Source organism: Leptodactylus fuscus, chromosome 5 (genome assembly GCF_031893055.1).
Source record: "Leptodactylus fuscus isolate aLepFus1 chromosome 5, aLepFus1.hap2, whole genome shotgun sequence".
NCBI classification, from domain to species: Eukaryota; Metazoa; Chordata; class Amphibia; order Anura; family Leptodactylidae; genus Leptodactylus; species Leptodactylus fuscus.
This window is the reverse complement of record NC_134269.1, coordinates 205,185,806-205,257,894: the sequence shown is the minus strand read 5'-3', so window position 1 is coordinate 205,257,894 and position 72,089 is coordinate 205,185,806. Positions and strand designations below refer to the sequence as shown.

General features: G+C 45.2%; 2 protein-coding genes across 2 annotated transcripts; both read right to left on the bottom strand.

Annotated features, from left to right (window-relative positions):
• Window positions 1–17,135: 17,135 nt before the first annotated feature.
• Window positions 17,136–34,522, bottom strand: PWP1 (PWP1 homolog, endonuclein). The gene is made up of 15 exons (XM_075275085.1): window positions 34,401–34,522; window positions 32,805–32,863; window positions 31,682–31,857; window positions 29,463–29,548; window positions 28,878–28,974; window positions 28,420–28,530; window positions 26,431–26,561; window positions 25,158–25,231; window positions 24,898–24,994; window positions 23,341–23,402; window positions 20,250–20,361; window positions 20,029–20,119; window positions 18,750–18,871; window positions 18,158–18,263; window positions 17,136–17,495 (listed from the first exon to the last, which is right to left on the bottom strand). Exons 1-15 carry the CDS (start codon window positions 34,464–34,466, stop codon window positions 17,380–17,382), a joined length of 1,506 nt encoding a protein of 501 aa, XP_075131186.1. The 5' UTR covers window positions 34,467–34,522; the 3' UTR covers window positions 17,136–17,379.
• Window positions 34,523–38,970: 4,448 nt separating this feature from the next.
• Window positions 38,971–44,269, bottom strand: LOC142203944 (L-lactate dehydrogenase A chain-like). The gene is made up of 8 exons (XM_075275060.1): window positions 44,158–44,269; window positions 41,722–41,855; window positions 41,056–41,173; window positions 40,314–40,487; window positions 40,033–40,206; window positions 39,835–39,952; window positions 39,408–39,531; window positions 38,971–39,251 (listed from the first exon to the last, which is right to left on the bottom strand). The coding sequence occupies exons 2-8, from the start codon at window positions 41,848–41,850 to the stop codon at window positions 39,084–39,086; spliced, it is 1,005 nt and encodes a 334-aa protein (XP_075131161.1). The 5' UTR covers window positions 41,851–41,855; window positions 44,158–44,269; the 3' UTR covers window positions 38,971–39,083.
• Window positions 44,270–72,089: the final 27,820 nt, after the last annotated feature.

Sequence of the window (72,089 nt, the reverse complement as noted above, 5' to 3'; positions counted from 1 at the left end):
GATGGTGGACCAAGACAGGTTTAACGATTTCCCTCGGGTGGTGCAAAAATTATGTGGGAAAACTGATGATCTAGGGTAGAAAGGGCTACTATTTCATTCCATGGTGGTCTACTCTAGAGTAATGCCTCTTTCTTTGACAGCTTAGAATAGAAGGGTTTCATATTTGACTCCCTGATGGTCTAGCGGTAATACCAACTCCCTTGGTGGTCTAGGGAAACGAAGAGCTTAAAAAATGATTCCTTGGTGACCAAGAGTAATATTTTATACCCTTGTAGATGAATAACCTTACCTGGTGGTCCATCGTAGAAGCAGGATTTTCATCCCTCTGGTGGTCTAGAATGCTCTTTCTTTGGTTTGCTTTGGAATATTTGACTCCTTGGTGGTCTAGGGAAGTGTAGAGATTAAACATTGAATCATTGATGGCCTAGGGTAGTGTAAAGATGAATATTTTATTCATTTGTAGTGTAAATCAGTACCCCCCTACCTCTCGGGAAAGGTAAGCGAAGTGGTAAAAATGTGATACCCTGGTGTTCTAGGTTAGTACCTCCTTTCTTACTTAGGGAGAAGGGGTTACTACTTGATTCCCCGGTGGTCTAGGGGAATTGATGGTTTAGGGTCAAAGCACTTGATATTTGTTTCCCTGGTGGTCTAGGGTAGAGAAGGAGATTAATAACTGGTTACCCTTTATTAATTCTTAAGAATCTGTCCCAAAAATCGTTATTCCAATATAGTGGCCCATTCTAGGCTACCTATTCTAGGTTAGTATCTCTTTTCTCGGCGATCTAACGTAGACATGGTGATTATTTGGTTCCCTGGTGGCCTAGGGTAGGTAATGTGGTTGATAAACGGTTGCCTGGAATTAACCCGTATCTCAGTATAGTGGCCCATTTGGACATAAGTCAGACCCATAGGACCGACATGTGCCCCCTTACAGGGTGTTTGCCTATATTCTATGTATGTGTCCCAAGTCTAACTTGTAACCTCATATCAATCCATCGTCTACATTCACATGCATGAACTTTCCACCGTCTGGATTTTTCTGTGTTTTGTTCCTTTTTAAATCCACAAATTCCCATCATTTAGTTATGATTTCCCTCAATCCCCGGTGAATAGGAAAGGTTGGAGGAAAGAACAATGGTCAAATAACACTACATGTTCAATTTACTGCCAGATAGTAAGAGACGCTCAACCAAGGGCCGGTATAGATCCGATCTCCAATGGGAGGCTTGGACAGGAGGGGGGGTATTACATTACATGGGGTCAGAGTAGATACGGGAATGGGCCGCTGTTACCTGACATGCAGCCGGGCAGGCGGAGGTTAGACGCCTTCATAGGAATAAATGGAATTAGGATGTGTCAGCTTGTAGTAAGACAGGCCGATAAAGCAGGCGCAAGGTCGTCCTCTCGCCGCGGCTTGTGAAGAAGCGACGACTTGGTGTTAATTTGACATTAATTTGGCAGAACCCTGAAGCGAAATGTGGAAGAAACTCTGGAGAATTTTTTCTGGATGAGCTTTAGTTTCTGCTGAGGCATCGCATGTAAACCTTTATTGGAGGCGAACGGCAATCAGAGACAATTACTATGAAGGACTACATGGCGGTGGAAAAGTATTTGCCCCCCTTGTGCATTTCTTCTCGAATTGTATTCATTAATATAGAAAAAAAATTCAAAAAATTGAATTGAATAAAACAAAAATGAACACAAAATAATGAATTTAATAGAATTAGATGAAATTTCAACTGGCCCCATGTGAAAAACTAACGACACGTTCGGATGTATTCACACAGCGCCCTGGGATTCAGCCGCAACGTGGGAATACACTCTTATTGGGTCAACCAATTAACCAAAATTAATTGATATTTTTAATTGACACTATATAAAAGATTTATTATCTTCAGTTTTCTGGTGCATAAAAAAGTTGCACTTTTGTTTTTGCACAAATTGGGGTTTTTTGCAAAAATTTGTCTTATTCCAATTTTGCACCAGTTTATTGGAGTAAATGATCCCTGAATTCTGTCATTGTAGTGGAGGAGGCAAACCCGACCGCCATTGAGTATACCAGTCCTCATATATCTCCCCGTGGGGCAATTTTTTTTTATGCCTCATACGCCAGTTTTCTGGTCCTGGGCTCCATTACGTTAGCATTAGCATTTATGGCAGAAAACTGTCCGAAATTATGCCCAAAATCTACACCGTGATTTGACATAAATTTGCCAAAAGTTTCAGGTTTTTCCAAATTTTCCAATAGTTTCAGGGTCAACCAGAACAAAGCTTCACCCAGAAAACAATTATATTCTGGGGTCTGAAAAGAGTTTCGTACTGGGCAGAAGGTTGGATTGATCCACCAGAGTACCGGTGTCTCCTCTGGAGGGCCCAGTACCTTTAGGAGGCCTCCATTACTTTTTTAATAGGCAGTGGGGGTCTAGTAACTTACCAACCCCTCTTCTGCTCAGTCTTCCATTTCCTCTTCAGCCTCCAGGGGGCCACTGTGTGCCACACAATACATCATAGCAACATGATGTGCGGTGCACAGGGCCCATCGAGGGCTGAAAAGGAAAGTGGAGGAGGCCATGGGCAGGAGTGGGGATCTGTATGTGAACGCAGCCGATCGGGTTGAAAATATTTCTGCATGTGTATGTGCTCAGTCAGCATACATGTGTGATGTGCATGTATGTAGTGAGAATACATAACAGAGCAGTTCTTTGGCGGTTATATTTGTCCATTGTTTTCCGGTGCTATTTGGGCTGTGTACGGTAGTAATATCATAATCCTGCGGGAGTATTTCAGCACCGATTACAGCACTATGTAATGCACTTTTAGAATCTTAACTCCGCTTTCCTATGCTATGGCGGTATTTTTTGAGCGCCATATTGACATTACTGCTGCCATTACATTACGTTATGTTAACGTTATATGGCACTAAGTGTCTATGGATGGGTATTTGAGCTACGGCATTATAAGGAAGAGGGGAAAGGAATTCTATCCAGCAGGCTTTACATTGATCTGATCCTGGGAAAGTTGGGTGATGCTGATATGAACGCTCTGACTCTAGGCATGTCATGTAATGATAGATCACCCGTTCAGCATTGCATTATGGGGATTGGGTGATATCGCACAAGGGACCTAGAATTGCCAGTCCTCTGGTTATCACACAGCTTTCCCAAATCCAGATCGAAATAGAAGAAATCATTAAATGATGAGGCTTATGTTTCAGGGTCCTAATGCCAAACCTTTACCAGGACCCCCACCGACCAATGCTGGTGTCTTCTGTGACTGAGGGGCCCTTTAAGCAGCGGGGCCCGGGTGTGACTTTGCAGCCTGTACTGTCTATAGCTTGGAATTGCTGATAATAGCAGATCCTAATGTCATATCTCAGGTTCTGACAAGGTAGAAGATCCTCTGCAGATAATGTACCTGTGAAGGTTATTTTTAGACTCTTTTCCATAAGATCTGTCTTGTAATCTGGTTTTCGTTGCCAAGCTGTTTTTTCTCTCTTCCCCTACAAGGTCTATGTCTCTATACATCTATAGTTTCATCTTTGTCGCTTATTTTACAGTTTATTCCGAGAATTTCCTTTGTACTGTATTGTATTGCATTACTTATCCTTAGTTACTGATGTTATTGCACTCCAGAGCTGCATTCACAATTCTGCTGGATACCCCGGGGTATTCCTAGCTAAAAAGATCAGGGGTATGATATGCCCCATATCTATTGTCTGGTGCCTCAAATGTCCTACAAGCTAACAGGCAATATGGATATATTTTAAGAGCACTATAGGGGGGGCACGACAGGAGGACATTATTGGGGGCCCTAATGCTAATGGAGCATTATTACTATGAGGGTCCTATTACTCATTATTACTATTGGGGAGCATTATTACTATTGGAGGCATTATCAAGGTACTATGCTGCTGAAGATTTTTGCTATTAGGGGGGCATTGTTACTAACAGACCACAATAGGGGCATTATTATTATTGGGGGTACTATTGTTAACAGGGAACTCTGGGGGAGTGTTATCACTATTGGAGGCACTATGGCGGCACTATTACTCATGGTGCACACTTGGGGAAGTAGTATTACTATAAGGGGCATTATTACCAATGGGGCACCGTATGGGGACATTATTACTATTGGGGGCACTATTATTAATAGGGCACTCTGGGGGAGCATCATTACTATTGGAACATTATTATTTATGGTGCACACTGGGGAACAGGGGTGAACCAAGCTGTTTTGCCGCCTGAGGCGGATGACAGAAAGCAGCCCACCCCCCTCCCGGGAGGAGGGGGCGGAGCGGAGGGGGCGGCGTTAGCAGGCAGAGAGCAGGTAGGGAGAGGACCTGCTCTCTGCTAAGCGTGAGGGGCGGCCGCTGGAGCTGCATCCACAGGGCCTCCCCAATCCACCACTCGCTTCCCGTGCCGGGCTGCCAAGACGGTGATGCTAAGCCAGTCCAGGACAGCTTGTCCTGGACTGGCTTAGGTCAGCAAAAATGCCGCTTTCCCCCCGGGACCCTGGCATAGCGCCGCCTGAAGTGGTCGTTTCAGGTTGCCTCATGAGAGGTGCGGCGCTGCTGGGGAAGTATTATTACTATAAGGGGCACTATTACTAATGGGCCACACTGAGGAGCATCATTACTATGAGGGCACTATGTACTGTAGGTAGACCTATTTGTCAGATGCCAGTGCCTGTGTGGGGGCACTGGGCAGCACTGTAGGCACAATATTAGGGGTAGCAGCGGGACAACACTGTTATGGCACTAGGAAAGAGATTTCAAGAAAAAATCCAAAAGTAATCCAGCAACCAGTTTTGCATTAGATTAAAACATTATGTTTTATTAGTCCATTTAAAAAAAGGGAGTAATTCCTTTGCTTTGACAGAAAACCAGTGACAATAATTATGAAAAATGACACAGCACTTACATGAAAAAACGTGTTCGGATTACATAGGACAATAGACACACGATGCTTAACCGCCTACGCGTTTCAGGGTCCAAGCCCCTTCCTCATGGCGAAGTCTTCGCCATGAGGAAGGGGCTTGGACCCTGAAACGCGTAGGCGGTTAAGCATCGTGTGTCTATTGTCCTATGTAATCCGAACACGTTTTTTCATGTAAGTGCTGTGTCATTTTTCATAATTATTGTCACTGGTTTTCTGTCAAAGCAAAGGAATTACTCCCTTTTTTTAAATGGACTAATAAAACATAATGTTTTAATCTAATGCAAAACTGGTTGCTGGATTACTTTTGGATTTTTTCTTGAAATTTGTATTGGTACCTGCACCGGCAGGATTCCATGGTTATCCGTGCACTGGTAGTAGCACAGAAAAGAATATTTTGTCGCACCAAGACCACGAGAAAAACCACAGGGCTGTGAACGTTCTTTTTTACACACTAGGAAAGAGAACCTACGATGTCTGTGAGGCAGAATCTACAGGAATGAGTCCTGGCTGGAAGAAGCATTCATGGCGGCCTGGGCTGAACGGAGAAGACGAGGGAAAGTGAAGGAATATAATCAGATTTTTTCTGTTGTCTTTGGCACTGGTGGGGAAGAATTCAGTGCATATTCACTGGGGTTTGCACCCTGAATTTAGCAACCCTAGAAAGTCCCCTGAAGTTGTCATGGGAGGCCGACAAACCCCTAACGGATCATCTGAGACCCCTTCTTGCAACGCTCAGTGATGCACTTAGCACTTCTGATGTCCTTACTTCCAAGAATACAAATCTGTGAACAAGAATGCTGGAAGATTTCAGCTCTATAGACTGCAGAATTGTGAATGCAGCTCTGAATACACATACAAGAAATTGCTCAGTAAGCAAAGACGTTTCTCGTGATTATATCTTAATGGAAATGTTTAAAAAAAATGATGTTCCGCTCCTTCTGTAAGTGAGGACCCGCTGGCAGCTGTTGTCTTGGCAAGAAATAGCAAGGCTGAATGTGATCTTACATGATGTGCATTGGAATGAATGGGATGCTATGTAATGCTGGGTATTGCTCTGGGTAAAAGTGGGAGTCCAAAGAGAACGCATGGGCAGTGGGACAAGCCATTTAAAATGGTCTCGCAGAAGCTCAGTAGGGCAGCACAGGTTTGTAGGTCAGAAACCATCCAGGGTCAGCCACAGCAAATCAACAGAGCAAGGGTAGGAGTCAGGAACAAGCCAAGGTCAATACGCAGAGCATCAAACAGAAAGCAGTGGCAGAGCTAGCTAGGAACCTATATTGCTCAGGTGGCCAGGGAATCTGCATTACATAAATTCTGAGAGCTGGGAAGTGGTTGGAGAATGGTTTGGGTGAACACGCTGTTTTTTTGGAAATCGGCAAGGGGACACTTGTATGCCCTATGGGACACAGAGGCAACCCTAGTGGGGAGAGGAGGAGGAGAATAACAGCAGGGAAGAGGCCCTGCATGCCGGTGGGAGAGCCGGTACATTACCAGATGGCTCTTGACTTGTTTTATCTGTAAAGCCAAAATGGATTTACAAATAAAACAGGACACTGGTGGATGCAGAGAATAATCCAGCGGCAGGGACCAATAGAAGGATCAGCACCCGCTGCCAGTGTTACACCCAAGACTAGACCCCAGACCAGACCTCTAAACTAATACAGACCCCAGACCAGACCTCCTAAAGTAATACAGGCCCCAGACCAGAGCCCTATGCTAATACAGACCCCTAAACTAATAGAGACCCCAGACCAAAGCTCTAAATTAATACAGAGCCCAGATCAGAGCCCTGGACTAATACAGACCCCAGACCAGGCCCCAGACCAGACCCCCTAAACTAATACAGACCCCAGACCAAAGCTCTGAACTAATACAGACCCCCTAAACTAATAGAGATCCCAGACCAGCCCCCCTAAATTAATACAGAGCCCAGATCAGAGCCCTGGACTAATACAGACCACAGACCAGACCCCCTAAACTAATACAGACCCCAGACCAAAGCTCTGATCTAATACAGACTCCAGACCAGACCCCTAAACTAATACAGACCCCAGACCAGACCCCCTAAACTAATACAGACCCCAGACCAAAGCTCTGAACTAATACAGACCCCCTAAACTAATAGAGATCCCAGACCAGCCCCCCTAAATTAATACAGAGCCCAGATCAGAGCCCTGGACTAATACAGACCCCAGACCAGGCCCCAGACCAGACCCCCTAAACTAATACAGACCCCAGACCAAAGCTCTGAACTAATACAGACCCCCTAAACTAATAGAGATCCCAGACCAGCCCCCCTAAATTAATACAGAGCCCAGATCAGAGCCCTGGACTAATACAGACCACAGACCAGACCCCCTAAACTAATACAGACCCCAGACCAAAGCTCTGATCTAATACAGACTCCAGACCAGACCCCTAAACTAATACAGACCCCAGACCAGACCCCCTAAACTAATAAAGATCCCAGACCAGACCCCCTAAATTAATACGGACCCCAGACCAGAGCCCTAAGCTAATACAGACCCCAGACCAGACCCCTGAACTAATACAGGTCTAGATCAAAACCCTTGATGCCAGACCAGACATTGTCAGCTGTGGCCGCCAGAAGTGAAGAAGACTTCTGTAATAAGGACAGATGACTAGTTAGTGGCAACTTTGCAGCTTCTTCAGGAGTCCATGGGGGTCTCCTCTTTTTATGTAGACAAGTATGATATAAATCTGAATTGTAACCTAGATTAATAGGGTTTTCTGGGCTAAAAATATCCAAGACCTATCCTACAAGTGGGTCTCCATATTAGATTGTTGAGGGTCTGTCACCGGGGATGCCCATTGAGTATTTGCATTCAGCAACTACAGACAATGGGGCAGGAAGCAGACAGCGTGGCAGAACTCATGTGCAGTACTTGATCTGACCACTACACAGAGAACAGCGCTGTCTGCTTTCTGCTCTGTTCTCTATGTACACCTGATCCATGGTGACCTCCCACCTAGCTGACATTTTAGGCACAGAAAACCCCTTTAATTCAGTTTTCTATGCTTGGTGACAACCCTGGTATATACCATTGGCGGTTGTCAGTCCACATAGCCTATCAGAATTGATGAAATGGAACGTTAAACGCTTCGTACTAGAAGGCCGCGCTGGGAATTTTACATTTGCATGATTTTTTATTTTATTTTGAGGGTAAATAACCTGTAAATGACGGCGCTAACCGTATTAAATAAAATGTCTTGTCTTCACATCACAATCATTAATCTGGTGTCAGGCTGGATGTAACGTCAGCGGAAACATTTCGGATAGCGGTTTGTTTGCGTCCATCGAGGGATGTAATTACAGATTCTTTGGAAATGAAACCCCCAACGGTCGGATTTGTTAAAGCGATCCCGTCAGATTGTGTGCTTGATAAATACTGTATTTAAATGCAAATCGGTAATGCGGCGCTCAGGTAATGTCCCACATGAGCACCTTTCACAAATAAAAATAATACTTCAGCCAGGATAGTCGCAGCACATAAACACATAATTAATCAGAATATTGCTGAAAAATAAAGCAAAAAACCGTCTTACTGCGCCCATCACGAAAAAAAATTAGGTGAACTACAAGAGCCCCATCTAGTGGTCACAGTAGGCATTGCAGAAAAGGCGCAGTCTCTGCAGTGACTTCTGATAAGGCACTGTTCACATCACACAAGATACATTGGCTTCCAGAATATTTGAGAGTAATACTATCACCATAGAGTGTCTCCATACTGTTATCATCACCCCTCCTTGTTGACCTGTGGTCTTTGGTAGAAATCGGATTGAGGAGTGTGTAAAGACCGGCATATCGTAACACCAGTCTCTATGTCCCATGTGCCAATTCCTAAAAGGTTTTTTACTAAGGTTGAGCGATCGGGATCGGGAAAGATCGGATCCCGATCGGCGATTGAGCAAATTTCAGGATCACGACATGAACGATGAATGTGGTGCAGGTAATGGCCTTGTTCATTTTTTGGACCTGTGCAAAAATCGCAGTCGGATCAGCTGGTCTGTGTGGGGTCTTGCTGTCGAGCCCCCACAGATCAGATACTGTTGACTAGAAGTGACTTGAAGCTCCTGGGCCTCAATTCAAAATCTGTAACGGACCCTTGTGTCATTTAGAATTGGGGTATATTTTATGGGGCAGAAGAATCTTTGGGGCCACCTAGGGACCATGGCCTGCGAGCAACTGCTACCTCTGCACCCCCTATAACCGTGACGGTGAACCTATGGCACAGGTGCCAGAGGTGGCACTAAGAGCCCTCTCTTTGGGCACCCAGTGGAACAGATTATACTGTGTGGGGGCCACAATGGAGCAGATTATACTGTGTGGAGGCCACTGTGGAGCATATTGTACTGTGTAGAGGTCATTGTGAAGCATATTGTACTGTGTGGGGGCCATTGTGGAGCATATTGTACTGTGTAGGGGTCACTGTGAAGCAGATTGTACTGTGTGGGGGCCACTGTGGAGCAGAAAGCTCTATAAAGCCCCATTCGTATGACCATATTTTGCAGGTCTAATTGTGGATCCGCACATTATTAAGGTTAAATTTTCATGTTGGCACTTTGTGATAAATTAGTGGGCTTTGGGGTGCAGTGTGGGCACTCGGTCTCTAAAAGGTTCACCATCACTGCACTATATCTATCCTATGGATAGCTCATCAGTAGAAATGACCAAACTGATTTGGATCAAAACAGATTCGACCCACATTTTCCAAAAAGTTTGACCTAAACACAAAACTTTGGGGGTTCATCACCCGATAAACAGAAGTGAAGCTATGGGGGTCATAACACTTGGCTTGCCTCATATAACCACTGACCGAGGGATTCTTGACATCACCCAAGAGGCCGTAAGAAGACCCAAAGAGATGGCAGATGCTGCGAGGAGGCCCAAAAGAAGTGCGGCAAGGTGAGTAAGAATGTCACCTCAGTTAGCAGACAACTATGGCTACCCTATCCTCGGAGTGATAGACGCCATTTATACCTCTTTTGCCATAGTGCTTTTGTGGCCCCATCCAGTCACAATTTTTGGAAGGCTTTTATTCAAAGTGGCTCAGCTGGTTGTCTGCTAGCCAAGGGGCCACACAGAAGGTCACGGGGCAAACCTAGTGGAAAAACTTTAAGAAGATGAGGGACCCCCTGTTCCTCTTTCAGTCCTTTGAAAGTTGGGAGGTATAAGCATGTGTGGTCAAATCCGGGCCCGGGAGCCTCAGGGATGTCTTTCTCCCAACCGGTACTCTAAACAATACATTATAGTCGGGGCCCTGGTACAGATGTTTCATTGGGGCCCGGGAGCTTCATGTTACGCCTCTGGTCTAGACCAATTGTCCCGAATTGGCAGAAACGATTCCGATAAATTGGACCTGGAAAGGGGTGTGGCTTACAAAAACCTTCCCACCCTTATTTTGGGATGGGCCTAGGGTAGGACTTATAGCGACACCAGATAGGTCCCGCCATGTTGTTCCCCACCCGTCTCCTCCTGACTGGTTGAGGAAGCCAGAAGTGTAGTATAGAAGCGTAGGCCGCACTTTATACCGTATAGTATATACAGGAGCAGACATCGCGCTGTGCTGGTATATGAAGACAAAGATGGCCGTGTAAAGCTTCATGGGGGGAATTAGTCGTATCTGTGCAGGCAGAAAATGACATACTTAGGAGATCAGAGGCGCCATGACAGAGCATGACCGCGGAGCGTGGCAGCCGGCACTTAGAGATAACAGCCTGTAAAGGCCCACCGTGACACCGCTATGGGAAATGTCAGGCTGGATAAGGCGAGCTGCCATTTCCTTAATTTAAGTCAGCAAGTGTTTTGTTAAAAAAAAATTAGCGAGAACAAAGTGGAGGCGACGATCCTTCTATCTTGTTTATCGCTGTAAATGGCTTATTGGAGCCCTAGAGATGAAATATATCAAATGTAATGGAGTTCTCGCTAAATTAAAGGGATTGTCTGAAAAAAAAGGGAATGTTGGTTTTTCCAGAAACGGCGCCACACTTCTGTATAGGCCGTGTCTGGTATTGCGGCTCAGCCCCATTGCCACAAAAGAGGCTGAGTTGTAATACCTGACACAGCCTATGGACAAAAGGGGAGCTGTTCTGGAAAAAAAAAAATCAACATTCCCTTTAATTTGGCGAGAAATCAGCCATGTTCTTTCTAATCTTAGAAAATTTCTAACCTCCATTGGCATAATAATAACAAAGTATTATCAAGTTTTTACTATTCCTAAGGACAGGCCATCCATATTAGATCTGCGGGGTCTGACACCTGGGTCCCCTGCAGATCAGCCGTACCGATACAGCGCGGCGCTGCTCACTCACTGTACAGACGCTTCATAGACTTCAATAAGACAGTGCTGCAGTACTTACACTCACTGCTCGTGGTATGTATACGTTGCCGATGTTCTCTGTACAGCTGATCTGCAGGGGTCCCAGGTGTCAGACCTGGCCTAAAGATAGGATAGTGCTTTAAGTCTGGTCTCTGACAGCTCACGGCGCATGCGCCATATGCGAATGGAGTCGGAGAGCGCACACCTCACTTCACTATGTCAGTGGCAGGTTTGGGACCCTGAACCCCAACGTGTTGCTAGTTTAGGGGCCCCAAACCTAGTGGTAGGTAGAGCTCGTCAGTTCGTATATGATTATACTCAAGATGTTGACGTATCCCAAGTAATCTCTAAGGCCCAACCATAGGCAGAGGCGTAGCCAGAAGCCCCTGGGCCCCGATACGAAATCTGTAACAGCGCCCCCATTTACTGTGTGTTGCATATAATACTAATGTCTTATTAGGCCTTTGGGGGCCCCTCAGCTTTCAGGGGCTGGTGGCGAACACTACCCTCCGTACCCCCTATTGCTACACCCCTTGATCACAGGCCTCGACAGTCCCCTGGGGCCACCAGTATTAACCAGGAGGCCAATGCGTCAGGGCGCCCGGGATAGGCGAGAGAAGGTAAGCAGGGACATAGCTGTAGGGGGCCCTTAGGGTCACATAAAATATACCAAAATTGTAAATGGCACACTATCGCTAGGGACCCAATTTCACATTTTGCTGGCGAGTTCATTATTTTTCCGCACCTCGCCTCGGCCCCTGCTTATTATACTCCAGGGCAGTGGCATAACTAGAAATGGTGGGGCCCCGTGGCAAACTTTTGACATGACCCCCCCCCCTCCCCAACCGACGCCGAAGACCTTGACCGACCCCCTCCTCCGCACTCTATTATGTCCCTTAGTAAGCCCTGCACACAGTATTATGTCCATTAGTGGCCCCTGCACACAGTATTATGTCCCCATAGTGACCCCTGCACACAGTATTATACCCAATAGTGGCCCCTGCACACAGTATTATGTCCCCATAGTGGCCCCTGCACACAGTATTATAGCCCATAGTGGCCCCTGCACACAGTATTATAGCCCATAGTGGCCCCTGCACACAGTATTATGTCCCATAGTGGCCCCTGCACACAGTATTATGTCCCCATAGTGGCCCCTGCCCACAGTATTATGTCCCCATAGTGGCCCCTGCACACAGTATTATACCCAATAGTGGCCCCTGCACACAGTATTATAGCCCATAGTGGCCCCTGCACACAGTATTATGTCCCCATAGTGGCCCCTGCACACAGTATTATGTCCCATAGTGGCCCCTGCACACAGTATTATGTCCCCATAGTGGCCCCTGCACACAGTATTATGTCCCATAGTGGCCCCTGTACACAGTATTATGTCCCATAGTGGCCCCTGCACACAGTATTATGTCCAGTATAGGCAAGTAAATAGGGCCTGTAACGGCCAATTTAAAAATAAAAAAAAACGCAGCGGTAACGGCTGTCACCGGGCCCCCTAATGGCCTGGGCCCTGTGGCAGCTGCCTCCGCTGCCTCTATGGTAGTTACGCCCCCTGCTCCAGGGTCTGGATGGCGAACCCCCCAAAATTTCAGTTTGTCGAAAATTTGTAAACAAACCCAGCTTGTTATGAGCCATTAGCTCATTGTCTAGCAAGGTCAACTCTCCTATCAGTATCCATAAATTTCCAGGAGGAATAACAGAGGAACGGTACAATGCCAAGTCCTAAGAAGAAGCAGCAGGCTGGACAAGTAAGCCGGTCAGGATAGCTGACACAGCAGGAGAAGCCATTACACATGTACTGAGGATTTTATGAAGGTTCTTAACGTGGAAAGTTGTAAATTTTTGCTCAAAAGCGGCAATTTCCTCTTTAGCTTAATCTATCGTCAGGCGTCCATTGTGGGGAAGTAACAGGTCGGTGTCTCACAAGGGGAACGAATTGTAGATTCCAATTAGGGAGATTTTCCGCCGCGGCGTTCCTCTGATTGCAGTTTTGTGTATAGTCGCCGTTTCCAAATGTTACGGCGCCATCTGCGGCTTCATTTACAACTTTGCAGTTTTCATTTAATTCATTAGATCTGAGGCTGAAATGAACGGATGTTGTCAAATCTGCGGGAAAAAAAAACTCCAATTATCGAGTTTTCTGGCGTATCGTAAATCACTACTGCGGATACTGTACAGCGCATACGGATTGGGCGAAGGATACCAGACATCTAGATTTACATAAACAATGGGGCGTAGTTATCAGTAGATGTCCGATACTTTGTTGTCTTCTTGTGCGCTACATTTCATGGTGCATGGCACCATCATTGTGTTCACTGCCATGGTCAATATTCGCAGATTTTAGGTCCCACCACAATGAAGCAACACACAAGTTTTCATTTCTCTGCATAACATTCATGATAGAGGTGGCCCAAAGGGTCAGCAAAGACGAATGTGTTGTCTCTGTGAGGTTTTTGTATTGTGGCTCTGCATTCTGGCCTGCCCATGGGTCTACTAACAAATCCATGGCGCCATTGTGTGTCTACAAACCAGGTGATGGCTTAATCGTAGGTCTGGTAAACAGGCCGTGACCCGATTGTGGGTCTACTAACTAGGCTGTGGCCCGATTTTGTGTCTACTAACCAAGCCATGGCCTGATTGCGAGTCTACTAACCAGGCCGTGGCAACCAGTCTGTGGCACAATCTTGTGTCTTCTAACCAGGTTGTGGCCCGATCATAGGTCTACTTACTAGGCCGACACCCAATCGTGAGTCTATTAACCAGGCCGTAGCCCAATCATGGATCTACTAACCAAGCCATGGCCCCCATCGTGGGTGTACTAACCAGGCCGTGGCCCGATTGTGGGTCTACTAGCCAGGCCGTGGCATGATCTTGTGTCTACTAACCAAGCCGTGGCCCGGTTGTGGGTCTACTAACCATGCAGTGGCAACCAGGCTGTGGCACAATCTTGTGTCTAGTAACCAGGCCGTGGCCCGATCGTGGGTCTACTAACTAGGTTGAGACCCGATCCTGAGTCTATTAACCAGGCCGTGGCCCAATCCTGGGTCTACTAACCATGCAGTGGCAACCAGTCTGTGGCACAATCTTGTGTCTACTAACCCGACCGTGGCCCAATCGTGGGTCTAATAACCAGGCCGTGGCCCGACCATAGGTCTACTAACCTGAACTTTAGAGGGTTTTCCTGATTTATGATGCTCGAAGTTTGGATTAGCAGATGCAGAGCTGAATATACAGAATCAGAGGTACGCCCAATTAGTGTCCCAGGGGCCATTACACCAGGCCACGTGTTGATCCTTCTGTTGACCAACCTGTATGGCCTAAACCTGCTACCTTGTCTCCAGACTTATCTCCCATTGGACACATCAGGGATGTCATTGGTAGTCAATGGCAAAAAGAGCCACAAGTGGCCAATCTTGATGATTTACGTACTCGAGTGCACTCGGCGTGGTACAACGTTCTCCAGTAACGGCGTCACAGATGGCTTTCCACGTTGTGTAGGTGCTGAGATTTCTATACGTGATATATAATCGAGATATTTAGAATATTTTGTTTAAATTTTTGCCTCATTTGCATCTCATTACCATATCAATACATCCTGGAAGGTCCAGAACTCCAAGACTTTTTCCTTCTTGGTGTCGCACAAAGTTTCCAGACAACTTCCCATTAGCATTTCCACTCAAACTCTAAAAACTTCAAGCCATATATAAAATCTTCCCAATAAACCCCCCGGGCCCCATAAAAGAGTCTGCTTGTGTGTCAGCGAAACGTCTTCTAAATGCATCCCGACCCTTGGACCTCATTAGCATGATCACCATCAGCCACTTTTAATAAATAATTCCCCCTCTCCGAATCGCAGGGTTAACAGCGCAACAAAGACTCCGGCACACAAAAGCTGAAAAAGCATAAAACACTCCGCGCATTAGGAGGCCGATGTAATATTTATGCGCAAAATTTCCCTGCAGAATTAATAGGACTTCCATTAATTATTATAATTACGGAGTGCGGAAGAGCCCAGACTAAATTAGTATTTAGCCAAAGTTATAGTTCTATTAATAATTCAGTCGCCGTTCAGTTGGATTGTGTTCCATGGCGGTGGTGTATTGTTTGTTACAGCGTATATGGTGAAATATATACTGCTTCTCAATGGCAGGAAGTCTATGGAGTAGTGCCCTCCTGTGGACAGTGCTGATAGGAAGTCTATGGAGTAGCACCCTCCTGTGGACAGTGGTGACAGGAAGTCTATGGAGTAGCGCCCACCTGTGGACAGCGGTGGCAGGAAGTCTATGGAGTAGCGCCCTCCTGTGGACAGTGCTGATAGGAAGTCTATGGAGTAGCGCCCTCCTGTGGACAGTGGTGACAGGAAGTCTATGGAGTAGCGCCCACCTGTGGACAGTGGTGGCAGGAAGTCTATGGAGTAGCACCCTCCTGTGGACAGCGGTGGCAGGAAGTCTATGGAGTAGCGCCCTCCTGTGGACAGCGGTGGCAGGAAGTCTATGGAGTAGCACCCTCCTGTGGACAGCGGTAGCAGGAAATGTCATACAGCACCAAAATCTGTATGTTTAGTGTTACTAGACAGCCTTTTTGCTTCACATCACATCCATACACCGAAATCTATTCAGCTTTAAAAAGCAGGAAATAGAAGTCTATGGAGTGGGAAAGGAGGAAGAGGAGGAGGATGGTTCCTGGTGGCAGAGACATCAATCAGGGGTGTTAACTAGCAAAGACCAGGCCCCATAGCAAACTTTAGACTGCAGTTTCCAATCCTCCCCCCCCCCCCCCAACCACACTGTGTAGTGCACTCCTTTATTGGCCCTCCACACACTTTACTGACACTCATACAGTATAATGCCCCATTTACTGGCCACTACATGGTAAAACCTGTTCCTTACTGGCCCTCCTCCCCTGGAATTTTATAACGCACATTAATTTTGTTCTGTAGAGAGATAAGCCATTGTGTTATTGAAAGGACAAGCATGCTCAGCCGAAACAAGTGTACATGTGTATAGAGGCGGGGGGGGGGGGGGGGGGGGGGAGTTAGAAGGCCGTGTGTAAGATGTATGGCCACCTTAAAGGGGTTGTCCCATCTGAAGGATCCTATCTATACTGGTAGATTATGTAAATTGAAACTTTTTTCTAAATATATTGCTTTAGAAATTCTGCTTTGTTTGCCTGCTATGTGACCTTATTCCCTCATTGTTTACACTGTGTTGCTATAACCATGGAACTGGGAGATAGGACAAGTGACACACTTACTCCGTGCTGGCAGGACAATCCGTTCAGATAATTGAAGTTTGCTGATAAAGCCAGTCTGTTATCTCTCTATGTAAAAACACAGATAACATGGAGTCCGTTCTGTACCAGATTATCTGACCTGCAGAAGTGTTGTTTGTCCCGTTAAGGGGGAGGGAGAGAAATACAGGAAGTGAGAAGCAGACATTACATACAGATGGGACAACCCCTTTAAGTGCTCATTTACACCAGAAATTCGTGTATCAAGTCGTGTGGCCGATTCTTTCTAAGGCGGATAAACCGAGTGTCCATGCCAAGGATGGGGGGCGGATTTCACTTGGATGAGGTAGAATGGCTGATTGGTTGTTACAGGCCTATTAGGCTAGATTAACGAGGCCTAATTTATCAAAACAGACCCTGTCGCCCATAGCAGCCAATCATAATGAAAGCTGTGCAGTGATTGGTTGCAGTCAGTAACAGAGGACCACAAAACACCCAGCACCATGTCCACGTGTTAAGGACACGCCCGACCATATACAACAGCTAGGTCACGCTATAAACAGTGAAAAATGGCGCAAAAAAATAGATTTAAAAAATTTTTTTTTTTTCTATAAACATTTTGGCCAATCTGACAGCTCCGCATGGCTCCTTTAAGTACGATCCGCGCACACGCGAGTTCTTATTGCACAGGTCATGGTCCAAAATGGAGATCTCAGGCCTGCGCCGTGACTCACAAAGCCGTATTAAGCCGTCCATAGAAGATTAAAAGTCACCGGGCGGCCATGTTCAGCTAATCCCATTTTGGAACGTTGATGTTGACAGGTCAGGGACCCCGATCTTTAAAAACTGGGAGGATCCTACGATTCCATGGACTCCGAAGAAGGCGCTTCGCTGCTCCCGGCTGCGCTGGTGGAGGCAGAGCTGGATATATTGGTCACCATTAGCCGCTCTCTATTGCCAAAAGTTTCTTTAACTGGAGGGGTTAAAAGAATACGTCAGTGAGGAGTTATGTCCCCTACGTACCTATCATATCAAGACCACCTTGGCAGAGAACATGACGCAAGCTCGTTTAGTGATTGTACTCCAGAGCTGCACTCACAATTCTGCTAGTGGTAGTTCTAAATATTCAGTATGATTGTCTCCAGAAGGATTCCTAGAGGACTGTATAGTGTCGAGTGGATTTCACCAGAGCAGAACTCTCCAAGGAATGCTGGGAGAGTTCTGCTCTGAAGCCAGAAGAATGGTATATACAGCTCTGAACTCTAATACAGATGGTAACATTTATGGTAGCCCCTGGACCCAGACACCCCCTTTAAGCGCACGTTCATGTTTATTCATGGGATAGGGGATAAGTTGCAGATTGGTGGTGTCCCCCGCTGAGCAGGAGAACAGGGGAGTATAGTCTGCACTGGGTGGGCTTGCACCATTCATTTCAATGGGAGCGCCAGAGATGGGCAAAGACTATATTTTGGCTATTTCCATGGACCGACCCGACCACTGCTCTACTCAGAAGGGACTGAACTCTTTTTTTGCTCTGATAAGTGAAGGTCTGAGCACTCGGACCTCCACAATCTGCAAGTTCACCCCCTTGTTAAAGGGATTCTGCAAGACTCTCAAACATGGCTGCTTACTCACCCGCCGCGATCGTGCTGAAGTCCCAAACTCTCAGTCCTTCCTTCTGTCCCCCGAATGCGTACACAAATGGCAGGTCAGGGCAGCAGGCGGTGCAGAACATTATGCCCTGAGCAAGGGGGAAAAGTGAAAGTGATGAATGCAAAAAAACACTAAGTAACGTATACAAATACTATATCACCACATGTTACCCTCTACACACAAAATAAGAGGTGCAACCGTAGGGACCCCAACCAATTACGAGAAGGGGCCTGTAAATCAAGTACTGGTGGACATTATAGTGCCACCTTGTGGAGGTCGGTAGCCTGTGCACCAGCTGTGTGTGCCCCTCCATTTATTGGGCTGCCCCCCTTTCTATTGGTGCTGGGATCCATCACGGAGGCTGTGGGGCTATCCTTGCACAGGGCTCATTTCGGTTAATGGTACGTAGTGGACTGCAAGTGACCTTGTAAAATTTCCAATTTTTGCAGTGGCTTTCGAAAGGGTCCAATTAAAGGGGCAGTACACTTAAAAGGGGGAATTCATGGCCTAGCCTTATGGGGATCCCAGACACAGGAAGGAAGGGGGTCACGGCTCAGTAATAAGGGGGCCTCACCATTTTCATATCCCGGGAATGGACGAGACTTGGTTTGTCCAATAAGACGTCCCAGATCTTGACGTGTTTGTCAGCGGAGGAGGTTACGAGGCAGCCCTTCACCTGACTGCTCAGCTCCAGACCTGAAGGACACAAAATCACAAGGAAACTTGTCAATAAGTAACAGATCACTGGAGGGCCAAACCGTGGGCTCCCCAGAAGAAAAGGGCCCTAAAGCCTCCCTGCACTAGCAGCACATTCACTTCCAGGGGCTTCCACGACAGCAAACAATGGCAGTCCTGTTGACGTGAAGTTTCCCATTATCAACACTTATCCCCTATCCAGATCATAGGTGTGATCATGAAATTTGGGGTCCCCCAAGTCCACTTTGTGAATACAGAGGTGGTGGCCACTAGGGTTGAGCGATCGGGATAGAACGGATCCCGATTGGTGAGCGAGCAAATTTCACGATCGCAATTGGCTGGAAAATGATCGGAAATCGATCCTGAAATCTCAAGATCGGCTCAACCCCAGTGGCCACGTGTGACCAACCTTCCGTCTTCTACTATGGGATTGTCATGTGGTCTGTTTGCGGGTCAGGGAAGAAGCTGAGCTGCAATACCAAACACAGCCACTATACAGTGTACGGCGCTGTTAGTGAAGAGGCCGCAGTGCTCAGCCAAATCCTGCGGTCTCTTCAAATTATCAGAGGGGGTCAGAGGTAACAATCGGCTCCCTGGGTCTCTACACCCCCCTCTGCCCTGGCCAGGGGAGCTAAATTATTGTTTCCAATCACATGACACTGTCAGAACCCCCTTCCCATCCAAGACATTCCACCAGAACAGATAATAAGTGAATAAATACTCCTCGGACAATCCCTTTAAGTAATACATTACTTAAATTATTTTTTCCAGTTCTCAACAGTGCCACCCTTGACCAGAGACCATGTCTGGTATTGCAATCTAATTGCTTTCACTTGAATTGGGGCTTCCTGACCACTTCCTAGAATTCTTAGATCTGTGTTGTTCCTCTGTTACTCCTCCGGGAACAGTATAAATAATTTGACAACTGTGTGCTACGAGTTGGGACGGGAGGTAGGTGTCCGGACATAGTTGACAATACTACTATTTAGGGACACACCCCTTTGGCAAAAGAAATGGTAACGCCCAGTTGTTAATTCAGTCATATATATTTAGGAGGAATAACAGAGGAACGACGCAATGTCGCATTATCATTATCTACTAGAACAGTGGGGCGAGAGATGGCAGATCGTGACCGCTCCTCTATGGGAGCGACTTACCAGACACTTCACCATTGTGAGCCTTCAGTGTGAACAGCGGCTTGTCCGAGCGGGCGTCTAAGCAGTATACGAAGCCGTCCTCTGTGCTGGCCTGGAGCAGATACGGGGGAAGCGATATATTAGCAAACTGATAATTGATCGTTACATTAGAGCACCATCTACAGAGGAAACAAACATGTCCCCAGTTTTAAAGTCCCGCATCACCCCCTCCAAATACTCACTAAAAAGTTCCTGGGTGAAAAATGATTCCATGTGACTCTCTCGACCTGTCCGCTAAATCTCCACGTTCTGTGGTTTTCCTGGGGACTCCTGCAGTCGTATAATATTACAGACCTACAAAGAACACAACAAAGTAGAGTTAAGGGGATATTGTCACTCCGTAGGGAGAGACCACCATATACGTGTGTGGAGATTTATTAAGCCTTTAGCACTCCACTTCGCAAAGGACCATGGGAAGAATATGCAAATCTGTCTTCCATGATGTAATTAGGAAGTCAGCTGCTGCCTCATTGTTGCAAACCAATAGAGGGCGCTCACTGGAATGTGCAAGTCTGTCTTCCCTGATGTAGTTAGGAAGACAGAACTCCAGTGAAATAACCCAATAAAGGCTGCTCCCTTTCGCGTCATGCCCGACCTTCCAAGAGGCCTTTGTTTTGCAATGACACTGGGATTATTACCAGGTATAGTCTTTATTGGGTTATTTCACTGGAGTTATGTATTCCTAACTACATCAGGGAAGACAGGCTTGCACATTCCAGTGAGCGCCCTCTATTGGTTTGCAGCACTGAGGCACCTGACTTCCTAATTACATCATGGAAGACAGATTTGCATATTCTTCCCACAACAAAGTAGTAAGACATTCTGACAGCCTAAATCCACAGTGAGCAAGTTATCTGCAGCACCTCCGCAGGAGGCAAGTGGTATTACATGATTCCCTGATTGTGTTATAAACGGAGGTGCTGCATCTTAGGGTTAGAAGGGTAGTCCGGGACTGTGAGATTGAGCTCCACTTCCTCTTCTCAGGCCATGTTGCACCTCAGTCCCATTAAAATGAATGGGGCTGAGCTGCAACACCAAGCACAGCCACTATATGTTTTTAATCCCTTATGTTATGGAGCCATCTTATGGTCATATATGGGAAACGATCGCATGTCTATGTCCTGCTTCCTCTGTACTGCTGTTTCCATGTTACTTTTTGGGTATATTCTCATTCTACAGAATAGATATGATGCAGAAATTCCTAATTTTTTAGTTTTACCTTGAAGCTTCTGCATAGATTTCTGCAGATCTCACCGAGATAGCTGTAGAAATATCTGCAACGATTCTGCCGAATGAGAACAAACAGCAGTGCAGAGGAATCAGGACCGCAGTCACTATCCTTACGCAACCATACGATGGCTTTGTAACATCAGGGGATAAAAACCAAAGTACTCTGACGGCAAAGCAAACTCATCCCAGAGCTGCAAATCCTCCAAGACTTGGGCTTCAGCTACAAGTGTGTCTGAGCACCAGGCATCAAAAGATAATTGACTAGAAGTGCGTACGCGCAACGCATCCCAGATACGCCGCCTCCGAAAACCCCGCGCCGGGGGACCGCACACAACGTGATTTATTACAGCGCTCATCAAAAAATAAAATTCTCATCCCGCCAAGGGCTCAGCCACATTAGATAAATGTTCTAAAAGCACCGCCGCATGCCCATCTGCTGCCGAGCTCAACGGCGTCCCCGACGGACCGCCGCTCACATTATCGATGCACTCTGTGACAAAAAGTCAGATGATGAAACCGCATTTAAGGTTCGCGCAGCACGACAGATGGCCGGCACTATATCCGCAACGTTTTGCTAGACTGATGGCCGTTTTGCCTTTGGTGATTATTGACAAGGTTGTCGTTGCGATGCCAAAAGATGGAAACTTGGACGACTTGTCAGAATAGATTGTACTCATCGTCCTCTTCTCAGAACCTGTCAGCAGAATTTACCCCAACGAATGCAACCTAAACAAGGATCTTAGTACAAACTACAATTCCCAGCATGCATACCTGCTCTTCTGTTGTATGAATTCCTATAGAAGGGAGTAGAGCATGCTGGGAGATGTAGTTTCTGAAGGCTGCTGATCCCTGTATTAAAATCAATGGGAGAGCCACATAACTCGTGCAAATGAAGCATTAAAGGGGTTGACTTCCCTAATGGTTGATGATTAGTGAGCGGGGGGCCGGCCAACCCCTGAGTCACTCCGCCCCCCCTGGAAGGAGGGGCCAGGGTAATCTCAGGTGAAGTGGAGTGCTGCTACGGATCAAGTGATGAGGCACGTTAATATAATCTCCAAGGACAACCCCTTTAAAGAGGACCTTCCATGTGGGCGGTATATACCGCTAGAAAGCAAGTACGCGCCCGGGTGCCAGAGATTAGTTTCGGCACTGAAATCCCTCTATTGTTAGAGGAGCGGAACCTTACAGCCTTCTGTCATCGCCCCACCCTGAAATACAAGGCTATGGAAGAATACCGTCATGGGAGCGTTCTTCACAGTCCAGCAATTTTATATACTGCATAATACATAGGTATACAACACTACCACTGACTAATGGACATAGATTTCAGGTTGCAAATGGTGTTCAGCTGAGGCCTCTTCAGTGAACACCAAGCACAGCGCCATATGTTGTAAGTGGTTGTACTTGGTATCGCAACTCTGTCCATTAACTTGAGTGGGACTGAGCTATAATCAGGCCATGTCATCAATGAATGTGACATTGCATGCGGAGCTCAGGGAACTTGCTGCTGTTTTACTTTTGGTCCTCCTGATCTCCTGGATGACCCATCTGTCGGGCCCCCACGGACAGATGATAAATGTCTGTAATGGGACACACCCCGTAAAGGAGATGTCCATGCTCCACAATCCCTTTCTATAAGAAGGTTACAGTGTCACCCCACTTGGACCTCTCCTCACCCGCTATAATCCAAGGTGTTCATTTTCCTTGCAGCACCACCACAGGAGAAACTAAGTATTACACATTCTCCATCTATTGCATGAGGCTGCTGGGTCCTCCAGTGCAAGAGACTCTCTTTGCAGCCCTAAACTGATCCTCAAGACCAACCCTTTAAAAAACACTCTTCAGCCGATCTCTCTCTATCTGGGAAAGCGGAGTGACAACCAATAATGCAATAATAGAGGTTGTCACTACATTTGTGAATGTCAGATGTGCCTCGTTTTTATTCTGTAACTATGAAAGATTTGCTAGTCAAGAATCTAGAAAGTTGGGTGGCGTTCGTCCAGTCTGTACGGCCATCTTAACGTTGGACAAAGATGTACTCACTTGTCATATGATCCAGATATAAGAGTCTGCGGCTCGAAGGGGTGGAACTGCAAAGTCTGGACCTGGAGGGGAAAAGCAAATTCTATAAAATAAATTGTAGCCAGCAAATACAGAATTCTGCCTTGTGCGACTCCTCTGTAATTCCTCCAGGAAAAGTTGGAATAAATGGTCAACACAGTCTGAGATAGCGAGCACTCCGATAAGTGTATAGGAACAGATCAGACAAAGTGAAAGGTGAAAGCGGTCAATGTCATCAATATTTTCAGGAGGAATTACAGAGGGACGTCACAATCCATAGTTCTAATGAAAGAAGTGATATTTTTATGAAGATTGGAATCATTTACTAAAACGGATGTGTCAGGAGAGGATGTGGGTCCTTGTAACATTTTAAAGAACTGTATTATTATCAATTCTCTATTAAATTATTACTGGAAATAGACAACTGTGATCGAACCCCTAAAGCCAGACAATGAGGCGCTAAAAGGGAGATCCCAGCCCCGCAGGCAGATAGGTTAGGGTCACTGAAATCCTACAGTGTTTTTCTGCTGCCTTTGTTGCCAAGATCAATATTTCTGTCAATATGCAAATGGCTCTTTGGAGTAACAAGGGTGGCATTGCTCATTTGCATATTGACATGGGGAATACATTGCCTGATTCAGGAGACCCGAATCTATCTATCTGCAGGGCTGGGGTGATATGCTGGTTCTGGTGACAGTAACCTATCTATCTGCAGGGCTGGGGTGATATGCTGGTTCTGGTGACAGTAACCTATCTATCTGCAGGGCTGGGGTGATATGCTGGTTCTGGTGACAGTAACCTATCTATCTGCAGGGCTGGGGTGATATGCTGGTTCTGGTGACAGTAACCTATCTATCTGCAGGGCTGGGGTGATATGCTGGTTCTGGTGACAGTAACCTATCTATCTGCAGGGCTGGGGTGATATGCTGGTTCTGGTGACAGTAACCTATCTATCAGCAGGGCTGGGGTGATATGCTGGTTCTGGTGACACTAACCTATCTATCTGCAGGGCTGGGGTGATATGCTGGTTCTGGTGACACTAACCTATCTATCTGCAGGGCTGGGTGATATGCTGGGTCTGGTGACACTAACCTATCTATCTGTAAAGCTGGGGTGATATGCTGGTTCTGGTGACACTAACCTATTTATCTGCAGTGCTGGGGTGATATGCTGGGTCTGGTGACACTAACCTATCTATCTGTAAAGCTGGGGTGATATGCTGGTTCTGGTGACACTAACCTATCTATCTGCAGGGATGGGGTGATAGATATACTGGGGTCTGGTGACACTAACCTATCTGCAGGGCTGGGGTAATATGCTGGGTTTGGTCATACAGTCCCTTTAAGAAGAGATCTAGTGCAAATAGCCTCACCTATGTAGTGTGACCCCGCACAGGGTCCCCCCCTCCTATTACTACTAGCCCCAACATCTTAGGAGTGGGTAGGAGATGGACTGCAGCAAATAAGCAGTGGCTGTAGATAAAGGGTTAAGCTAATGTGAACTTACACCATAAACACATTACAGAAGAGCGTGCATTACCTTGTCTGTGTGCATTGTAAGGCGGGCAGCCGGTTTACCCACGGACATATCCCACAGTAGTACTGTATTATCTGCCGAGGCGCTGGCCAGGACATTTCTGTCAAGAAAAAGAAAATCGGAAGAATACGAGAATTTATTCATCATTAAAGAGGTTTTCCAGTATTAGAAAATACAGGATTTTTCCATGTGTGATTTTTTTTTTTTATGGAATCTGTGACGGAGGTTTCTATAGGTGAATATAAAGCAAAGACGCTACTTACCGGATTTGTTTATTCCATGACAGATCTAGGACTGCGTCGGTGTGGCTCTCCTGAGCTTCCTGGGATGAAGCGCCCTGATTGAAAAAAACATTAACATAAAAGCTGACTTAGGCTATGTTCACAAAGGGAAATTTGGTGCTGAATTTGAGGCGGAATCTGCTATGAATTCCACCTGAAACCAGCCAATATATTACACATCTTATCCGCACCCCCCGGAGAGGTCTGAGACCACTGAGGTCATAGTTTGCCCAGCTACACATGTAATACATAATGCATATACAAACAGATGGCGATCACTACCGGGCCCTGATTCAGGACAAGGCCTTCACCTCATCATGAATCAGGCGAATCCTATAACATGTCATAGACCCTCAAGAGTGACCACGTCATATGTCGGTCTTGTTCAATCCGCCCCTATGTGTTTTAATCACTATCTGTGCCTCATTAGACAAGGGGGTGTGGCTTACAATGCTACAAAATGCTTCCAAAATTATGGCAGCCAGCAGATGGTGTAAAGTTAGACAATAATATAACATGTTCTAAATTTTGAGGCACTGAAAAATTTGGCAAATCTTTAAACCCCCGGGTCTAGGTTCACGTAGTGTATACGTTACACCGGATTAGTACATCTACATTAATAGGCGATGTTGCTTAGAGGACTCGAAAACCGCCGTAGCGTCCGCGGTGTGACACACATTCATTTGGGCCTAATCTGGAGCGTAATGCCGCTGCACTGTACCGGCATCCAGTCGCAGCTAGCCGTTTGTTGGACTGGATTCTGCGTCAAAATCCGGTCCAAAAAATCCTGTGTGAACTTACCCTTATTCTCCACAGTGGGAAAGAGTCAAAGGCCTAGATAGTCAAGAAGCCTGGGACTCAATTTTTGAGCTCCCCAAGGAAGTGGTGACAGCTCCTGGGAAGAAGGGTGTGACCTACTCAGGTCTAGAACCAGGGCCTCATGGAAGTGTGTGATATATATCCGCACTAAATACTTTCTAGAACCCCCAAATTTCACTCCTCTATCGGAAAATAGTGCCACGCACGTACATTTGTAAACGTGCATAGAACCCTGTTGCGTAAAACCGTCCTCCGCCACCAGCCCAGCAACACATTTGTCTTCAATCTGTTTCCCATCACGTGCAGTAACCACATTGGTATTTACTAGCAATTCTGCTTTCCCTTTCCATTAAGCCTGAGATGAAACTGGTCCTCAATGGGTCATATTGGGGAAGGGGGGGGGGGGGGGGTTCGGGCACCCCCTTTACTTAATTACCTTCTCTCCTTTCTTTTTCTTCTTTTTCATTTCTTTGTTTCCCAGGGAAAAAACGGGTTCTAAGCAGTCAACCACATCGAGGTCCCAGACGTCAATCACGGGGGTCATGTTACCGACAGCTACGTAGTTTCCTGGCGAAACGCAAATCGACACGACAAAGATCGTGAGACACTTTTAGGCGGCCCAGAACACCACAAAATGTAACAGCCACCAGTCTATAGCTAGTCTACGCATTCGGAATCTGATAATCCAGAAAATTTGATAATCTGGCACTTCAATCCTGCAGATTAGAGGCTCATCACTAGGAAATAGCTCAGATTAGCGAAAGGTGTGTGTGTATGTGTGACCGCCTAATCATCTGGCACCTATTAGGTCCAATCGATGCAGGATTAGAGGGGTATTTAGGACTTACATATTGACAACCTATTATAGGTTATCAATATATGTATGGCGGGGAACACAGGTCAGTTGTTTGAAAAGGCCGAGGTGCTTCTCTTTTCCAATAACGTCATGCTCTTCAGTCACTAGAGATGAGCGAGGAATATTCGATTGAATACCTCAACGCCATCGGTATGCGTGTAAGCGGCCGAACACCAAGAGGTTAAGCGCATTGAATATTTGGTGTTCGGCCGCTTACACGCACACCTATGGCGGCGAGGTATTCGATCGAATACTACTCGCTCATCTCTATCGGTCACATGGTACAGCAGTCGTTCAGTCCTATTCAAGTGAATGGGATGGAGCTGAAAAAGCGAGCACAGCCCCTACGATATGTACAGAACTGCACTTGATATTCAGTATTCAGTGGGTGTTCAACAAACGTTGCAACCCATTTCACCACCTAATTACTCACCTGCTCTGGCGTTGCCCACCGCGGCGGTCCTGCTGCTCCCGGAGTCTTGTTCTGGCGGAAGCCTCGCCAAACGTGACCGATGAGACCAAATAGTGGGCTAAGGACTTCTACGAGTGATGTCTCAGTTCCTTTCCGTAGGTCGCCGATTGGCCTCAGCGGTCCCGAGTGGCGACGACTTCCATCAGGACAAGCCCGGATCGCGGTGACCAACAACGGAGATGAATATGGATTTGGTTTTTTTTTTTTCCACCTTTCCGACCTCCGTGTAAAATAACTATACGCCTTGCCCTGTCCAGTCACACAATATATACCCGGCAACACATAACTATTATTTACGCCGCATCGAAAACAAAAAAAAATTAAAAGTTATGATTCCCGGAACGAAAAGGGAGAAAAGCTGCAGCGTCCTTAAGGGGTTAAGAGTCCATTCCCTGCGGTTCCCATGACGTCCGTCGTTCCCCTCAGTGATCTGCACTAATCACATCGGCGAGCTTTTCATTAAACTTCACATAAGCATCCATTATTGCTGGAATTATTTGATGTTGTTAAGTAGCAGCAGCGTGACGGCCCCCCCGGTGTGAACGAGCCCTGAAGACATTATAACCGCCATGTGAGACTGATCAATAACACGCACCCCAGGACAGCGCCGAGAAGCGGCCAACTCCGATTCAATAAGAGCTTCACAGACGTGAGGGGAGACATAAAAGTTTTACGGCAAATAACGAACGCTGACTGGCTACGGCGTCTCTCCTATGGGGGCTTATTATACCGTTATAAGAACGATTATAATGTAGTATACAGATTGATGGCTGGAAGACTGCTACGACGCAACTGTATTTTATTCGGATCTGATCTCGGGAAAGTTGGGTGATCATCACGGGACATAGCTTTCTCAGAATACTGAACGACAAATCAATAGACAAAGAGGACACATGGTTATCAGAAACTCTGGCAAAAACCAGCCTGTGTGCAACATGACAGCCATTGATTTAAAGGGGTTGTACAGGGTTACAGCAACATGGCTACTTACTAACAAACGCAGCACTATTCCGCTCACAGGTTTTATGCGGTATGGCTGCTTAGACGCAGACGGACGTCACCGGGCACTAGTCATGGACGACCTAATCATAACTCACCTGTAGACTCTTCAGGACTTGGGTCAAAGTTCAGCCACTCGGTGCAGAGAGGGTACGCCGGCAAGATAATGTCGTGATGTACGTAGAAGGAATCCTCCTCGTGGTTATAAACTGGTGACAGATAACAGAATGCTCACATAGGATATATATTCACCTTTAGTGCACCAGATACCATTGCCCCAAGCACTAGATATAAGGTGGCACATGGACGGCATCACCTGGCAGTCTAAATAGTGCCCTGGTACTAGTCAGGTGGCTTGGATGCCCTTTCTGTACATATAACACTTGCTTCCAAGCCGATGGATGTCAGTGCACTCATTCTATTACACCAAACGTCTCACATCACATCATGACAAATGAACAGAGTGCCATCTAGTGGCCACAAATACACGTATGCATTGTAATCATGAAATATCCGATTCTTAAAGCCGCAGAATGACACAGGATCACTCACTCACCATGGATTTCAAGGTTACAGTGATCCTTCTCTGCCCTCCCACATACCAGAAGGTTGTCGGTGGGTTTAATAATGAAGTCCTCAGTCTCATACTGCTCCTAGAAGGCAACAAGAGGAGGGGGTTTGGTTATACCGGCAGTAGCTTTATGTGGAGGCACAGTGTTGAGGTCAGGTGCTGAAATCCAACCAATTTTTTTTTTTATGTAGGGATCACAATGTACATTTTTTTTTATCCTATCCGTATGTCTTTGTAGAATGGGATGAAATCCACGCAAACATGGGGAGAACATACAAACTCCTTGCAGATGCTGTTCCTGGCGGGATTCGAACCCAGGACTCCAGCATTGCAAGGCTGCAGTGCTAACCACTGAGCCACCGTGTTGCCGATGCAAGTACTCTATGACGGCTTCCTGCTGCCGATTACGCCCAGCAGGGTCCTGGTGCGATCTCTCCCTCCGATTAAAAACAATGAGAATGAGCAGAACCTGCCGCGGATTTGGGGGACGGATCAAATTCCTTCATGTGAACTCTTATCACAGGACGGTCACATGACCTATTCCTGCACCCCTGAAGTAAATATACGTACCGTGTCTTTTAGAGTGACATAAGCATCAGTCTCGTTGCTGGCGTATACTGCGAGGCCGGCAAGAGTGTCTCCAAGGTTCAGCACATCTTTAGGGAAAAAAAATTTAAAAAAACACATTAATCACAATATATATTTTTGGGCATTTTGTTTTTTTACGTAGCCAAAAAACTAAAGTAAATGTCATCCTGCGACAGCAAGGCAGAAAATGGCACAGAAGAGAAGGAATAAATATATCTATCTATAAGAATGTAAAGGTTGCAGGATGGCGCACATACAAAGCTGGCCCTTCCAATATATCTATCATAAATGCACAATGCAGATATAGCACCCACAAACCTACCATGCATGAGAGGATGGATGCATCTCAACTGCACACAGATAAAACTTATACAAGGCGCAGTCACATGATGAGGCACACAGCACCAGAGAACAGCTACATGGACATACCCCACACTACAAGATCAGGCGGCTGCCCGGCATCTCCATTCGTGTGGTGATCTAATACTCTGGGTGTAACCTTGCGGCTGTTCGCCTCATTATGTGACAGCGCCTTGTACAGGTTTTATCTGTGTGCATTTCAGATGTACCCTCCTCATGTTTGGTAGGTTCGTGATCAGCATTGTGCACCTATCATATATTGCATGTGTGGTATTCAGTAAGTGTGGGCTTTTATTTTTTTCTTAATACACTCTTCTTGATTGGTGCCTTATACAGACTAGGTCGTCAGTCAGATTCTCACCAATCTACCTCCGCTAGGTTCTCACTAGTGTCACCTAAGTCCGTGCAGGAATTTTTCCTATATTGAATTTTAAAGGAGACTCCGGCACAGCCTTATGTGGTTAGGTGATTATTCACACTCAAGAGAAACAAATCTCCTGTGACTAGATTCGCCATTCAGGACCCTTGAAAAGCTGGGTGACCATCTTTATGTGAACTGCAGATGTTTCTGCTGTTCTTCTACTTCCTGACATCTACACAGACTTGATGGGACGGACACTGCGGCTCCAGAGATTAAGACCTTTTGTATTTCTGCTCCTGACCATGTATCAAAGAAGAATCAATTCTTTCTAATCAATTCCGAAAAATTGTCTTGTCTGTTGAGCTGACGTGGCACAAGTGAATTGATTCAAGCGCCACGTCCAATCTGCTTTACTGCACTAATGTGATTCATCTGCTGGAGCGGGTCACATGTCACTAGAGAAGGGCGATCTAATTTGATCCGGCCCGGTTTTGACCCCAGAGCATAACAGTAGAGGCCCATGGGAGGTAAAAATACTCGCCCAGTTTTGGGCCTCTTAGTGGTACACTGTGATGTCATGTGCCCACAGACAACACTGGTCCACAGCGGTCGCACCAAGCGTCATGACGTCATCGAGGAGACAAAAAGAGAACGTTTCGGACGTTGCAGATGCACAGCTGAGACCTAACCTATGAGCACACCATAGTCAGCCTTCTAAAGGTGGGAATACAGACTAAGGCTGAGGCTCCATGGGCAGAAGACGCCACGATTTGCCCACGACAGAAACGGCGCGGGAAAAATCGCAGCGTTTCACAGTAACTGCAAAGCGAATGGGATTCATGCGAATCCCATGCCCACTTTGCGTTTAAAACCGTATCACAAACATGATGCGATTTCCGAAACCGACACAGTTTTGGAAATCGCAGCATGTCCTTTATATCTACGGAAACGCCGGCGGCTTTCCTGTAGATATAATGGAAAGAGAAAGTCTGCAGAGGAAAACTCCGTGAACTTTCTGTTTAAAGTGCTGCATATCACCCCGTAGGGCCTTTGCCTATGTTATCTGTTCCGCTTTCACTGACCTATATGGACCCTACGGTCATATGTATGGGGTCTATAGTATATTGTCCCTAAAGGGGAAATATTTGGGCAGGCCATGGATCGCTGCCGCTCAGATCAGGTCTAGAGATGAGCGAGTACTGTTGGGATCAGCCGATCCGAACAGCACGCTCGCATAGAAATGAATGGACGTAGCCGGCACGCGGGGGGTTAAGCGGCTGGCCGCTGTCAAAGCGAAAGTACCAGGTGCATCCATTCATTTCTATGGAGCGTGCTGTTCGGATCGGCTGATCCTACCAGTACTCGCTCATCTCTAATCAGGTCTATGGGACTCAAGTACAATGTTCGACTAGCTCTGCAGAACGGAATATAGTGGGGGGGGGGGGGGGGGGCAGCAATATGGCGTCCAGAGATCTTGTACCTGTTTTTCCTTCTTCATCATAATTGTCCAAGTCGTACTCTGCGAGATCATCGTCCTTCAGCTTAGCTATGTTCTCCTCTTCACCCTCAGCTGGTTCAGCGGAGTCTTCCTCAGTTTTCTCAGCATTGTCCATCCCATCCTCTCCTTCTTCCTCTTCATTGTCCTCAAGCGCATCCCTGAAAAATAAGAAAATATAGGTACTGAGCAACCATAAAAACTAAGGCCAAGTATAAAGAAAAACTCACTGGACTCTATGACCTATGGAAATTTGGCCTAGTGCTGTCAGGTTCATTGGTCACATGGCTAGTCAGCTCCTCAGCCCCATTCAAGTGAATGAGGCTACGCTGCAATCCCGAGCACAGCCGCTACGCAATGTACGGCACCGTATTGGTATTCAGTGAAAAGGCCACAGTGGTCACCTGAACGCTGCAGGTCCACGGTGTCAGACCGCCACTGATCAGATACTGATGACCTATCCTAAAAAGAAAGGCATCAAAATGTAAGTCTGCAAAATCCCCTTTAAACAAAAAGACATGCAGATGTACCCTTAAAGGGGATCTCTAACCGTTCATATTGATGACCGTGCCCTTAAAAATTGGTGGGGGTTTGACACCCAGGACCCTACTGATCAGCTGTTTGGAATATTTGTACAATATGCCGTAGCCATGCAGCTCAGCGTCCATTCACTTGAAAGGAATAGGCCATCGACCTATGGACAACCCCTTTAAATCCTCTTATGTGAAAGCTGGGTGACAATCGATATACAGTTGTTACAGCTTGGCGTATCTGTCAGGTTATATACTGATATCTCCCAAGCCTGCTCCATAACCAGTGACACTCCAGTCATAGCAGCCATTTTATTGTAACCCAGCATTGCTAGATCCAAGAGTATGTAAAGGAGATTCTCATCTTATAAAGGGAGGGTATCACTTTATGATCGGTGACAGTCCAACCACTGCGACCTCTCCTGATCCTGGGGAAGACGAGGCGGCAGCACTACCTTAGCACAGCGCAGGGGCTCAGAACCAAAACCGCAGCCCCTTCATTCTCAGTAGACCCAAGTTGATCCCACAGTTCGGACCCCTATCATCATAAAGCGATGCCCTGCCCCCCCATTACTTACTCAAGCTGCTCCTTGGCCTCAGTTATAAGTTTGTTTAACTCTTCCGGGTTCAGTTGAACCTAAAAAGTGACAAAATTCATGAAAATCACCAATCACATCACATTGCCATAAACACAGAAGACAGAGAGGGGCCTTGAATCTAATAATCCAGAGTCTGATATTCTAGAAAAAGGGTTCCAGCCCACAACATCTAAGGGCCGGGCTGTATGACAACATGTGACGGCGTTTATCCCATCGCAATGTGTAATATTAGTCTATGGGGTCACTGACATCTCACGTACACCTATAGGATCATATGAAAAAAAAAATTATATTTAATGCAAATGTTATTTCTCTTCACAGTGTTCTACAGAAATTGCACACAAGTCTATACTTTATTTGTTTTTCTAAGCGCGTGTTCACATGCTTGAAACAGAAGACAAATGTGACATAGACTTTTCCACCTCAAATCCTCTCCCATTCCCATCCTGGCTGTGACTCTGATGAAGGCGTCTATCCATCGGGTTGTTTCGCATCGCCTACGTTTTTTTTTTTTTTTTTTTAGCATAAGCTCTGTCTCCCATTGAAAGCAATAGGAAGCAGATTCAGGGCAGAATTTGGAGCGGATTTTGAGGCGGAATCCATAGATGTAGTTGTAGAACAGCTGGAGATGACAGCACTGGGTGCAGATGACTTGTATACTATATACTATACTATATATACACTACACATCACACAGATGACCTGTATACTATATACTATACTATATATACAATCCACATCACACAGATGACCTGTATACTATACTATATATACACTACACATCACACAGATGACTTGTATACTATACTATATATACACTCCACATCACACAGATGACCTGTATACTATACTATATATACTCCACATCACACAGATGACTTGTATACTATACACTATATACACACTACACAGATACTATATACTATACATACTCCACATCACACAGATGACCTGTATACTATACTATATATACTCCACATCACACAGATGACTTGTATACTATACACTATATACACACTACACAGATACTATATACTATACATACTCCACATCACACAGATGACCTGTATACTATACTATATACACTACACATCACACAGATGAACTGTATACTATACTATATACACTACACATCACACAGATGAACTGTATACTATATACTATACTATATACACTCCACATCACACAGATGACCTGTATACTATATACACTACACATCACACAGATGACCTATATACTATACTATATACACTCCACATCACACAGATGACCTGTATACTATACTATATACACTCCACATCACACAGATGACCTGTATACTATATACACTACACATCACACAGATGAACTATATACTATACTATATATACACTACACATCACACAGATGAACTGTATACTATATACTATACTATATACACTCCACATCACACAGATGACCTGTATACTATATACACTAAACATCACACAGATGACCTATATACTATACTATATACACTCCACATCACACAGATGACTTGTATACTATATACTATATACACTCCACATCACACAGTCACCACAACCATCCTCCTACCTTATCGGGGACTTCCTTAGAGATCCCTCGCTGGACCCAGGAAACGCAGGTAATCTGACAACTCATAGTGCACACCGGAGCGATCGCAGCAGCGATTTCAGTCAATGGCAGCCTCCGTTCGGCCCACGTGGGTTCCTGTTTGATTCTACTTCCGGTCACATGACGTCTTTCGCCTGCTGCCTTATGTTTTTTGCCTGAAGAAGCAGACGCCATCTTTAGTTTGGGAAAACCCCATGACAGGATTACCCAGCATGCCTTGCTCGGTTTTCTCGACCAGTGCTGAGGGAGTTTGTGAATAGACACGCCCCCTGCTCGCCTATATAAGCGGCTTGTGGCAGCTTGTGGGGCGCCATTTAATGTAGAAGCGGGGTTGGTCTTAGCTCATACAGTGCAGATACAAGGGGGGGGGGGGGGTTGTCATTTTCATATCGCCCAACTTTTGAAGAGCAGAAAGAGGGACAGAATGTATTTAGCTCCGCCCACTTTTATGTTGACTCCGCCCATTCTCATTCTTTTTTTTTTTTCATGCGCTCCCACACAGTATAATCCTCCTACAGTCACCCGTACATTATATGTCCCCCCTCCATCTCTGTCCCCAATTTCATATCCCCTCAGTTTCATGTCCCCCCCGTCTCTGCCCCAGTGTCATGTCGTTCTCCCCCCCTTCATCTGCCCCCGGGTTCATGGCCCCCCTACATTATGTTCCATCTTAATGTTTAACACAAACACCTTCCATCGCTCCCCCGCCGCTCTCTCCCTCATACACATAGTTGCAGGCGCGATGTGACGTCATCAAATCGCGGCTACAAATGCCGGAGCGCAGCGTTAAAGCCATACCTCCCAACCGTCCCGATTTCTGCGGGACAGTCCCGATTTGGGTGACATGTCCCGCGGTCCCGGTTGGAGGGAGGTATGTCCCGATTTCAACTCAGATCTGCGTCCAGAGGACGCAGATCTGAGTTGAACACATATGCGGCTGAAGCAAGGAGCTGACACAGGTCAGCTCCTCGCTTCGCCGCTGCCCGCCTCTCTCCCTGACACATGCGGCTGAAGCTGCTTGCGTGCTCGCTTCGCCGCTGCGTCTCTCTCTCGCTGACACATGCGGCTGAAGCGAGGAGCTGACCTGTGTCAGCTCCTCGCTTCGCTGCTGCCGCCGGCTCCTGGACTTGTAGACGCGATGTACAAGCCAGGAGCCGGCGTCAGCGGCGAAGCAAGGAGCTGACACAGGTCAGCTCCTCGCTTCAGCCGCATGTGTCAGCGAGAGAGAGACGCAGCGGCGAAGCGAGCACGCGAGCAGCTTCAGCCGCATGTGTCAGGGAGAGAGGCGGGCAGCGGCGAAGCGAGGAGCTGACCTGTGTCAGCTCCTTCCTTCAGCCGCATGTGTCAGCGAGAGAGGCGGGCAGAGAGCGGCGAGGGAGCGAAGGAGAAGGTAAGTTTAATGTGGAGGTGGAACGTGAATCTGGGGGCAGATGAAGGAGAGGACGGCATGACACTGGGGGCAGAGATGGAGAGGACATGAATCTGGGGGCAGAGATGTGGGGACATGAATCTGGGGGCAGATATGGAGGGACATGAATCTGGGGGCAGAGATGGGGGACATGAATCTGGGGGCAGAGATGGAGTGGACATGAAACTGGGGGCAGAGATGTGGGGACATGAATCTGGGGGCAGAGATGGAGGGACATGAATCTGGGGGCAGAGATGGAGTGGACATGAAACTGGGGGCAGAGATGGAGGGACATGAATCTGGGGGCAGAGATGTGGGGACATGAATCTGGGGGCAGATATGGAGATTACATGAATCTGGGGGCAGAGATGGAGGGACAGGAATCTGGGGGCAGAGATGTGGGACATGAATCTGGGGGCAGAGATGTGGGGACATGAATCTGGGGGCAGATATGGAGGGACATGAATCTGGGGGCAGAGATGGAGTGGACATGAAACTGGGGGCAGAGATGTGGGGACATGAATCTGGGGGCAGAGATGGAGGGACATGAATCTGGGGGCAGAGATGGAGTGGACATGAAACTGGGGGCAGAGATGTGGGGACATGAATCTGGGGGTAGATATGGAGATTACATGAATCTGGGGGCAGAGATGGAGGGACATGAATCTGGGGGCAGAGATTGGGGGACATGAATCTGGGGGCAGAGATGGAGGGACAGGAATCTGGGGACAGAGATGTGGTGACATGAATCTGGGGGCAGAGATGGAGAGGACATGAATCTGAGGGCAGAGATGGAGATGACATGAAACTGGGGGCAGATGAAGGGTGTATATGAAACTGGGGGAGAGATAGAGGGGGGACATAATTTACGGGTGACTGTAGGAGGATTATACTGTGTGCGGGCACATGAAAAATTAATGAGTGGGTGGAGTCAACACAAAAGTGGGCGGGGCTAATTTGCACATTTTGTCCCTCTTTCAGTTCTTCAAAAGTTGGGAGGTATGTTAAAGCAGGAGCTGAACTGTGACAGCTCCTTCTATAAAGAGGACCTTTTTGAAACATAGGCGACTTTTTAGCCCGGTACAACACATGGTTTCGCGACCGCTATCGATGATTTCATATTCACACTATGTTAAAGGCCCTTGAGCCGTTCTCGGATAGGATCGTGCTATGGTGTGGGCGGAGCTACACACGATTGCAGCGGGTACTGTGGAAGCTACTCACAATGGACTCTCATAGATGGTCAGGAGAGTGCAGCACATGCAGGCTGTGTGTTGGCTTCAATTTGTGTGCTCAAGACGGGAATATGGTTTACGGCCTCTCATGGAGGGGGCAAACTGTGGCAAATGTCAGCAACAGCCATTCAGCCATTTCCAGCACAAAAGCTACTCACACACTGATAAGACAACCCCTCTAATCCAAATTGACTGACGTAGCAGAGCTGAGGCAGCGCTGTAGCACACCTTACTCCGCTCTCCATAGAGCAGTACATACCGCTGGGTCTGCTGCAAATATGCACAGATGTAGCAGAGCCCAGAAGCGGGTACTGCTGGGTCTGCTGCACAGATATAGCAAAGCTGAGACACGGGCACTGCTGGGTCTGCTGCGCATATGCACAGATGTAGCAGAGCTGAGACTCATACAGATCGCCCAGCCCATTTCGCCAAATATAGGAGGATCATTGCAAACAACCCACGGGAAGAGGCTAGTAGTATATAATGCTCCACACACCCAATTATAATATGCTGTCACATTGGCAGTGGTTCACGCCACACAGTATATAGAGCTGTCCTGTCGCCCGGATCGCTGACTAACGGGGAATCTGGCACAGGATTTCCCGTTAGTGAGAGATCGCAGCTTTCAGCTGGATGTGCATTTGCTGTTAATGTAGGCTGTGGGGCAGATTGTACTGTGTGTGGGGGCCATTGTGGGGCAGATTGTACTGTGTGTGGGGGCCATTGTGGGGCAGATTGTACTGTGTGTGGTCCCTTCACCATTTATATCTTTTTTATAGCAGATGTGATATTAGTGCAGGCTGTAATAATGTTGCATGGTCACTATAAAACAGACCCTGTGCGATGTAAGTAGTGAACATTAAATTGTTGAAAAGTACCAAATGCAGAGACCTTTACACATGACTAATTTCTGGGTTCGCAATTGTGGATCCACAGAGTTTTAAAGGTTAAATTGCCGTGTTGGCACTCAGATAAATTATCGGGTTTTAGGTTGCAGTTTGGGCCCTCTGTCTCAAAAAGGTTCGCCATCACTGTGATAGACTATAATGGGGGTCCATAGGAAACATGTGGAAAGTAAAGTGCTGCTTGCAGGACTTCTCTCCACACGCTCATGTGGCCACTGAGTAGAAACCTTACCCAGGTAAGTTTTTTTTTTTTTTAATGCATACAAGTTTCCGTTCTGGAAAGTGGATTCCCCAAACAGAAACCTGAACACAGATGTGACTAGGGCCTTAGCTCGCTGCACCATAGGTCTCTATTGTGTGACGTACTAATCTAATCACAGGTCTCCTGCAAGCTAAAAATAGCTCCTAGATATTAATGTATCATGTCCAGGCTACAGATTAGATCTGTGACTGCTGTAAAGCAAACTCCATTTCTGTTCTATAGGAGTATGTAGTGTGTAGCCCTGGGCGGCCTGGTCTCTTATCCAGCATGTGTAGAAGGAACCAGATTGCTCCATACACCAACATACAGATATATTCGGGTGACATTTTTTATTTCTATCTGCTGGAGATCCTTGATCTTTAGTGTTGTATGCCAAGGTGGTCGCCTACTGCCAAGAGCTGATAGAACAAGTCCTCGTTTTGGCACTATGCATATTGTTTCGGAGCTATAAGGCCTCATACACACGGGCCCAGGTTTTCAGATTGCTTATGTAGACCTTTTTCTCCCCCTCACAGAAATCTTGATCCGAGGCATACAAGGAACCCAATGTCAATGATACACCAGTCTGGAGACGTCCCACACACTGCAGCCAATTGGGGTTGCAGCAGAGGCTTTCATCACTAATACTAGAGGACTAGCACAAGTCAGACATTCTATAAAGTTCACGTTCCGTGTCTACAAGACCCAATACCACAGAAAGTAGTGACCGCAAGACCACCTCCAGTTGTTCAGCAGCAGATTTTATTCTGACAACTATTATTACTCTAGAAACCGGCATCAACAAATTCATTAGTCAAAGGCGTAACGTGCAGGACAAGTGGTGGTCCAAGACATTTAGAGGTTTTGCAGGTCTTTCTGAATGTTCCACAGAGTGTCTGCGCTGCTCTTCAGCTGAGCGGCTTCAGCATCTTGGAGCTTCTGGTTCACCACGTCGATCAGTCCATTGCTGCCCAGGACACATGGAAGACTGAGGAAGACTTCATTGTCAATGCCGTAGAAACCCTGGTGAAGAAAGAAGAGTTTGTACTCCTTGAAGCAGTCACTTTTTTAGAAGACAGGAACCCATGAATGAGAAGAGTTAGCAACACCCCCAAAACATAGAAGACAGTTTGGCTTCTACAAGACTTTGACATCCCAGAACTACATGGCCTTCCTTACCTTCACCATGGTGGAGACTGGATGTACTCTACCCAGGTTCTTTGTTATGGACTCTGCCAGGTCAGCGACACTCATGCCGATGGCCCAGTTGGTGTATCCCTTACATTTGATCACTTCATAGGCGCTGCAACGACAGGAGACCGTTACTTAACATTTGGTGAAGACCACATACACGGCTGAGGACCAGCTTCAGAAGACGACTGGACCGGTCATGATCAAGGTTAAGTAATGTCTATTTCACAACCTAATGTTTATGACCAGGTTCCTAGAAATAGTCAAGGGATTTACCATTGGTCTGTCCACCCCTTGGTCCTCAGACTTCTCTACAAACCAGATTGTAGAGCAAGACGACCAGGGCATGCGCCATGCCACCTAATATGCACTGAATAGGTCCACGGGAGATTTTTGTATACGTTGTAGCCATTACCTGTCGACAACCTGTTTGTGGACCGCCTTCCAGTTCTCAGGGTCCTTGTCAGTTCCAATGTCAGGGTTAAAGGACTTTAGGGAAACACCAGCCACATTGACACCGCTCCAGACAGGAACTACAACGTGAAGAGCATGTAGTCACAAAGCAAGGTTATAGGATCAGCAAATATCCCTCCTGATACAAGTAGTCACTCACCACTGGAGTCTCCATGTTCTCCCAGGACATAAGCATGGCAACTGCTGGTATGGATGCCAAGCTTCTCAGCGATCAGGTAGCGGAATCTTGCCGAGTCCAGATTGGTGCCACTCCCTATAACACGGCTTCGGGGCAGACCACTCAGCTTCCAGGTCACATAGGTCATGATGTCAACTGGAAGCAGATAGTTGGTTTGTCATGAATACCTTTATGGAGTTCCTCAGAGAAAGTTACGTCCAAGACACCTTTGTGATATCTGCAAGGTCCAGTTTAGCAGTTACCTGGATTGGAGACGACCAGGATTATGCAATCGGGACTGTATTTCACAACCTGTGGAACGATGAACTTGAAGACTTCGACGTTCCTCTGTACCAAGTTAAGGCGGCTCTCTCCCTCCTGCTGTCTGACACCACCAGTGATCACTACGAGGCGAGAGTTTGCTGTAACGGAGTAGTCTATAGAATGGAGAGACATAGGGAAGAAGTAAGTAATACGCACGATGGGTTGTTCAGTATGAGACATTGTAGTCGGACCACTCTAAGAGGTCACATTTGTTCTTCTGCAGAGATCTCCGACCCCACTAGGGATTCTCACCACGTCAGGTTTAACCAGTATGTTTAAGACAATCCTACTATGGGTCTCCAACAGGAATGCCCTTAGAGACAAACCATAGCAGATACAGTTTTATGCCAAATCTTGGAGCAATACACCACCAAATACAGAATTTTTGCAGAAAACCAGTCACCCACCAGTCTATTCATTCTGTACATGTAGGGGATAGACCTTCAGTTCATTCTCAGTCCACTTCCAAGCAACATAGGCAAGGTTTGGCAGTGCTGGTACAAGACAAGCACCAACTAGTGTAAACAAGTTTACTAGCGTTCTTCTAAATAACTAACCCAACTAGATGACCCCATGTCTTCTATATTGGTATGATCTCCTTGTAATTCAACAGTTTTGGCTGCCAATAATATGCTAGTTTGAGGTTGGGATAATCAGCCATAAAAGTCACCCGCTTCTCACCTTTGCTTGCAACAATTTTTGGAGTTTTGAGGAACAAGCTTCCATGTTGCAGATCCATCATCTCGCCCTTCAATTTGTCCTCCAAGATATCAACCAAGGCCAATTCGTCAGTAAGTTCCTTTTAAAGAAAACACTGTTCAGTGACACCACGCCAAGTCACCCAGTTACATTCTAACCTCGGCCCAAGAATAGCATATTACAGTGTCAAGAAGCAAGTTTCAGGAACTTAAGACCGAGTTCACCCAACAACATGAGATTTAAGGGAAGTTTTGAAGGCCACTGCATAAATTTGAAACCATTTTCTAGCTGTAGATTTGTAGTCAAAGCTACAAGACAGGAGGGGGCTGGCCAGAATGGCTCTTCAGAAGTGTAGCTCCACCCCCGCAGATCTTAATAGGACTTTAGCATATAGTATGCATTGTTTAGATTATATCACACTAGCCCGAACAAAAGCTGCCATCCTAAACCCCCTTCCGCACACACTTATATGCTATAGGACCTTAAACATCACTTTTTTAGGATATTTTTGGCATTTGGTTTATTTGTTATATCTACAGCAAGCAATGACCTAGTTCTCTCCAAGGCTTCAGACACAAAAGACTGCTGAAGGTCATCTGTGCGGGACATGTCGCAGGCTGTGTGAGCGGGGCTATATTTGGCACATACCTTTTGTAGGACACTGGTGGCGCACGCCATACCAACTTGCCCGACACCTACAATTGTTATCTTGTTCCTTGGGAGAACATTCTTGTCAGCTCCAGTGCAGGTGAAGAGTTTCTCTTGAACAGTTGCCATGTTTACTAGACAAAAATATTAAGACATTAATTTTTTTTTTTTTTTTTTTATAAAATGCTTAATTCTAAAATACCAATTTTTACAGAAAGCGTTTTGAAGCCAACGTGTTGTGATCTCATGGTCAAGACCTCTGCTTGCAACCAATGAAGGGAGACCCGAGCCCATCACACACAGATTTCTTGTAAGACGTTGGATTGTCCATGATCTGAAGGCAAGTTATTGATGACTTATCCACTACATAGGTCATCAGTATCATATCAGCTGAACTTTGACAACTAGACCATGCACAGATCAGCTATTTTGGCTGCAGATATCCCGTCTAGGTGACCAATAAGGTTTCCATTCACTGACAGCAAGCAGTGGTTGATATTGTGAGCAACTCAAATACAGCAGAGGAAGGAAGGCAACCTCTGGCACTCCAGGTGTTCTGGAACTTCCCAGGTCTCTTGACTGGGTTTGGGTCGGGTAATCTTGCAAGTATGAATGACCTGGATTTTCCAGCCTATAGTCACGAATGTGAAGGAGATCTAAAAGCAACCATGTGCAAGAGCCTTGGTCTTAAAGGCATTGTTCGGGGAGGTTCTCACTTTCTCCGGGGTTTTTGTCATGTTGGACCTGACCCTTGATAACGCAATAAAAACCAGCTCCTGGCCCTGGGGTTACACTGCCCCCTTCTGTGTGCTGTGGGGCTGCAGACTATAGCAGAATCAGCCCCATGTCACAGTTAGGGAGAGGGAGCAACCCAAGGGCAAGGTGCTGGTTCAAGTCAAATGATCAGAGTTCAGAAACCACATGAAAAACCTTGGAGTAAGTGCAATAAAGTTCCATTTAAGGGTTACCTTGGTCTTTACATATAGTAAGTTAGATAAGACTGCAATACCCAGCACCTCTGCTGCCAAGTTCTGCGCTTGTGCTACAGCAGGGGTCAGTAACTTTCTGTTGTGAGACTTCAACTCCTATGGAATCCCATGTTGCACTAAGACAATATATACCTTTAAGGTTGTGCGACGTGACTCTGCTCATACAATAGTTGTCACCTCCTGTACTCCGGTTACCAGCATAGTAAAGCCATGTACGTGCAGCCCGCCCTCCGTCTGATGGAAGGAATGCTGCCCACGGGAATCCTACAAGTTGAGCTGATGCCTGATGTTCTGCATGACCGGCATGAAAACCCTTCTGAGCATTTTAAGTAGGCCTTCGTGTATGCCCACCATTAGATAGATTGGATTGAACTTCCTGGACCCTCTAGAGCAATTCTAAGGGGGGAGTCTGTCTTCTGCTGGCCATCATTGTGTTAGAGCCTGGACAGACCGGAGGATCTTCTGGTCGATACTACATGAACATATCCACACCATGGACGCCAACCATTACAACTAGACAGAGCCACGTACAACTATAAGTGGATAAATTTGCAGCGCTGTGGATACAACATAGTCAATACTGTGACCCGACACATTGGCACACACGTCTGCATGTTCTACAATAGTGCCAGCCATGGACGATCTATATAATGCACTGTATTACCAGTTGTAATATTTCCACAATTGTACAATCGAGTCACCCCCAACATCTCAAGATACAAGATGACTAGACCAAGGCTACGTGACCGGCGACTCCACGTGTACAAGTCACAGCTTGGAAAGTTTTTGCTTCTGGTCTACGACACTCGTTTCCTGCTTAGTAATACTTCCAGTAACCGTATGAACATCAAAAAGCGTTAGGAAAGAGTCAAATTGGTCCATCTTAGAAGGACATATGGTGTCAATTGTTCTGGAGACTTTAGGACTGACATCCGGGGATTATACCTAAACCGCCTCATCCTGGCTTAAAAGGGCAACATCTACAGGGCCATATTGTGTGCCAGTCCTGTGCGTTGTATCGACAGGCTCTTTAAACACAGGCGTGGAGGATCTGGCAGACGTCCACGACCTACAATACACAGGCCCGGGCTGCGGAGAGGCGCAAGCGTTACACAACAAGCGGCTGTTCCTGCAGACCAGACACTGCAGGGTTAAAGCGATAACAGTCATGCAAAAATGGGAAGTCGCCCTCGTAACCACTGATGCGCCCTACTACGGGCAAGACGTGCCAAAGAATCAGAGGCGAGGGAGCGGTGCCAAGATGCTGAGGGTCACCCAGGGCAGCCTGGTCCTCTCCTTGAGATCCCGGTGTATGCGGGTATAGAGGCATCATATTAAATCAGAAGAAAGGAAACGAAGGCACAAGCACGCTTAACCCCTTCCATGCCAAAAGCAAGGGTTCACGCAAGCACAGAACGGTCTTAAAGGACAATAGCAGAATACGTACAGGACTTAAGGCCGTGGAAGTCTGGTAGTCGGAAGCTTCTGCTGTCAGAATGAGGCAGAGGAGTGGCTACTGCCTTGTTACTCGAGTCGGCCACGCTACATCACTACAGCTGAGAGACACACCCCATCACCTCACTCAATCCCCTCCAAGGACAGCTCTGCAAGGGCATCCTAGGCCCACCCCTCTTTCATACGCCTCCTTAGCCTAAAATTTCCAAGGCCATACAGGAGCTCATTGTTAGACTCTGTAGTCTGGAAGGATAGAAGGTGAAGTCAGATAGTCGCTGATAAGGCGGCGGTGGTGCAGATGGAAAGGGTTAACCCCGAGCAAGATGGAGTTATAGGATATGGACAGTCGCCATCCACACCCTACGTCAGTGCAATGAAGATAAGGCGCTGGTCACATCACTGTTTGCGCCCAGGTTGGAGGTTTATATCCGGGCAATCTGATGTTTACCTCCAACACGTACCTAAGTTACAGTATACCCATGGTAGCCGTTATACAGCCCTTACAATAAGGGGCACCCAGAACCAAAAAAAGCAGGGAGTAGGACCTCACAGATCTAAGGTGGATGGCCTGTCCTAAAGCTAGACCATCAATGTTAGAAACCGCATAACTTAACCCTTAATATTTAAGTATATTTTTGCTCGTTTGCTGTGTCACTAGTTTAAGAAAATTTCCCCTGCGGTCAGTATTCTGTTCGGAGAGTCCACATGGTGACAGAATACCGAACGCAACTGCAAGTGGTGTGCCAGTGAAAGCACACAGACCCCATAGACTAATGGGGTCCGTGTGCTTGCCGCACAAATCATGCAGACAGGAAAGTACATTGTGAACTACTGTCCTGTCCGCATGATCCCTGCAGAGATCTGGTGGCAAGCACATGGACCCCCATTATAGTCTATGGGGTCTGTGTGCTTTCACTGGCACACCACTTGCAGTTGCGTTTGGTATTCTATTCGGGGGGGGGGGGGGTGTCCCTCATGCAAACTCCCCCGGACAGAATACCAACACAGATGTGAACGAGGCCCTACTCTGACCACTAAGCCTAACACTTGCCAATTCTTTAGAGAGGTTTCTTTGTAGCGGTGACCTCAATCACACTATGCATAGTATTATAATAGATAACACCACTGACCCAGCAAGTCATCCACTACTGACCCAGATCATGTCACAGCTTCTCTCATCCCCCCCTCCCTGCACAGAGCACGTCTGCAGAATCCTTCCATAGACCTCAATGAGTTGCTTCAGTCCTATGGCCAAGGTGTAAAGCAGATCACTAGGTCGGTCGGGGCACCATTCCAAAAACTGAAACCAGCAGAGCAAATAGTCTTCTCCATATAGGACTTCTCTCTGCCAATTATTGCCAGTTTCTGCAATGTAGCATGCAAGCCATACGGGAAGAGTCTAGTGGTTAAGCTTCCCCAGAGGACCACTAAACCATTGGGTACACACAGCCCATCAGGCCCCTATTGCCCATCATGGGGTCCATTTTTAAGCTGTAACCAACACAGAAAAAAAAGTTTTTCCTCCACTGATTTCAGGCAAAATTGTGACCACAGCCTTACTGGATTGTATGATCACAAGATATTTTCTGCACCACAACCTTACACATTTAGGCTAAACCATGCAGCCCACTACATACCTTCTATCCGGATCAGAGGGGTGGATGGCTGGACCTGGCGCGCACTGCTATTTATATGCTCAATATTTGCAGATAGCCTTCAGCTGATCCCTGGTAATGGCTTCTATACAACAATGTGAGGGCGGGGGATGTACAGGAACACCCCAGGCATCCTGACATCCAAGGTGAGGTGGGGTAAGCTAAGGACTCTGCAATACCTGTTGGGCTTTTGCACATTTTTATCTAATCATTAGAAATTGATTTATTTTTTTCTTGCAAAAATAGTCAGTTTTGCTTCAATTATGGAAAATGGAAGCAAAAAAAAAAAAAAGATGCCGTAAAGGTGCTGCAGAAAAGTGAATTACGGTACATGGCGTGCGCCAAAGGTGGTTTCATATTGCAGGCGAATTTGTGCTGCCCAACTTTGTAGGTTATGGCCTTAAACTTGGGCTACACGGCGACTAAAATATCGCCCTGCGACAGTACCATCATGGTGGTTCTAACATTTGTTAAAGAACTGATGAACTTCGTTGCTCCTTCTTGTTTGACACAACCCACCGATCTGTTTTTAATGGAAGTTGGATGTCAATGGGTTTGTGCGTGACTGCAACGAGATAGAGCGTGCCTGGTTTTTGACAGCCATGTTATTAAAATGGCCGTCACATGGTTATTAAACACTTGTGCAATTCTATCAGTAATAAATCTATATTATGAATAAGTATCATTAGTACTGGGGTATATTCACACAAAGCAGTTAATAGTTTTTTTCCCTTGTAGCCCCATATAGAGATCACAATGTACATTTTTTTTTCCTATGAGTATGTCTTCATAGAACGGGAGGAAATCCACACAAACACAAGGAGAACATACAAACTCCTTGCAGATGTTGTTCCTGGCAGGATTTGAACCCAGGACTCCAGCGCTGCAAGGCTACAGTGCTAACCACTGAGCCACCGTGTTTCCCCTTGACACAGTTAATCTCCATCTGAGGAACAGCATGCAGCTTTTTTTGGCTTTTTGCAGATGAAACGTTTATCTTACTTGTTCCACCTGTAAAAACTGATCTGATCACTTATGTGTGGTTTTTTTTGTTGTTGTTGTTTTGTTTTTTTAAACATTGTGTCTCCATAAGGTCATAGCCCTTTGGGTGCATTGTAACAGTAATTTTTTTTAGTGGGGGGCTGATTTCTCCTGTAACTGGGGCAGATACATTTCAGTCTGATGTACATCCCATATTTCAGACCAGCACTGCGCATGCACATTGTGACATCGGCTCCATACCTGGCGCATGCGCAGCACTGATCTGAAACCGGGGACTAGGATTTTGCCAGATTTTGTCTCTGGTTCTGCTAATGCTACATAGCCTGTAAATCATGGTGACAGGTTCCTTTTACATAACACTATTCTTGGTTTGGGGGGAACTTGTACGGAGGTGCGTATCATGGTGGTGGGGCCCCAGGTGTCAGGCTGACTGGTATGAATAGGGATCTAGAAGTATAACACACCAGTCAGCCAGGGGTTACAGCACATAAATTCCTGGGTCACCTTGTTATATAACCACTCAGCAGCAGCAGCAGCAGCAGCGTATAGTCACCTGGCCGACTCTGTCACCTTCACCAGCTCAATGTGGGAAATGATTAAAGTGCACTGAGCAGGCGGATCCATTTCATGAGCAATACCATAGAAGCCCCGGATACAAGACCCCTCACCTTACTATGTGCCCTGTGTAATCCTGGTGTCTTATTGAGGGGCTTGCAGAGGGTGCAGGGCCAGGGTGTAACTATTATCGCTGCATGCCCTGTAATATAATAAGCCCAGCAATCCCAAACAGAAGATTTAGGCCCAGTTCACATTTTTTTGTGCTGTTTATGCATTCAGTTTCACATGTTGCTCCACAAATGTTGGAGTATATATAGCTATGTTGTGCTCCCATTACTGCAATTCCTAAACCCGGTAAGGACGCCATCACCCCTGCTAACTATCGGCCTTTTTATCTCCTGATTCTAGATATTAAGTTGCTCTCCTCTAGTCTTGCTTCCCACTTGAATAGACTCCTACCCTCCCTCGTTCATTCTGACCAGGTTTGGTTTTGCCTCGGACAGACAGGCCTCTGGCAATGTTCAGAAGTTTGGTAATTTAGCCCATTGGGCCTATACTGCAAGTCTATTACCCTTTTGGGCCTCGATATTGAGAAGGCCTTTGATAGACTCTCCTGTTCATATCTAGCCCATGTTTTGAGATTCATGGGCACAACCAGTCATTTTCAGATCTTTTCTGTGACCCGATCACATGTTTACAGCTCCCAACAGACTCCAATAACCCTATTTGCATTGGTCGCGGCACACCACAAGGCTGCCTCCCGTCCCCTGCCCTAGCTATCAAGCCCCTGGGTATTGCTATCTATTTACACCGTGATATTCGGGATATGAGGATCAGAGATTGTCAATATGAATCCAATCTCTTCGCCGACGATATGCTATTAACCATCATTAACCCCCTAGTGTCTCTCCCGAATTTAATTATCCGCTCTTCCAGTTTACAAGACTATCAAGACTTAAACTTAACTTAGAGACAAATATCTTTCAATTTTAGGCGCTAACCTCTGTAACTTCCTACAAGCACACTTTATATGGAATTACGCCATACTGATACCGAAACTCCTTAAAGACCTGGTCACATGGCACTATCCCACTCTCTTGGGTAGGACGGGTCCATTTGGTCAAAATGGTTACCCTACCCTGTATACTGTACTTTTTTCGTACCCTCCCGACACTGGTGTCCTCTGCCTCACTTTCTCCTCTTCAAACTGAGATATTCAATTTTATTTGGGCCTTTAAAAGACCGCGTATAAGACCCCGAATTATGTTATTTTCGTAAGAGGCTAGGTGGACTATCGGTACCCCATTTTTATAGATATTATGTAGCAGCTTGGCTGTCTCATTGAACACAGCTGCCCCCCCCAATAGGTAACATTGAAAACTTATCTGGTGGCCCCAGCCTCCCTGCAGGCCCTCCTGTGGGCCCCCCCGGGTCTATAGCCCCCCACTCTCCCAGTGAATGTGACTGACTATACATTGCAGTTGTGATGGAGAGTTCGTTTTCAGTATGGATAGCCCTATCTTCCCTCCTGGCCTATCACCCAAGGTTTTTGTTTGGTGGAGACACACTCGGTTTCGCCCCCCCTCAATGGTTTCCTCTGTAACCGGTGGGACTATTTTACTACCACCTTCTCCCTGCCCCCTCAGAGGCCTTTTGGACTGCTTTGGTATTTCACTGCATTCTCTTCTTCCACTCAATCGAGAGATCTCCCATTACTTTTGAGCGATATATATGGCTTGATCAATGCCCCGACCCTGATGGTAAGCTTAACGTTATGGTGGCCTGCAAGCGAGACCTTGACACTACCCTGAACCTAGCCCAATGGGTGTACTGCTGTATATCGATTAGCAAAGACAGGTCACCCTCATGGAGTCCTCTTTAAAATTCTTTCATAGGACATACTGGTTCCCCATTGGTTTCACCAATTCTTTCCTACCATTTCACCTCTATGTTTTAGGGGTTGTAATACCTTAAGTACTACCCTCCATGTGGTCCTGCCCTCACGTGCAACGCTACCGGTTGGCTATTCATAGGATTGCACAATGACTCTTTGGACAGTTTTACTCCGTTGAACTACAGGAGCGTACTGCGCTTGCTCGCGTAAACTTCCACAAAAACATAGCAGCCGGCATGTGCATTCGGCTCTGCCTGCGGCCCGATGCTCAGGCATACAAATGTGACCCCAGTGCCGGAAGAAGACGCATGAAGAGGCCATTCCAGAAGAAGATGGAGGCGGCACTGGAAAGATTTCTCTCGCAGCATTGGGGATGCCCCCAGTGCTGTTGGAGCGCTGGGGCCCACCTCCAGTGCTGCGAGAGAACTCATTTGCATACCGACGAAAAACAGAATTGTAACCGAACGACAGGGCGAAGAAGACATCTAAAGGTAGGAGAAGAATAGCCTTTCTTAAGGCTATTCCGACGTGTCAACGAGAAAAAAAAAGTTTTTAATGGTATAATCCCTTTAATGGGGTTGTCGAGGATGAACCATTTTTTGGCAAAGAGGCCGAAGAAGGTAGAAAAAATACATACTTGCCTGTCCCTGGTGCTCCAGTGTCTCCCAGCGCAGTCTGGTCCTACTGTTCTCAGGGTCTTGTTCCGGTGTAAGCCATCACACATGACCACTGACGCCTATCCGTGGCCTAAGGAAAGGACATGGGACATCACTCACCTATGTCATCTATGACTTCCTGTGTGTCCCTTTCCATAGACCACTCATTGGCCTCAGTGGTCACATACGGCGATGACTTGCGCCAGAATAAGACACCAGGAATAGGTGAGTATGGGTTTTGGTTTTTGTTCACCTTCTTCGGCTTCCTTGCCAAAGCAATTTATCATGGTCAACCTGGTGAAATAGTGTTGGGACTTTCTTGGTTTCGCTCCCATAATACAGTGCTTGACTGGGAAAAAGGCGGAAGGTTAAATGGAGCTCTAAATGTAATACTGCTTGTTTTCTCGAGCTGATTTCTTCAATATCATGTGATGCCTTGTCTTTATCTAAGAATGTTCTGTACATTATTTTGCCAAGACTTGTGATACCTCTTTGTCACTTGGGTCTTAAGGCCAATGGCTCTGTTGATGTTACTTGCATTAATACATCTGGTTTTGACTGTATACAGTTGGCATCAGGACCAGTCGCACCTGAGAAGAATCCCAGGCTGGACAAAAACTGGTTCTTAGGGTAAAACCGGCTATAGACTTAGGCCCTTTCAGGAGCTGCTTGACCCTAACACACTGTAGACCACCATCAACAAGAGGTTGTGTTGCCAAATTTACCATTGTGATTCTGTGAAGACCACATCCCTGGTTCTCACCAAAAACATAAAATGGGCATCCTCTCTCCAATGGGCCCATCGCATGGTACATACTGCGGGGAATTTATTAACCCATCTTCACCAGTTCTCTGTAATTGTGATGAATCTTTGGCCAATTGCCCTCTCTTGCACCAAAGATGTGCCACATCCCTCGTTCTGCACCTCACTCAAAACTTTTTACAACAGTGGCCAGAATGGGACAGAGAGCAGGGCAGGCCGGGGGACGTCTCAGCTCAATATATTTAATAACTCATGCCAAAAACCTGGTGAGAGTAATGCAGGAAATCTACGGCACTGAGGCCAATCCAGTAACCAAGTGGCATGGAACACCAGAGGTATGATTTTTCATTTTCGTTTCACCTTCCCTCCTGCCCAAGTACTGTAGTTTCTGGACAACTCCTTTAAGACTGGTGTATCGCATGGTACCCTTAATAAAGGCTCCGACAGGTGAAGGCAGTGGCGGATTCAGGGTTTGGGCAATTGACTTTGGCAGGGCCCTACTTACTGGGGGTCTCGCACTTCTAACCTGTACTTCCCAACTGTTGAAGACCAGAAAGAGGGAATAAACGCGCAGCGCGCCGCAGCAAATTAGGCCCCGCCCACTTTTATGTTGACTCCACCCATTCTCATTCAATTTTCATGTGATTCCACACAGTATAATCCTCCAACAGTCACCCGTAAATTATATCTCCCCCCCATTTTCATATACACCCTTCATCTACCCCTAGTTTCATGTCCCCCTCTCTGTCCCCAGTGTCATGCCGTTCTCCCCCCTTCATCTGCCCCAGTGTCATGCCATTCCCCCCCCCTTCATCTGCCCCAGTGTCATGCTGTTCTCCCCCTCCATCTGCCCTAGTGTCATGCCGTTCTCCCCTCCATCTGCCCCAGTGTCTCGACGTCATCACATCATGTCTTGACGTCATGACGTCATCACATCGCGGCTACAAATGCCGGAGGCCGGAGCTCAGCGTTAAAGCAGGAGCTGAGCTGTGACAGCTCCGGCTTTAAACGCCTATGCATTCGGCTCATCGGCGTCCTACCGCCGATGAGCCGAATACATAGGTGTTTAAAGCAGGAGCTGTCACAGCTCAGCTCCTGCTTTAACGCTGAGCTCAGTAGAAGTCGGGACATGCCGACCGGGACCATTTTGTTAGGTCCCGGCTGCGCCGCGGGGCCCCGCTAAGCGCGGGGCCCCGGGCGGTTGCCCGGCTCGCCCGGCCCTGTATCCGCCCCTGGGTGAAGGGCACAGCTGATTTCATGTGACATCAGAGACGTCAGGAAGGAGGCCTGGCAGGATCGTGGAGTGGTAACATGTTTTTTATGTTTCTTACCTCTCCCGGTCCGCCAATCATTATACTCAGGGGTCCGAAAAGACCCCCGAGTATAATGATAGCAGCGGTAGCGGCTGTCATCGGGCCCCCAATGTCCCGGGCCCTGTGGCAGCTGCCTCCGTTGCTATGGCGGTAGTTACGCCACTGGTCCTGGCTTCTTCATGCCTATGGGTCTATGGCAGGCTCCCCCACCCCGCTCCGGCCACATTTCAACCACGTGGTGAACAAGGAATGGATTGGAGGTTTTGGTACACGTTTGGTGCAAGAAAGGGCCACAATATTACCCTTGATTGATAAATCTGTTCCCCCAGTACGTATAGTGAATGTACACCCCGATCAATGGTTCTATGTTTTTTGGTAAATTTTAAAATTTTCCACCAAAAATAATTCTCACCCTGTATTGCCCTTTGCACTACCTATTCTATTGTCCTGTAAATACATTATTACATGACTTTTGCCCCGGGTCACATTGGCTCTACCTCCATAATTACACCCTGAAATCTCGTCGCACCGGCCCCGCCAAGATTCCAAAACCGTCGCTTTAAGGGTTTCTTATACTTTAAGTGAAAACCAATTATAGAAGACTGACAATGCATTTACCTCCAGAGAAACATGTCTGAACTAGGTTGAAGGCCTCAATGTAGGACGGGCCATAAATGAGTGATCAGCAGAATACAGGGGCGTAGTCCGTGCGGCCGTAGTCACTGGGGCTGGAGTGGTGGAATAAAAAAATAGCCATACCTATCATAGACTCTGCAGATGTGAACATAGCCTGAGCTGCAATACCACACACAACCTGTAGACCGGTGTGGCACTGTTTTTCAATCAACCCCTTTCCAGGATAGAAGAGATAACATTGCATTTTACCATGCAAATACAATTCTTCATGTGAAATCCACCATGAGCAGACTATTTACATGGCGGACTAGACTGTGTAATACAATAATTCACCGTGATCATTCAGGAATTTACTTCTAGATTTTTCATGGATTTTACTTAGCAAGCTTGTTAATTTGCCGTGCCTGTCATGGCTTTTCAGAAATGGCCGACCCTATGGTACTTGTGGCCAACCCCCAGCTGTTTTTGACGGTTGACATCATTCCATTTGAGCCTGGCAAGTACTGTCCACCTTCAGCTGCCTCCTCTAGGTGGAGCTACACTTACATCATGGCGCTCAAGAACACCGGGACATTACGTAACGGCGTTCTTCAGTGTCGGCTATAGCGCACCCTGGAGGTGAAAAATATAACTTGTAGATCAGTGGGCGCCTGACCGCTCAGACCCCCGCTGATCAGGAGAACGGGAACTTTCCATTACATCCACCATGATGGCTACACAAGGAGGCTGAGGAGTTTGGAGGACTTACGCTCTTTAATTTAAAAAGAAGCCCAGTCCTCCAGTTCTAGCCTCGTGCCCTGTCTAGATGATGGGAGGAAAATATGTTTATTTCTCTTAAAGCCTTAGAAGGTAGGACTTTTTTGGCTTTTATGAAGCTTTCCCCGCGCTAAAGACAAAGGGTACTTTTCCGTTATCGGGCCAGCATCGGCGTTCAGCACCAGCATTGGGACAGCAGCAGTTCAGCGTCAGGAATAAGATCCGAGGACGGACTGCTGGCCCGATGGTTGTGCCCTGTCTCTAGTACATGGATGCCCCCGTCCATCCTCCCAGTGCTGCCCCCCAGCTCTCCTTACATCTGCCCTGTACCCCCTACGACTAGGCCTCGCCTCGGCACTCTCAATCTGGCCGTTTGTGTTCAGGAGGAAAGACGCTCGCACTGGAAGCCATGGCCGGTACTGAGACCGGAGACCGGAAGGCTCAATACAGGGTCCTAAAAGTGGCGGCGGAGATTCAGGGATGCGCCGATCATAGTAACGGCGGGGAGCTACGGCGAGACGGAGGGACAAACTTCCAGCAGCGTCCGGCGACTAGTAGTGTCGGTCAGGCCTAGTCATGGGGCAGGTGTAAGGAGAGCTGGGCACAAGCATCGGCCCAGCAGTCAGTCCTCAGATGTCATTCCCGATGCTGAACTGCTGCTGTCCCAATGCTGGTGCTGAACTGCGGTGCTGGCCCGATAACGGAAAAGGACCAGACAAAGCTCAGCTAGGAGGCCTAGGTATAACAGTCGCTACTAGATGGAGTAAAGCAGGGGTAGGGAACCTCCGGCTCTCCAGCTGCTGTGAAACTGCAATTCCCAACATGCTCCATTCACTTCCATGGGAGTTCCAAGAACTGCAGAGCAAGTATGCATGCTGGGAGTTGTAGTTTTGCAACAGCTGGAGAGCCGTACGTTCCCTATCCCTGGAGTAAAGCTACTTGGTAGCATGTCTGTCTGTTTGCTGACTATCCCGCAGATGCTGCTGAAGGTGAAATGCTGACCTCAGGAGAAGCCACGCTAGCTTGGATTCTGACAGAACGGTTTGCACATGTGCCTGTGGCATAACTAGGAACGACGGGGCCCTGTGGCAAACTTTTGACATGGCTCCCAACCCCCGACCGACGCTCACCGAAAACCTGACTTACCCCCACACACACACATTTCTGCACTCTCTATCATCCCCCATAGTGGCCCCTGTACACAGTATTATCCCCCATAGTGTCCCCTGCACACAGTGTTATCCCCCATAGTGGCCCCTGCACACAGTATTATGCCCCATAGTGGCCCCTGCACACAGTATTATCCCCCATAGTGGCCCCTGCACACAGTATTATGCCCCATAGTGGCCCCTGCACACAGTATTATCCCCCATAGTGACCCCTGCACACACTATTATGCCCCTTAGTGGACACCCATGAACAATTATTATACTCTGTGGTCTTTTCAGACCCCAGAGTATAATAATCAGAGACTGAGAGGGGATACCAACATAAAAAATGATATTACTTACCCATCTCCGGCTCCACTGTAGTCCTTGGTGGTATCGGCCATCTTCAATGATGTCTGGGACGTCACATCATCCCGGTCATGTTACACCAGGGAGCGTCCAGAAGTAGGCCCGAACCTGCCCGGAGCGTGGAAAGGTCCATTCAGAATTGGGGATGAAAGTTCCCGTTTTCCTAATCAGTGGGGGTCTGAGTGGTTGGACCCTCGACAATCTGCAAGTTATCCTATAGTTAGGGGATAACTTGCTTTGGTAGGAAAACCCCTTTAAGAGATCGGCGCCCCTTCTGGTGCATCTTGTACCTGTCGGGGAGGGAATTAATAAATTCCCTCTATCTAGATAAAATGGTATCAGAACATCGGGGCCCCAAATAATTTCCTCATAGTGGGAAGGAAGTACGCCTCCTTCATCCTCCGAATTACCGATAGGACATCAGAACACCAGGGACGGATCATTTCTTATTTATCAAAAATTTTAGTCAAATATTTTTGAAAATAATATAACAGATTGAATCTTGTATCTCCAGACGCAGCGGCGAGGGACAGAACAGCCGTGGAATACAAATCCAGTCAGATTGTATCTTTACCGGATAAAATACGGCGTCTTCGAGCAGGTGGTAAAAATGATATAGAGAAGCGATCCAAAGCCCAAGACAGACCTAATAAAGCATCCCAGGAAAGCAAACTCTTCTATCTCTGCTCCCGATCCGTGTTCTATGCCGTGAATAAAGACTCGCCGCCTGCCGGGGTCAAACACGAACACTTGTGACTGACACACGAAACTGATACTGAAACCCACCTACTTAGGAAGTCGGAAATCCACCAAGAAGGTTTTATAAGCAAGTGCTCCAACCCAGCCAAATCCTCTTTGGCCCCTCATTCATTCCCAATCATGTCCCTTTGCCCCTGTGCAGTTTCATGCCCCTTTAGTGGCCATGACGCGGTCATTATGTCTTTAATGTGTTTCCTTAAAGACACTTATTGTCTCTCTGATTCATTCTCGCCTTGACTACTGTAACTCCTTACTAATCGGTCTTCCCCTCACTAAACTCTCCCCTCTACAATCTATTCTGAATGCAGCGGCCAGGCTCATCTATCAGGCTAGACGCTACAGTGAGGCCTCCAGTCTGTGCCGGTCACTACATTGGCTGCCTATTCATTATAGAATAAAATATAAAGTTATCCCCCTCCTCCACAAGGCTCTCCATAATGCCGCACCTCCCTACATCTCCTCCCTCATCTCTGTCTACCGCCCAACCCGTGTTCTCCGCTCACTCAATGACCTAACACTTACATCCTCTATTATCAGAACCTCCCACGCTCGTATACAAGACTTCTCCCGAGCTGCACCACTTCTCTGGAATGCTCTACCCCGGACAATCAGATTAACTCCCAATTTCTACAGCTTCAAGCGCAAACTAAAGACACATCTTATCAGACAGGCCGATCACAATTTCTAATGTAAACCCTTCTGTACCGTCATTAGAATCCCCAAAATTTAACCCTCCTCTGTCCCCGCTCCCACATTACCCCACATGATATGATGTCTTTTCAGGCTAACTATATGTCCAAGCTCCATCCACATGTTACAGGACACGACTGTTGACGGCTCATAAAGTTTTGTTTGTGTAATGACAGTCACCTCTATTACAGAATTATCTGACCTCTTGTTAAATCTCATAATTTGCTGAACTTAGAGTGTGAGTGGAGAAGGTCATGGAGTAGCATTTGTGTCCAGCATGTCATCCTTGACAGATGAAGGGGCTAGTGGAATGTTGGGTGGAGGTAGAAGAAGTCTCGTTACTAACAACAATACGTCAGTGTAGCCAAACTTAGGGCTATGGTCAAACAAGGAACGATCCGGAGTACATGGAAGGATCATACCTACACCTTTCCTTATGGGGAAAAAACTTGGATGAGGGTAAAGCATCCTCAGCCTTTATAAGCAGGCTTTGGTAACATGGAGGTAGAGCACTAACTCCACCTTCATACCAGCTCTCACTCTCTTCATATTGACACTTGATATTTGTCATGCATATTCTATGTTCTTTTAACTTTGTTTAATTTTTGGACTGTAACCTATCTATTCGTTTGAATTAAACCTTCGTTTGCTGTTTTAACCACAAATTGGATTGGACTCCAGCTGCTTCTTGGTATCACCGAAGTACACCTCTTGTCTCATCAGTCAAGTGGTGTGGGACGTTATTTAACACCTCTGTATAAGCAATGCCGCCCCTGCTACCTCTTCTGTCACCCCCTCTACCTCATAGATTGTAAGCTCTTGCGAGCAGGGCCCTCAGTCCCATTGTGTGAAATGACTTTCTTTGTAATGTATTGTAATTGTACAGCGCTGCGGAATATGTTGGCACTATATAAATAAAATGTATTATTATTTATCCCCCTTGTGGTACCCTACACAATATGGTATCCCCTTTGTGGCATCTACAATGTATAATATCCCCTTGGGGTTCCCAGACAGTATAATGCCCCCCTCATTGTTGCCCCCACAGTATAATGTCACCTTTATATAAATAATGCCCCTCTTTGTGTGTCCTCTAGAAAATGCACAAATTAAAAAACTGACACGGTATTATGCCCCCTAGTGGCTGACTACGCAATATCATGTCCCCCTCGTGGACTCCACACTGTACTGCCCACACCATATACAGTAAATAGTGCCCCTCCTTGCTCAAATGCAAAAAACAAATACCTTTCCCCTTTCCTGGGCAGAGGGCAGGAATTAAATGGCGAAGCCAGGGGCCAATGCATCCTGGCGTCACCCTTGTATTCAACTGTACTAGGGTTGAAGTTGAGCCCCACATCCTGCTGTCCAGGACAGTGGGACGGCGCCTGAAATCTGGGTCTGTCCCACTCAATTGGGGATGGTTGGGAGGATTGCAGAGACTATCAGACAGGGTCAGGCTGAAAAAGTGACACCACAGGGACCAGCAGAAACTACAATTAAAGCTGGGGTCCAAAAATTAAACCAAGGCTACTATACTGAGTCAGAGGAGAGTACACAGCAGGGTTCCTGCAGCTAGAGCCTGTGCATCAAGGACACATAGAGAGGATTAAGCTTTGGTGCAGGAACGGTTGCATTGCACATAAAAGCTGCAATGTCATCAATATACAAGTCCCAGAAAACCCCTTTAACTACAACGCTCACTACCTGTTCTAGAATAGACTGCCGGCCCCTACACTGTCACATACTGTATATACATACTGTATATAGATAGGTAACCGTATGGCGCGCCAAATCTCCAATGTGCTGACATTTGGGCGATATAGGATCCTGTTTCCCGGGTAGATATCTGAACTGTTCATACATTATCTTTATTACACGTAGGCGTGCGGGCCATGAGGACGCCGTCACCTCCATAATGGAATTAACCCATGCTTCATTATAGTCGTGTTCTGGTTACGGATACGCCATGTGATTAATTCACCTTAAAAATACAGCAAATAAGTCCAGAACTTGCAGCGTCAGATCAAATAAGTCTATGGGTAACAAGATTTACCCCCGAGCCTTCTCCTTATGCGCCCGCCCGTGGTGTTAATATAGAGTTATCGAACGCCAGGGACGACCGTAATTCTCCTTATCCCGTGTTTTGTGGTTTATAAATTATTATATTTTTTTTTTCTTGTATTATTAATGACACATTATAAATATGCTGTTTTTTAAGTCATTTCTATTCATTTGCGTTGACTTTTACGGATTACGTGGCGCATAGCACCACCTACAGGAAATTGTTGAGTATTGCGGTTGAGTTTGCGCCTCTAGAAAATTACCTATTTTTTAGGTTACATCTTATAAGAATTTTTTATGATTTTCTTTTTTATTTGCTATGTCCTGCAGTTTTCAATCTGACCACTAAGCCTAATGATAGGCAGACACTTGCCAATTCTGTGCAGGTTTTTTTACAGCAGTTGCCTCATTGACACAGGAAGAGAACACCACTGACTCATCATTACATCACTACAATAGATGATGTCAGGGCTTAGCTCCTCCCCCTCCCATCTCAGAAAATGTCTAGAAAATTCAGCCATAGAACTCAGAGTCGGCTCCAGAATATTTCTGCCATGACTGTGCTGTAAAGCAGATCACTAAATGCTGTTAATGGAGCAGAGTCAAAGCTCAGATAAGGTGGCCACCCCCATCCTTACTAATATTGTAAATGTGAAAGTTTGTATGTTTGGATGTTTGTTCCGCTTTCACGCCGCAACGGCCGAACGGATTTCAATGAAATTTCGCACATACCTAGAATGGCACCTGGAAAAGAACATAGGCGCCTCACAATCCCTGTATATTGCCAGTTTGGCTGTCTGCGAGCACCGAATTCCCGGTCCGTGTAGGATGAAGTATCTCAGATGACGTCACCACGTCAGGCGCGGAGCTCTGATTGGAGCAGGGCACTGTGGGGGCGGAGCTATAGAGCCACAATCCGGCCGCGCACTGAGATGAAGAACATGGCGTCATGCATGCCGGCAGATGAGAACCACACATGGAGCACGGCGTGGACTGGTGAGTCAGCCAGGGCCCCAGGGGGTCGTAAGGGGTAGATGGAACTCTGCCCACAGCCACTGCGCTGCACGGTCTCCCAACCCTATGCACCCCTGTAACCTCGACAGACGGGGAGACCGGGGTGGGGTGGGGTGAGCCTGTGGTCGCAGGTTCATGTCTGGGGGTTGGTTTCAGGAGGGCAAAAGCGGGGCACAGGGTGGGGGAGGGTATGTACAAGGGGGGGGAAGGGGGCCGGGGTGGTGTGGGAAGGGGGCCCGAGGTCACAAGTTGAGGAGGGAGCGAGCGAATGGGCGAGTGGTTAGGGAAAAAAGTAGGGGGCCAGGGGCGAGAGGAGAGGGAGTGGGCCGGCGGGGCGCAAGGTGGGGGTCCATGGGCGCACTGGTGTTCGACGGGCCACAAGGCAGAGGTGGGGGGGGGCGGGGCGGCACTGCAGTTGGGGCATGCAAAGGGTGAGGGTGCCGCGGACGAAGTCGCGGGTATAGCTAGTATATAATACAATACACTGCAATACCAATACATTGCAATGTATTGGAAAATCTATTACAGGCTGCCTGTGGGACAGACCATAAATACCTAATTGGTGGGGGACGACCAATGGTCCCATGCATGGATCAACTATATGGGGCCACTTCCGACACCTGCATGAAGTTGTCTTCAGTCTGTGTTTAGTGATCGGGCATCGGTATTACAGCTAGCATGGGCACTGTACAGCTGATCTGTTTTGGGGTCACCCTTTGCCCCACCCATCCGATCAGATATTTATGGCCTATCAAAAATTCCCGACCACTTTTAAGTTTTATTTTTCTCTTCTAGTCCAGACCAAATCGAAGCCCATACCGGAACGAATTCTGAAAGGTTCGCCCATCTTTAGTCATATGTCTATTGTTAATAGGAGTATATTTGGCTGTTGTGGGGGTGTGGCCTGTACTCATGGGCGGGGTTGTATAACTATCGCCATGTTTGGTAACTCTCAAGTTTGGGAGTGTGATCTCCGTAGATCTTCCTCTCACCCATCCGCATGTGCTCTTGCGAGTAGACGCTTCTTAGCCGCGTTGGATACGTGTTTTTCTCCGATCCCGTCTCGTGTTAATATCCGCTCTCCATCTAATATGGCCGGATCAGGAGATTTTGCGGAGGGGTGGCTGTGATTTGAATACAAAGTTCATTTCGGAACATTTCTTTATCAATAATACATCACAGGGTTTCAGCATTTCTTAGCTGCTCAATAATTTCATTATATTGGGACTTGGGAGAGCGTTCGACCTCAATGTTTTATTTTAATGAAGTCGGGGACACTGAGAACATTTTGTTTCGTGATTGACATAGAAGAAGTGAAAAGTTTTCCTGGACTCCTTCCCGTAAAACATTTTAACCCCTTCCCGGTCCCTGATATTTACCATAGACAGTGAGCACATTGGGCGATTGCGTAGGCCCCACTAAACCGAGACAGCTCTGACTGACAGCTATAGGACTAGGATAGCAGGACCTAGAGGGGGAGGGCAGGACCTAAGGGTGGTCCACAACCAAATCACTAATTCATTCTCCACCCCTGACTAATGGATCCCATAATGGATCTTGAATATCCCATATTATCTGCCCATTACAAGCTTTTCAATCCCAGACAAATCCAATAGTGACCAGATGACCATAGAAAGGTCTTCATAGATTCAAAATGGCCGACATTGGTTGCCATTTTCAGATTTGGCCATGGTGTAGAGGACGGTCTCCTCCATAATGGTGTAGGGGACATTCTCCTTCATAATGAATGTGTAGGGGACGGTCTCCTCCATAATGGTGTAGAGGACATTCTCCTCCATAATGGATGTGTAGGGGACGGTCTCCTCCATAATGGATGTGTAGGGGACGGTCTCCTCCATAATGGATGTAGGGGACGGTCTCCTCCATAATGGTGTAGGGGACGGTCTCCTCCATAATGGATGTGTAGGGGACGGTCTCCTCCATAATGGATGTTAGGGACGGTCTCCTCCATTAATGGTGTAGTGGACGATCTCCTCCATAATGGGTGTGTAGGGGACAGTCTCCTCCATAATGGTGTAGGGGACGGTGTCCTCCATAATGGATGTAGGGGACGGTCTCCTCCATAATGGGTGTAGGGGACGGTCTCCTCCATATTGGTGTAGGGGACGGTCTCCTCCATAATGGTGTAGGGGACGGTCTCCTCCATAATGGATATTAGGGACGGTCTCCTCCATATTGGTGTAGGGGACGGTCTCCTCCATAACGGTGTAGGGGATGGTCTCCTCCATATTGGTGTAGGGGACGGTCTCCTCCATAATGGTGTAGGGGACGATCTCCTCCATAATGGATATTAGGGACGGTCTCCTCCATATTGGTGTAAGGGATGATCTCCTCCATAATAGTGTAGGGGACGGTCTCCTCCATAACAGTGTAGGGGACGATCTTCTCCATAATGGATGTAGGGGATGATCTCCTCCTTGACAACTATGCCCAATTTGCTGGGACAATCCCAAATTTTCAGGTTCAGTCCTGGCAAATTCAACAACTCCTGATCCTGGAGGCCATTTGTGGTGTATGGGTGACCAAGACTCCAAGAGCTGAGGCATTTTCGCGTAGGGACCACCTAACAGATGTCACCGTGATGGGGCCGGTGCTGGGCTGGCAATTATAGTTTGGTCAAAGTGTAAAAACCAAGAACCTCGTTCTCATGTTTATACAATACACTGTATATTTATACACCATTTGGGGTTTTTGTAGTGCATATTGCGGTGCGGTGATTGGGCGGCAATCTTCTGGGTTACACAAGCTGTATAATATCGGGTTTATACGTAGTCCGTCGATCAGATCTTGGCAATCTAAACCCAAAAAGTGCAATGTAATGAATGTCTGGATGTGAATTTCAGAGGAAGTTTATTGGATTTTGCAGAGTTTGCAAAAAACTAAATTTATTTTTTTCTAAATTTGTTTACAAGATACAGGAGTTGTTATCCTACGGCGCCACCTCATGTACATAGACGGTAACACAACATACAATTTCATAATGTGTTAATGTTATTCCTATCCATCTTTGAATTGGAATTCCATTTTTGGCCTATACAAAGGATATAGGCAGAGATAGGCAGAGATAGGGGAACCTCTCAGGATTGGTTTCATTTCGGGTGGTCCAGATCTCAGATTAGTTTTGAAGAAGTTTGGTGCAAACCACGCCTCAAAATGGCATAAAACTTAGTGTGGAATACTCTGAGGGCATATGTTTTTGTGTTATGCATTAGTGTAGCAGTCTACATGGCGGTGTATCTTTTTGTAGCATATAATGTTGTAGCAGTCTATATGGCGGTATATGTCTTTTTCTGATATGTAATAGAATAGCAGACTATATGGCGGTATATCTTTTTTCATATGTAATAGTGTAGTGGACTATATGGCGGTATGTCTTTTTTTGGTATGTAATAGTGTAGTAGACTATATGGCAGTATATCTTTTTCTGATATGTAATAGTATGGCAGACTATATGGCGGTATATCTTTTTGTGATATATAACAGTGTAGCAGACTATATGGCGGTATATCTTTTATCGGTATGTAATAGTATAGCAGAGTATATGGCGGTATATCTCTTATCAGCATGTAATAGTATAGCAGACTATACGGCGGTATATCTTTTTGTGATATGTAAAAGTGTAGCAGACTATATGGCGGTATATCTTTTATCGGTATGTAATAGTATAGCAGAGTATATGGCGGTATATCTCTTATCAGCATGTAATAGTATAGCAGACTATATGGCGGTATATCTTTTATCGGTATGTAATAGTGTAGCAGACTATATGGCGGTATATCTTTTATCGGTATGTAATAGTATAGCAGACTATATGGCGGTATATCTTTTTGTGGTATGTAATAGAGTAGCAGAGTATATGGCGGTATATCTTTTATCAGTATGTAATAGTGTAGCAGACTATATGGCGGTATATCTTTTATTGGTATGTAATAGTGTAGCACACTATATGGCGGTATATCTTTGTGGTACGTAATAGTGTAGCAGATTATATGGCAGTATATCTTTTTGTGGTATGTAATAGTGTAGCAGACAATATGGCGGTATATCTTTTTGTGGTATGTAATAGTATAACAGATTATATGGCGGTATACAATAGTGTAGCAGAGTATATGGCGGTATATCTTTTATCAGTATGTAATAGTGTAACAGACAATATGGCGGTATATCTTTTTGTGGTATGTAATAGTGTAGCAGACAACATGGCGGTATATCTTTTTGTGGTATGTAATAGTGTAGTAGACTATATGGCAGTATATCTTTTTCTGATATGTAATAGTATGGCAGACTATATGGCGGTATATCTTTTTGTGATATATAACAGTGTAGCAGACTATATGGCGGTATATCTTTTATCGGTATGTAATAGTATAGCAGAGTATATGGCGATATATCTCTTATCAGCATGTAATAGTATAGCAGACTATACGGCGGTATATCTTTTTGTGATATGTAAAAGTGTAGCAGACTATATGGCGGTATATCTTTTATCGGTATGTAATAGTATAGCAGAGTATATGGCGGTATATCTCTTATCAGCATGTAATAGTATAGCAGACTATATGGCGGTATATCTTTTATCAGTATGTAATAGTGTAGCAGACTATATGGCGGTATATCTTTTTGTGGTATGTAATAGTGTAGCAGACTATATGGCGGTATATCTTTTATCGGTATGTAATAGTGTAGCAGATTATATGGCGGTATATCTTTTTGTGGTATGTAATAGTGTAGCAGACTATATGGCGGTATATCTTTTATCGGTATGTAATAGTATAGCAGACTATATGGCGGTATATCTTTTTGTGGTATGTAATAGTGTAGCAGAATATGGCGGTATATCTTTTATCGGTATGTAATAGTATAGCAGAGTATATGGCGATATATCTCTTATCAGCATGTAATAGTATAGCAGACTATACGGCGGTATATCTTTTTGTGATATGTAAAAGTGTAGCAGACTATATGGCGGTATATCTTTTATCGGTATGTAATAGTATAGCAGAGTATATGGCGGTATATCTCTTATCAGCATGTAATAGTATAGCAGACTATATGGCGGTATATCTTTTATCAGTATGTAATAGTGTAGCAGACTATATGGCGGTATATCTTTTTGTGGTATGTAATAGTGTAGCAGACTATATGGCGGTATATCTTTTATCGGTATGTAATAGTGTAGCAGATTATATGGCGGTATATCTTTTTGTGGTATGTAATAGTGTAGCAGACTATATGGCGGTATATCTTTTATCGGTATGTAATAGTATAGCAGACTATATGGCGGTATATCTTTTTGTGGTATGTAATAGTGTAGCAGAGTATATGGCGGTATATCTTTTATCAGTATGTAATAGTGTAGCAGACTATATGGCGGTATATCTTTTATTGGTATGTAATAGTGTAGCACACTATATGGCGGTATATCTTTGTGGTACGTAATAGTGTAGCAGATTATATGGCAGTATATCTTTTTGTGGTATGTAATAGTGTAGCAGACAATATGGCGGTATATCTTTTTGTGGTATGTAATAGTATAACAGATTATATGGCGGTATACAATAGTGTAGCAGACTATATGGCAGTATATCTTTTATCGGTATGTAATAGTGTAACAGACAATATGGCGGTATATTTTTTTGTGGTCTGTAATAGTGTAGCAGACTACATGGCGGTATATCTTTTTGTGGTATGTAATAGTGTAGCAGACTATATGGCGGTATATCTTTTATCAGTATGTAATAGTGTAGCAGAGTATATGGCGGTATATCTTTTATCAGTATGTAATAGTGTAACAGACAATATGGCGGTATATCTTTTTGTGGTATGTAATAGTGTAGCAGACAACATGGCGGTATATCTTTTTGTGGTATGTAATAGTGTAGCAGACAACATGGCGGTATATCTTTTTGTGGTATGTAATAGTGTAGCAGACTACATGGCGGTATATCTTTTTGTGGTATGTAATAGTGTAGCAGACTATATGGCAGTATATCTTTTATCGGTATGTAATAGTGTAACAGACAATATGGCGGTATATCTTTTTGTGGTATGTAATAGTGTAGCAGACAACATGGCGGTATATCTTTTTGTGGTATGTAATAGTGTAGCAGATTATATGGCGGTATATCTTTTTGTGGTATGTAATAGTGTAGCAGACTACATGGCGGTATATCTTTTTGTGGTATGTAATAGTGTAGCAGATTATATGGCGGTATATCTTTGTGTAGTATGTAATAGTGTAGCAGACTATATGGCAGTATATCTTTTATCGGTATGTAATAGTGTAACAGACAATATGGCGGTATATCTTTTTGTGGTATGTAATAGTGTAGCAGACTACATGGCGGTATATCTTTTTGTGGTATGTAATAGTGTAGCAGACTATATGGCAGTATATCTTTTATCGGTATGTAATAGTGTAACAGACAATATGGCGGTATATCTTTTTGTGGTATGTAATAGTGTAGCAGACTACATGGCGGTATATCTTTTTGTGGTATGTAATAGTGTAGCAGATTATATGGCGGTATATCTTTTTGTGGTATGTAATAGTGTAGCAGACTATATGGCAGTATATCTTTTTCTGATATGTAATAGTATGGCAGACTATATGGCGGTATATCTTTTATCGGTATGTAATAGTGTAGCAGACTATATGGCGGTATATCTTTGTGGTACGTAATAGTGTGGCAGACAACATGGCGGTACATCTTTTTGTGGTATGTAATAGTGTAGCAGACTACATGGCGGTATATCTTTTTGTGGTATGTAATAGTGTAGCAGATTATATGGCGGTTTATCTTTTTGTGGTATGTAATAGTGTACCAGACTATATGGCAGTATATCTTTTATCGGTATGTAATAGTGTAACAGACAATATGGCGGTATATCTTTTATCGGTATGTAATAGTGTAGCAGACTATATGGCGGTATATCTTTTATTGGTATTTAATAGTGTAGCACACTATATGGCGGTATATCTTTGTGGTACGTAATAGTGTGGCAGACAACATGGCGGTACATCTTTTTGTGGTATGTAATAGTGTAGCAGATTATATGGCGGTATATCTTTTTGTGGTATGTAATAGTGTAGCAGACTATATGGCAGTATATCTTTTATCGGTATGTAATAGTGTAACAGACAATATGGCGGTATATCTTTTATCAGTATGTAATAGTGTAGCAGACTATATGGCGGTATATCTTTTTGTGGTATGTAATAGTGTAGCAGATTATATGGCGGTATATATTTTGTGGTATGTAATAGTGTAGCAGACTATACGGCGGTATATATTTTATCGGTATGTAATAGTGTAGCAGACTATATGGCGGTATATATTTTGTGGTATGTAATAGTGTAGCAGACTATACGGCGGTATATCTTTTATCGGTATGTAATAGTATAGCAGACTATATGGCGGTATATCTTTTATCAGTATGTAATAGTGTAGCAGATTATATGGCGGAATATCTTTTTGTGATATATAATGCTGTAGCAGACTATATGACAATTTAACTTTTATCAGTATGTAACAGTGTAGCAGATTATATGGCGGTATATCTTTTTGTGGTATGTAATAGTGTAGCAGATTATATGGCGGTATATCTTTTATCAGTATGTTATCGTGTAGCACACTCTATGGCAGTATATCCTTTATCGGTATGTGATAGTGTAGCAGACTATATGGCGGTATATCTTTTTGTGGTATATAATGGTGTAGCAGACCAGATGGCGGTATATGTTTTTATCAGTATGTAATAGTGTAGCAGACTATATGGCGGTATATCTTTTATCAGTATGTAATAGTGTAGCAGACTATATGGCGGTATATCTTTTTGTGGTATGTAATAGTGTAGCAGACTATATGGCAGTATATCTTTTATCGGTATGTAATAGTGTAACAGACAATATGGCGGTATAACTTTTAGCAGTATGTAATAGTGTAGCAGACTATATGGCGGTATATCTTTTTATGGTATGTAATATTGTAGCAGATTATATGGCGGTATATATTTTGTGGTATGTAATAGTGTAGCAGACTATATGGCAGTATATCTTTTATCGGTATGTAATAGTGTAACAGACAATATGGCGGTATATCTTTTATCAGTATGTAATAGTGTAGCAGACTATATGGCGGTATATATTTTGTGGTATGTAATAGTGTAGCAGATTATATGGCGGTATATATTTTGTGGTATGTAATAGTGTAGCAGACTATACGGCGGTATATCTTTTATCGGTATGTAACAGTATAGCAGACTATATGGCGGTATATCTTTTATCAGTATGTAATAGTGTAGCAGATTATATGGCGGAATATCTTTTTGTGATATATAATGCTGTAGCAGACTATATGGCAGTTTAACTTTTATCAGTATGTAATAGTGTAGCAGATTATATGGCGGTATATCTTTTTGTGGTATGTAATAGTGTAGCAGATTATATGGCGGTATATCTTTGTGTAGTATGTAATAGTGTAGCAGACTATATGGCAGTATATCTTTTATCGGTATGTAATAGTGTAACAGACAATATGGCGGTATATCTTTTTGTGGTATGTAATAGTGTAGCAGACTACATGGCGGTATATCTTTTTGTGGTATGTAATAGTGTAGCAGACTATATGGCAGTATATCTTTTATCGGTATGTAATAGTGTAACAGACAATATGGCGGTATATCTTTTTGTGGTATGTAATAGTGTAGCAGACTACATGGCGGTATATCTTTTTGTGGTATGTAATAGTGTAGCAGATTATATGGCGGTATATCTTTTTGTGGTATGTAATAGTGTAGCAGACTACATGGCGGTATATCTTTTTGTGGTATGTAATAGTGTAGCAGATTATATGGCGGTATATCTTTTTGTGGTATGTAATAGTGTAGCAGACTATATGGCAGTATATCCTTTATCGGTATGTAATAGTGTAACAGACAATATGGCGGTATATCTTTTTTCATATGTAATAGTGTAGTGGACTATATGGTGGTATGTCTTTTTTTGGTATGTAATAGTGTAGTAGACTATATGGCAGTATATCTTTTTCTGATATGTAATAGTATGGCAGACTATATGGCGGTATATCTTTTATCGGTATGTAATAGTGTAGCAGACTATATGGCGGTATATCTTTGTGGTACGTAATAGTGTGGCAGACAACATGGCGGTACATCTTTTTGTGGTATGTAATAGTGTAGCAGACTACATGGCGGTATATCTTTTTGTGGTATGTAATAGTGTAGCAGATTATATGGCGGTATATCTTTTTGTGGTATGTAATAGTGTACCAGACTATATGGCAGTATATCTTTTATCGGTATGTAATAGTGTACCAGACTATATGGCAGTATATCTTTTATCGGTATGTAATAGTGTAACAGACAATATGGCAGTATATCTTTTATCGGTATGTAATAGTGTAGCAGACTATATGGCGGTATATCTTTTATTGGTATGTAATAGTGTAGCACACTATATGGCGGTATATCTTTGTGGTACGTAATAGTGTGGCAGACAACATGGCGGTACATCTTTTTGTGGTATGTAATAGTGTAGCAGACTACATGGCGGTATATCTTTTTGTGGTATGTAATAGTGTAGCAGATTATATGGCGGTATATCTTTTTGTGGTATGTAATAGTGTAGCAGACTATATAACAGTATATCTTTTATCGGTATGTAATAGTGTAACAGACAATATGGCAGTATATCTTTTATCAGTATGTAATAGTGTAGCAGACTATATGGCGGTATATCTTTTTGTGGTATGTAATAGTGTAGAAAATTATATGGCGGTATATATTTTGTGGTATGTAATAGTGTAGCAGACTATACGGCGGTATATCTTTTATCGGTATGTAATAGTATAGCAGACTATATGGCGGTATATCTTTTATCAGTATGTAATAGTGTAGCAGATAATATGGCGGAATATCTTTTTGTGATATATAATGCTGTAGCAGACTATACGGCGGTATATCTTTTATCGGTATGTAATAGTATAGCAGACTATATGGCGGTATATCTTTTATCAGTATGTAATAGTGTAGCAGATTATATGGCGGTATATCTTTTTGTGGTATGTAATAGTGTAGCAGATTATATGGCGGTATATCTTTTTGTAGTATGTAATAGTGTAGCAGACTATATGGCAGTATATCTTTTATCGGTATGTAATAGTGTAACAGACAATATGGCGGTATATCTTTTTGTGGTATGTAATAGTGTAGCAGACTACATGGCGGTATATCTTTTTGTGGTATGTAATAGTGTAGCAGACTATATGGCAGTATATCTTTTATCGGTATGTAATAGTGTAACAGACAATATGGCGGTATATCTTTTTGTGGTATGTAATAGTGTAGCAGACTACATGGCGGTATATCTTTTTGTGGTATGTAATAGTGTAGCAGATTATATGGCGGTATATCTTTTTGTGGTATGTAATAGTGTAGCAGACTACATGGCGGTATATCTTTTTGTGGTATGTAATAGTGTAGCAGATTATATGGCGGTATATCTTTTTGTGGTATGTAATAGTGTAGCAGACTATATGGCAGTATATCCTTTATCGGTATGTAATAGTGTAACAGACAATATGGCGGTATATCTTTTTTCATATGTAATAGTGTAGTGGACTATATGGTGGTATGTCTTTTTTTGGTATGTAATAGTGTAGTAGACTATATGGCAGTATATCTTTTTCTGATATGTAATAGTATGGCAGACTATATGGCGGTATATCTTTTATCGGTATGTAATAGTGTAGCAGACTATATGGCGGTATATCTTTGTGGTACGTAATAGTGTGGCAGACAACATGGCGGTACATCTTTTTGTGGTATGTAATAGTGTAGCAGACTACATGGCGGTATATCTTTTTGTGGTATGTAATAGTGTAGCAGATTATATGGCGGTATATCTTTTTGTGGTATGTAATAGTGTACCAGACTATATGGCAGTATATCTTTTATCGGTATGTAATAGTGTAACAGACAATATGGCGGTATATCTTTTATCGGTATGTAATAGTGTAGCAGACTATATGGCGGTATATCTTTTATTGGTATGTAATAGTGTAGCACACTATATGGCGGTATATCTTTGTGGTACGTAATAGTGTGGCAGACAACATGGCGGTACATCTTTTTGTGGTATGTAATAGTGTAGCAGACTACATGGCGGTATATCTTTTTGTGGTATGTAATAGTGTAGCAGATTATATGGCGGTATATCTTTTTGTGGTATGTAATAGTGTAGCAGACTATATGGCAGTATATCTTTTATCGGTATGTAATAGTGTAACAGACAATATGGCGGTATATCTTTTATCAGTATGTAATAGTGTAGCAGACTATATGGCGGTATATCTTTTTGTGGTATGTAATAGTGTAGCAGATTATATGGCGGTATATATTTTGTGGTATGTAATAGTGTAGCAGACTATACGGCGGTATATATTTTATCGGTATGTAATAGTGTAGCAGACTATATGGCGGTATATCTTTTATCGGTATGTAATAGTATAGCAGACTATATGGCGGTATATCTTTTATCAGTATGTAATAGTGTAGCAGACTATATGGCGGTATATCTTTTTGTGGTATGTAATAGTGTAGCAGATTATATGGCGGTATATATTTTGTGGTATGTAATAGTGTAGCAGACTATACGGCGGTATATATTTTATCGGTATGTAATAGTGTAGCAGACTATATGGCGGTATATCTTTTATCGGTATGTAATAGTATAGCAGACTATATGGCGGTATATCTTTTATCAGTATGTAATAGTGTAGCAGACTATATGGCGGTATATCTTTTTGTGGTATGTAATAGTGTAGCAGATTATATGGCGGTATATATTTTGTGGTATGTAATAGTGTAGCAGACTATACGGCGGTATATATTTTATCGGTATGTAATAGTGTAGCAGACTATACGGCGGTATATCTTTTATCGGTATGTAATAGTATAGCAGACTATATGGCGGTATATCTTTTATCAGTATGTAATAGTGTAGCAGATTATATGGCGGAATATCTTTTTGTGGTATGTAATAGTGTAGCAGATTATATGGCGGTATATCTTTTATCAGTATGTTATCGTGTAGCACACTCTATGGCAGTATATCCTTTATCGGTATGTGATAGTGTAGCAGACTATATGGCGGTATATCTTTTTGTGGTATATAATGGTGTAGCAGACCAGATGGCGGTATATGTTTTTATCAGTATGTAATAGTGTAGCAGACTATATGGCGGTATATCTTTTATCAGTATGTAATAGTGTAGCAGACTATATGGCGGTATATCTTTTTGTGGTATGTAATAGTGTAGCAGACTATATGGCAGTATATCTTTTATCGGTATGTAATAGTGTAACAGACAATATGGCGGTATAACTTTTAGCAGTATGTAATAGTGTAGCAGACTATATGGCGGTATATCTTTTTATGGTATGTAATATTGTAGCAGATTATATGGCGGTATATATTTTGTGGTATGTAACAGTGTAGCAGACTATACGGCGGTATATATTTTATCGGTATGTAATAGTGTAGCAGACTATATGGCAGTATATCTTTTATCGGTATGTAATAGTGTAACAGACAATATGGCGGT

Coding starts and splice junctions, on each gene's coding strand:
- LOC142203944 (XM_075275060.1), bottom strand. CDS start 41,850: ATGGCAACTGTTCAAGAGAAACTCTTCACCTGCACTGGAGCTGACAAG. Junction 41,174..41,721: donor CCACCAGTGTCCTACAAAAG/GTATGTGCCAAA, acceptor TTTCTTTAAAAG/GAACTTACTGACGAATTGGC. Junction 40,207..40,313: donor CCTGGTCGTCTCCAATCCAG/GTAACTGCTAAA, acceptor ATCTGCTTCCAG/TTGACATCATGACCTATGTG.
- PWP1 (XM_075275085.1), bottom strand. CDS start 34,466: ATGAGTTGTCAGATTACCTGCGTTTCCTGGGTCCAGCGAGGGATCTCT. Junction 23,403..24,897: donor TTACAATGCACACAGACAAG/GTAATGCACGCT, acceptor TTTCCCCTCCAG/GTCCAGACTTTGCAGTTCCA. Junction 18,872..20,028: donor TCACAATGGTGAAGTGTCTG/GTAAGTCGCTCC, acceptor TGTGTCCTTCAG/GTCTGGAGCTGAGCAGTCAG.